The 72,089-nt window shown below is 23.7% G+C and overlaps 8 protein-coding genes across 14 annotated transcripts in view; 3 read left to right on the forward strand and 5 right to left on the reverse strand.

Moving 5' to 3' along the window:
* The window catches only part of LOC105365899 (RNA-binding Fox protein 1), a 61,772-nt gene extending 59,425 nt beyond the window's left edge, over positions 1-2,347 (reverse strand). For 2 of the 5 annotated variants that reach the window (XM_011504180.1, XM_011504182.1), the window contains exon 1: positions 1,826-2,346. In XM_011504180.1, the coding sequence (XP_011502482.1) occupies positions 1,826-1,837 (12 nt within the window). In that variant the 5' untranslated portion in view covers positions 1,838-2,346. Of the gene's footprint in view, positions 1-1,825 lie in introns of all 5 variants that reach the window. The other 3 variants (XM_011504181.1, XM_011504178.1, XM_011504179.1) reach the window with 2 other exon arrangements.
* An 8,345-nt stretch (positions 2,348-10,692) lies between these two features.
* Positions 10,693-37,978, reverse strand: osp (myosin phosphatase Rho interacting protein outspread). Its single transcript, XM_011504271.1, has 17 exons — positions 37,819-37,978; positions 35,383-35,463; positions 33,628-33,693; positions 29,280-29,468; positions 26,013-26,085; positions 23,066-23,335; positions 20,928-21,275; positions 19,278-19,426; positions 18,795-18,935; positions 18,456-18,617; positions 18,115-18,287; positions 16,184-17,130; positions 15,943-16,099; positions 13,135-14,756; positions 12,000-12,897; positions 11,626-11,905; positions 10,693-10,981 (listed from the first exon to the last, which is right to left on the reverse strand). Exons 1-17 carry the CDS (start codon positions 37,855-37,857, stop codon positions 10,973-10,975), a joined length of 5,604 nt encoding a protein of 1,867 aa, XP_011502573.1. The 5' UTR covers positions 37,858-37,978; the 3' UTR covers positions 10,693-10,972.
* A 3,298-nt stretch (positions 37,979-41,276) lies between these two features.
* Pmi (Transmembrane protein Pmi) lies at positions 41,277-42,907 on the forward strand. Its single transcript, XM_011504183.1, has 3 exons — positions 41,277-41,406; positions 41,944-42,161; positions 42,221-42,907. Exons 1-3 carry the CDS (start codon positions 41,384-41,386, stop codon positions 42,505-42,507), a joined length of 528 nt encoding a protein of 175 aa, XP_011502485.1. The 5' UTR covers positions 41,277-41,383; the 3' UTR covers positions 42,508-42,907.
* Positions 42,908-45,262: 2,355 nt separating this feature from the next.
* LOC105365902 (dehydrogenase/reductase SDR family protein 7-like) lies at positions 45,263-46,565 on the reverse strand. Of its 2 annotated transcripts, none has more exons than XM_011504185.1 (5): positions 46,383-46,565; positions 46,156-46,299; positions 45,965-46,088; positions 45,560-45,805; positions 45,263-45,491 (listed from the first exon to the last, which is right to left on the reverse strand). In XM_011504185.1, exons 1-5 carry the CDS (start codon positions 46,521-46,523, stop codon positions 45,304-45,306), a joined length of 843 nt encoding a protein of 280 aa, XP_011502487.1. In that variant the 5' UTR covers positions 46,524-46,565; the 3' UTR covers positions 45,263-45,303. The 2 variants fall into 2 exon arrangements, with proteins under 2 accessions (XP_011502487.1, XP_011502486.1); XM_011504184.1 differs by having other exon boundaries at positions 45,869-46,088.
* Positions 46,566-49,351: 2,786 nt separating this feature from the next.
* On the forward strand, positions 49,352-52,259 carry LOC105365903 (zinc finger protein 569). The gene is made up of 2 exons (XM_011504187.1): positions 49,352-49,472; positions 49,609-52,259. Exons 1-2 carry the CDS (start codon positions 49,415-49,417, stop codon positions 52,242-52,244), a joined length of 2,694 nt encoding a protein of 897 aa, XP_011502489.1. The 5' UTR covers positions 49,352-49,414; the 3' UTR covers positions 52,245-52,259.
* An 809-nt stretch (positions 52,260-53,068) lies between these two features.
* LOC105365906 (peptidyl-prolyl cis-trans isomerase H) lies at positions 53,069-53,733 on the forward strand. Its single transcript, XM_011504191.1, has one exon. It carries the CDS (start codon positions 53,129-53,131, stop codon positions 53,678-53,680), a length of 552 nt encoding a protein of 183 aa, XP_011502493.1. The 5' UTR covers positions 53,069-53,128; the 3' UTR covers positions 53,681-53,733.
* Positions 53,734-57,336: 3,603 nt separating this feature from the next.
* On the reverse strand, positions 57,337-60,558 carry LOC105365905 (aromatic-L-amino-acid decarboxylase). Its single transcript, XM_011504190.1, has 2 exons — positions 60,353-60,558; positions 57,337-58,916 (listed from the first exon to the last, which is right to left on the reverse strand). Exons 1-2 carry the CDS (start codon positions 60,551-60,553, stop codon positions 57,462-57,464), a joined length of 1,656 nt encoding a protein of 551 aa, XP_011502492.1. The 5' UTR covers positions 60,554-60,558; the 3' UTR covers positions 57,337-57,461.
* A 2,631-nt stretch (positions 60,559-63,189) lies between these two features.
* LOC105365904 (aromatic-L-amino-acid decarboxylase) overlaps positions 63,190-72,089 on the reverse strand; it is a 14,118-nt gene continuing 5,218 nt past the window's right edge. Inside the window, exons 4-14 of one of the 2 annotated variants that reach the window (XM_011504189.1) lie at positions 71,656-71,707; positions 69,010-69,080; positions 67,980-68,222; positions 67,654-67,779; positions 66,669-66,907; positions 65,979-66,153; positions 65,532-65,697; positions 65,341-65,348; positions 65,074-65,264; positions 64,930-65,007; positions 63,190-63,524 (exon numbers count right to left, since the gene is read on the reverse strand). In XM_011504189.1, coding sequence (XP_011502491.1) covers positions 63,392-63,524; positions 64,930-65,007; positions 65,074-65,264; positions 65,341-65,348; positions 65,532-65,697; positions 65,979-66,153; positions 66,669-66,907; positions 67,654-67,779; positions 67,980-68,222; positions 69,010-69,080; positions 71,656-71,707 — 1,482 coding nt within the window. In that variant the 3' untranslated portion in view covers positions 63,190-63,391. Of the gene's footprint in view, positions 63,525-64,929; positions 65,008-65,073; positions 65,265-65,340; positions 65,394-65,531; positions 65,698-65,978; positions 66,154-66,668; positions 66,908-67,653; positions 67,780-67,979; positions 68,223-69,009; positions 69,081-71,655; positions 71,708-72,089 lie in introns of both variants that reach the window. The other variant, XM_011504188.1, reaches the window with a different exon arrangement.

A 72,089-nucleotide genomic window follows, 5' to 3' on the forward strand; every position in this document is an offset into this window, starting at 1 on the left:
CGTTTTAGAATTTGTATTCGAATTTGCATACGAATTCATGCCTTCATTAAATATTAATTTAATATTTTAATTTAAATATAGTTTATAAAACTCGCAGGTAAAGCAAATAAATTCTTCAATAATTTCAAATTTTTCCTATGTTTTTCCTATGTTCTCCCTAATAATGGACGTATATTTAAGTAGATGAAATTTCACAGAAATAATTTAATAATTACAAATAAACAAAAAATAATATTTTTTAAAGAATTCATTCATTGATATGATAATAAATGCTAAAAAAATTTTAATTTAAAAAATTGATTAATTATATTTCAAGTATGTAATTCAAATAAAGTATAATTGACATTGGATCACAACTGAGGTAGTATAATATTATTTAAATATATTTTATACATAATTTAAGCTACATTAAATAAAAATATATTTCAGATTCGATTAATATTATAAATTAAATGTTAATACGTAATTAATTTGTTAACTTCATTAAAGTAATAAAGTTGAAATTAATATAAAAAAACTACTTTTAACTAAGAAAATATTATTAAAAATAATCTAAATACTTTTTATTATTTATTCATTATTTACACTGTAAATTATAGAATAATTATAAAGTAAAACTTTCAATCTTAAATTTCATAACTAATTTATATAACAAAGATATAAATATGTTAGATAAATACTGAATTCAATTTAATATATTGAATTTGAAATTGTGTAGTTTAGGTAATTGTATAATAACATTTTCTTGTTAATTTTGGCTAAATTATATTTTTCAATTGAATAATTGAATTGAATTGAATAATTCAATTATAAAATTTCAATTGAATTGAATAATTTTCTTATTTACCAATTTTATTGTTAATTATTTCTTTGAATCGTATAATTTCTAGTTTTATTAAATTATTTTAAAATTTTTACATTAAAATTAATTACATGTCCAAATTTATAATTGCTTATTTATATTATATATATTTATTATTAGTATCTTGTAATTTAATATAATTTAATATACGGATACAGCTTAAAATAATATAACCAATTTGATACGACAATAATAAAAATTAAACAAATTATTCGGACTTTAAAAATACAAGAAAGAGCTGGCGAGTAGAGTAAGCCAAATAATGCTACAAAATAATTGCAAAATAATACAAAAAACTTGAACTTGATGAAGTAATTAATTTGGGAATATGTAAATGCTTAGAGCTGCTCCAGAAAAGTTTTACGCATACTCATTACAATTCTTATATTTCCCAGGAGATAGATTATTATATTAGTCCTCCGGATGTTGTTCAATCTCTTCAATGTTACTCCTCTGCTCAACCTTTTCACTCAGCCCCGCCCATCCCTCAATCGCATTCGTAGAACAAGAGTAAAGCAGAAAGTGAGATTCTCTTCGCTGAAACAAGTCGTGAGGCGCATCCAAGCGCAATCGATTTTTTCGTGCTGATACTGCTTATCCCCTCTTCTATCAACTACTTCTCTATGTAAAAAGTGTGAAAAACTACTTCATAAATAATTCATGAAATACTAAATTTAAACATCTTTATAACTTTTATATTTTATTTTTAGAATGTTAGTCTGTTCGTAAGTACGAGCATTCGCATACAAAAATCTCAACCCTGAGCCGACATTCATATTCGGAATGGCGACAATAATGAGAGGGACTACGTATATACGAATTGATGATATGATACGTCTTTTATCTTCTTATTAGTCAAAGATGCCAAAATATTCGAAGGGATTTAATAAAACAAAAAAATTAAAGTGGGAAAATCACAAATATTATTTAAAATACATAATTCTAAATACACGCTCGACTTACAGGGTAGTACATTCCTTGCGGAGGAAGAAAAAACGCTCCAGAGCCCCACAGTTTGAGGCCGTTCTGCTCCACAGTGTGAAGCAGTCTTGATGTAAAGAAAATACCCTAACGCTCCAAGCAGCTGCTCACACAGTCGATCGTCTCTCGAACTTAGCACACTAACTTATTCTTTTTTCGAACGAATGAATTGACTCACTTAATCCGCAACTAACGCACTGCTCACGAGGCTCAACACTTACACTACCTACACATGAAACGTGCAAGGCTCTGCAATTTTCAGCGTCCGGCGTGCGTTTGCGGGCCGGTACTTCTAATACATAAGTACAAACACAAGTGCATGCACAGTCTCTAAATATAAGCACTTAAAAAGACAGTTGCTTCTATTCGTTTGTCGATTATATGTTTTTTTTACGAACGGATTACAATGATAAAGCAATTTACACTCTTTTACTTGTATTTCTCGAAACTCTTCGACTCGTCGAATGCCAGTCACTTAATGTCTTTGAAGTAAGCTGGCCGCACTGCTTGACTACAGCGCCACCCTATTAACATCATGAACGTTCATGGCGGGATTCTCATTCATATGTAATTTCATATCAGCAGCACTGCTAATGATGACTAGATAGTTTGAACATCTCGATTCAATGTTTTGTTAATTTTATGACATCATTTAAATTTCCGTAGTTTTTACTTACAATATTTTCAATGATATTTTACTTACAATATTTTATTACTGCTATCACTTAGTTAAAGTATTATTAATTTTTTAACAAATTTTTCAGTAACATTCGTATTAAAAAATTGGGAACAAAATTTACTTCAAGCATAAAAACTTAAATAAAAGTAAATGTTACATGAAATCGTGAATTAAGTATTATGTAAAAATTATATTGCAAAAATTATATACGATACTATAATAATTATCAAATGGCTTTTTTAAAAACTAAGAAAAAATATGTTTTATTATTTTTTATAATTTAATAATATTATGACTTTTAAGCAACTGTGAAATTAAATAAACCAACATATATTTTATTTAAAGAAATGTACATATTTATTTCTTATTGACTTTAATATATTGGTAAAAAAATTTATCTTTAACAATTAATATTAAACTTGTATAATTTTACTAAATAAATTATTTTTTTAATGCTTTTGAATTATTGTACAATTTTTTAATAATTATTTCTAAACTTAAAACTTTTAATTTTGTAAGTATATTTTGATTATATTTTTAATAAATTTAAATATAAACATTGTATTCAAAAGATAGTTTTTAAACAATTTTGGGCAATTATTTACTGAATATTTAACGTGCAGTATTAAAAATGTTTTCTTCAATCTAATCATATTAGAAATTATGCATTTAATGTATTTCATACGTATTTTTCATTCAGGTTTTTTTATTATAGAAAATTGTTCTTTTAATTGTTAATATTTTATTAAAGCTTTAATCAAATTAATTTCTCCCATAAATTATTAATTCAAAAACTGAATAATAAAAATTTTGGTATCAAAAATATTATTACCTAATTATATAAGATATCATTATCCATTTAGATGGTAACATATATTGTAACAGATTTTACACCAAACTTTAAACATTTGGTGTTATATTTTATAAATTTATTGAAGCACAATGTAAATTGAATGTTTTAAATTATTTTTATATTATATTAATTAAAAGATTAATCCATTTTTCAAAACAAGTAATGTGGTAAAATGTTAGAAATAAAATTATTCGCTTATTTTTAGTTAATGTGCATAGTAGTTTTAGTTTTAAATGTGTATGTTTGTATAATTTAATTGCATATTAAATGATTATTAAATGATAATTATATTTGATATTTTAATCGATGGAAGAATTACATTTATAATGCATTTTTAAAACCTTTTTGTGATTCTTTAATGTCGATTAATTAATCAACAGTATATATACAATTAAATCATATAATTTTAAATTTACTAATAATTGCAGCTGTTGACCTTTTCAATGCTTATTAGATAAAAATTAAACCAAATGATCAACTAAAAATTAGACGTATAGAGAAAAAGATTATTATTAACGAGAAAATGATTATTAATGTATATAAAGGAAATAACAAGTAGAAGACAACATTATAGCTGTTACTGATTAATGTTATCTGGGAAATGAGTCGACGATTGTATTGTAATAATTAATAACTTTCGTCAAGAACTGAGGCAATGTAACAGGATACTGCAAATTAATGATATAAGGAATTCATGTTTAGATACATGCAGTATAAGTTTTTATTATAATACTAAATATCAAAATGCAGTAAATAAAAAACATTTTTAATCTAGTAGAGTTAACTAATAAATTTTTGTTTCAATTAAACAAAGTATCAAATCAGTTAGAATTAGAGTAATCTTTAAACTAAAGATTGATAAAAGCATACTTTAATTAACAAGATCCTCGACTAAACTACCAAACTATTTTATTTGTTTTCTGTATATTAATCATGTTTAAGACAAAAGTTATTTTTGCCATAGTAAACAAATTTTTTTATATATTCATATTAAATAAAATTTGTATGATACAAAATCAGAAAGATGAAATAGAAAATATTCGTGTAAAATAAAACTTTATTCTTTAATATTTAAAATATATTGTTAGACCAATAAAGAAATGACGAAAAATCTGGATGTTTATTACAATCAATTAATATTAATAGCAGAAATATTATTTACTCATTGGATTAATTTATAAAACTAGTTCCTTTACTTTAAAACCATTACATTTAAACAATTATTTCTTGTTATAACATCACTAAAAATATAAATATTTAATTTACTTTTTTAATTATTCATATAAATAGCAAAAAGACACTTATCCAATATTTACTTAATAGGATTTGTTGTTATTGTATTTCTATAAGAATATACACTAATTATTTTCTTGTCATAGAAGATTTTATTTTTGTACTATACTATATATTTTAAATATATTTAGAGAGATAATATACATTTTTATAAGAAATTTATTAATATTTTTATTCAATTTTGATGTTTACTCATTTCATAATCACATATAGTAATTATTAATTGATAGTATATTTAAATAACTGTATAATCTAACAAGATGCATTTTAAAAATTTTATAATTTTTAAAAATATTGTGTTAATAATTTATTAAAAAACTAAAACTTTTAAATTTATAAATCTATGGTACAGATTAAATCGTTGATAATTGTGCTATGATATTCTTTTATGTTATAATTTATATTGAAACAACAAATATTTACTATTATTCGTTTCAAATTCATTCTATAATTTCATTGTGTGATTATATTACTTATATTATTTTTATATTAAAATATTTTTTAATCACAGAAATCTGAAATTTCAAATTCAAATTTTTAGTTAAATATTATGTTTACATTCTGATATAAGATATAAATACTCATTTTATACACTAAATAAATGTTTAACAACATTTTCAAAAGTAACTAATTTGTTTTCTAATTACAATAATCTTTATTTTGTAATAATTTATAATAGTTTATCAACTTGAAAATGGTTTAAAATAATTAATATCGTGTACAATAACAAATGTATAATTATTCAAGTTTGCGAATATTTATTCAATATTGTTTCAATACTGAATGTTTGAAGTAACTAAAATATCTTAAATATATATTTTCATGCAACTTAATTAAAACCCATTGCTGAAATTACATAAGAAATTATAAATTTTTATATTATAGTATATTTTAACAGTGTATATCATTAAAATATATACATTTTATTAAAATTATATTAAAAGTAAATATCTAAATTTTTTACATATTATATTAAAATATGCTATAAACTTTTATATGTAAACAAATTTAATTTAAGACGAATAAAAATTTTACTAAATCATACCCAAATTTTGCGATTAATTATTTCCCATTCACAATTTAATTCTGTCCTTAAATGAAATACTCTAAGTTGTTGTAATGCATTAAACGACATAATGTCAAATGAATAATATTGTTACACTTTTGTTCAAAATTTATATCTTAATTAATTGATTTAATTATTCATGATTGAATAGATGATATCTACATATTATTTAAATGATATTGAAAAGTTCGACATGGTAACAATTACTTTGACAATGAGGCCGAACCAATGTATAATCTACTTCATATTATTATTATTTTTTAAATTCTTTTATACGTGAACTTTCTACATATCAATGTAAAGCAATATAAGTTTCTTTAGAATATATTTAGGACTATGTAATTGAAATTATAACTTTATGCTTAATAATAAATTTAATCAGTAATCGAAAATATATTTTAATTCATATTAAATCTCAAATTTTAGTAGCACAATAAGATGCTTATTTTTATGTATATTTTTTATTGCGTTATTACTTTCAAAATTTTAAATATGAAAAATAATGCTATTGTATATTATGTAGGTAATTTGTAATCTTATATTTATTAATATATTGTGTTGTATATATTGAAGTTACCATCACTAAATATATAATACTAATCTAATAATTCTGCAATTAAAGTGAATAGTCAAATCAACAATTTATATAAAAGTCTTTTTAATATTTATATTTATTATTTATATCACATATATAAATTATGTATATGTATAAATGATATTGTATATAGTTCTATCATTTTATATGTTATATTAAAATCAAAATGTATTAATAGTGTTTTTTTTTATTAAAGTAATATTTATTCGTGTATAAGTATTGTTTAAACATAAATATAAACTTAAAATTAAAATTTACTTAATTATTCTTTTATATTTAAATAAATAACATATATTTTAATAAATATTAAAAATATATTTTATACTTTGTATAAGAATTATATATACAGTTATGTTTGAATTGTTAAAACTTTTAAAATTATAAATAATAGTATTGGATTTTCATTCTTCTTAATCAGACTCTTCTGATCTATTTTCATCGTGATTATATAAATATACATAGAAAAGCTTCTATTATTTATACCTTTTCCTTGTGTTTCATTATTTTTATGTTATTTATAATTATAATTACCGGTTGATAAATTAAAATTCTAGAAAAGAACACGAACAAAAATAATTTATAAGAATTTTTTATTTGAATGTAGGAGCCAAAAACCGATTAATATTTTCTAATAAAAATTTCGACATTAATATTTAAAAAAATAAATCGTTTCAGAAAATAATCAAAACAACAATCAAACAAGGCTCTCCTTAATAAACCCATCCAATTTACACAATTTATAGAGTTTGTTCGGAAAATAATCCCACAATTTAACTCGTCAGCCAAACGTGCAATAATTAACTTAGAGCAAAAAACTCACTAGATGTTGTGTGGGGTTGCCGGGCAAGTAAAGGGTGAATGCACTGATTAATAATTGACACATGTCTTTATTATTTCTGTTTATTTGAATTAATTTACAAAAGGGTGAATTACAGACGAACTTTATATTTCTTAATAATCTTGTGGTGTTGAAATATATTTACTATGAATGAAGCAGGTTATAATCTATTGAATATTATCACTAAGAGGTTATGGTGATTGTAGTGCTCTGATCGAACACTGCAATGATATTGTGTTTATCTTAAAACGTGTGCAGTTGCCTCTAAATATCGAGCTGTGCGCCATAGTTGGACTTTATCCGTCCGTCTTCTACATAAGCCGAGAAATCAAGAATGAGTACTAGATGTAAGGACTTACTTACAGTGTATCGTGATTTTCCAGTCTCTCTTCGGTGGCTTGTTATGACGTTCCCTTGCAATGTTGCAACTCTAGTTCTTCCTTGTCTCCAAGTGAGATTACAAGTGGTCAGATCCTACGCAATACAGTCTTGATGAGATGAATTCAACTGTACACTAATTCACAATCGTAGAAAGAACTTCTTATTAAAACTCAGCTAGCTAAACGACTTATCTCTCCGGTCCTCCTCCGTGAGAGTTGGTCGTGACTTATCCTTCAACTGTGAGAAGTATTTGGAAGGAGTAAGTCGTGACTTATCCTTATACTGTAAGAAGTATTTGGAAAGAGTAAGTGAAGGTACATTACGTAGTCCTTTCTTAAATGGTTCACTGATCCCGTTCCACTTGGGATCCCTTCTTCCTTTATTAATTAACCAATCAGAGGTTGATCTTGGGTCGTACAATAGATTATGCACGCCTTCATTTCCACTTCCTTCCGGGCTCAGTTCCGAATTTGCTAATTGGGAAAGTGTCGGAAGGTGGCGAGCCTTTTCCATTGGTCACCTCTCTTTGGTTGCCTCATCCCTCTCTGGGACTTGGCTAGAAGAAGGGTCCGCTTGGGCGTGGTCAATTTTCCAATACGATCGACCAGATGTGGCATAGCCAAGAACAATGCAAGCATTGTCTTAAAGGCCGAGTGCGCACGTATGGTCATTGCATGTTGTTGCACGTACGGGTTTTGGGTTGCAGTAAATATTTGTACTCAATGCTTTACGCATATCTGATATTCCTTCTGAATCTACTTTGGGGTTCTCCCGGCAGTAAACCCATTAGATTCTACTGCACTGGGAGTTTGATCACGTTCCGATAGAGTTTGCCAGATGTTTTATGACACTAGTAAAAATAATTATGAGCAGGAAAGTTTTGAAGTCTTAAATACAATTTTCATGATATTACTTGTCAGATATTTTATTGCCTTACTAAACGGAGTCTCTCATTCTCAAACACATATACTTATAAATATTACAATCAATTAATTTTTCATGATTTGCTAATAACTATATAATGCATTTTTCATGTAAAACTCATCGTTCTAGTAATTAAATCTCAGAAATACGCTAATTGCTTTAGAATGATATTCGGTTATATTGTAAAAAAATTTTATTTATGAAATATAGCCATAAAAATCAATTTTTTCCTATGATTTGGCCAAACATAATAAAATATCACGGGCGAAGAGGCATTATAAAAAATTGCGCCTGTTTGCTAATTTTTAATTTATAGTGTTTCTTCTTAATTTTTATAATAGTATGACTGTTTCAGAATAATCCTTGGCTTGTAATGATACAAATTTTTTCCATATTGAAAATAATTTCTATAATTTTCAAATTGCAATTAATATTACATCTTTGTTTCTGAATAACTTTTTACTTGTAACCATATAATTTTATTTTCTTGTTATTTGCACTAATTTTAATATTAAAAAAAAATACGTTTGTCTGGAATTCCAGCCACCAGAATGGTCCGAAGTCCAAGGTAGTTGGATTAGACCGTACCTCCGGTTTAATGGCGGAAAAGGAGGGGGGATAAGTAAGAGGTTAATGCATCAATTCAGCGTAAACACAATTGGTTGTAGTGATTTTTATTTAAGATTATGTTACATAGGTTCTTGTTACCGGTCTTTGTGAGAATTGTTGAATTCGTCGTGAATTTAACAGTTGGCAGTAACTGTAGAACGTCGTCCGGGTGTGCAAAAGCAAGACTGATCTGTATGTACTATTAGCAATATGTTTTGTGGGGAATGTCGAATATATTCATCGCCCTCTTTCGCCATCTGAAAGATCAGCATCAAGCAGCAGACGGCTAACCGATGATAACGCAATACCGAGGTTTGGCGCCCTTTTCCGCCGTCTGCAAAATCAGAATCAAGCAGCAAAAGGCTAACCGATAATGTTGGCGCAATGACGAAATAACAGTAATGATAAATGGCTTGCTGGTGATGCCAGACTATGTCATCGCCCTCAATCCGGTCTAACTAGAGTCAAATTGCGGAGGGCACACCGATAAATAATAAGTAATGTAAACAAATGAGTATACCTTGCACGGATTGCCGTAGACAGACGTGCAGAACTTTAACTGTTATGACTTCAACTATTTCTCTTAGACTTACTCAATAATAATGATTTTCTTCGTCGTCTGTTGCTCCTTATATATGATTTCGTACATTAAGAGTTTGTAATTTTTGGAAATTCTGTCAAATTCTCGGAAAGCAAGCTTTAGTAGGTTCGCGAATCTTCCTTTGTCGCAATGCGGATACGGTATAAGACTTTAAATACATCGAGAATTTTCGTAGCACATACTTCAAATATTACGCATTATAATAAATTTAAATATAATGGAACCATATATTAGTCAAATAAATAAATTCTCATTGTTGGGTGCTTCAATCCTGAACAACGTTGATTATCATGAATTAAAACAGCAAATTAATCAAGATCAATTGAAAACGGCTTATAATAATGTTCATTTTTTGTTATTAATGAAATTATTAACTTTATCAATAAATTGTATTAAACTAAATATTATTTAAATTAAATGAATGTTCAACGCTTTTGTACAAAAAAAGATAATATAAAACTATATTTTATAAAATAAATATCAAGTAATTTAAACTAATGAAGAAAGTATTATTTTTTGAAAATTAATTTTTATTTTGTTAATATTAAGTATTAATAATATAAAAATATTACTTCAATATCTTGTATTATACTTTCACTGTCATTTATAATTTAAAATTTTTATAATAATTTATAATTGTAGTATAAAATAACATAAAACACTTCATTTCAATTAAACACTAAAATCTATATTTGACTTCTAAGACATTAATGGTTAAGTTATGATACTTAAATATTTGCTTTTGCAAAAGGTGTTTGGATCTCATTTAGGTTACTGTATTGTATTCAATGCATACAATGAATCATTTATAACTACACACACATACACACACAAGCACTATATAGTTATATATATATATATATTTTTTTTTTTTTTTTTAAAGAAACAGATCCTTAATAAATAATGCCCAAAATTTAATATTCAAAAGCTTAATTGTCAAAATACATTTACAAAAAATCTATTATAAATATTATTTGTTTTTATTAAACATTTTAATACAATATTTCCTTTATTTATATCTGTCACTGTTAATTTTCATTATGTAGTGATTCAACTTTTATACCTAGTAGCTTCATTTATATTGCACTTTATTAAAAAATTATTTTAAATAAATAGCATCACATTAAATCTGTGTAATAATGGCATAATTAATCTGATTTTTCTATTAATAATAACTTTTTAAATATAATTTGTATAAACAGTTTTTAAAGAATAATTTATTCTTTTATTAAATATATATTAAAAAGGAAAATTGTCAGCTTCTCTTCGAACATCTTATTGTAACAGACGTTATTGACTCTGTAACATACAAATTAATTTATTTTCAGATTTGATTAAAAAACTAAATTAAACCCAAAAGTAATATACAGTTAATATTAAAACAATGTATTAGTTTTCGAACGTAATTATAAAAAAAGTTTACTACATGGCTGCAAATTATTAAAAAATATTATACTTAAATTATTATATACCTCAAATATATGTCATTAACATTACTTTTATTTATTACAAAGTTATTTGATTATAATAAAACTTTCTAAGTTATATAAAAACGAATTCATTGAATGACCAGTTAATGCTTTATTCAAAGAACTAAATTCTCCAAATGATTAGTAAATAAAATTTCATGTAAGTTCTGCAAATTTTATTTTTATATTTATTGACAAAAAGATTAAAAAAATTCATATTATTTATTTGATTGTAACTTTATAGATTAATTAAAATATAATTATAAATTAATATGATTGTAAAATCATATGTGAAGGTGGATAAAATTTATATATTTTAAAGTATGTTAAATTAAATTTGTTTTTCAATTATTTTAATTTTTTAATACTTTTGCTAAAGGACATAAAACATTGACATACAATTTTTATTTAATTTAACTCATTCTATATGTATGAAGTTTTTAAAATATTTTGATATCTTATGGGTGATTCTACCTTAACTTCTGTTTGATAAATCTCTTCTTCTTCAGTTATTTCATTATCTCTATTTTTTAAAAACTGAACAGTATTGAAACTATTATCATTTGTTTTTCGAATCAAATGTTTACACAATTGTTTATTTCTAGCATCTAATTTCAATATGTATTCTTGAGCTTGAGCTAGTTGTTTTGTTAATGTATCGACTTTTTCCTCTAAAACGGCAGATTTTACACACTTCAAAGAATACTTAGCAGACAATGAAAGAATCTCTTGTTTGATTTCTTTCATTTCCTGTCTGTAAATGAAATATATATACACTTAAATTAATATCAACAAAATCTATTAAATGAAAAAATTGTTATATTGAATTTTTAATTAAAGTTGATTACTCATGTTCTTTATGAAGTATTCCAATATCTTCACGTGCTTGCACTTGTTTAATAAATTTTTGTTTGAATTTAGCAATTTCTTTTTGAACTTCGTGCTCATGTGCTTTTCTCATTGCATCTAATGCTGCCAATGTTGCTTGAGTTTCTTCTGAAAGAGCTTGTTCTTTTTCTGTTCGTAAATTCTCAAGTTCATGACGATGTTTTTCCTCTAATTCTGAAATAACTCGTCGATGAGAATTTTCCATAGCTAATAAACCTTTTTCACATAATGCTCTAAGTTGTTTAATTTCTTCTTTATAGCGTTTTCTCGTTTCAATATCTGTGTCCAAATCAATATTAACTGATCTTTGATATGCAGCTTGAACCTTATTTACACTGACAGACTGTTCAGAATCTATTGTATTCAATTTATATTCTAGTTTCCTAATTCGTTCACGTAATTTGGTTATTTCTTGTTCATATTGTACAGTGAGAGAATTTCTATGATTATCCCATTTATTTTTTATATGCATTAGATCTTTTTTTTGAACACTTCTAAGCTTTTGCAATTCTATAGAATGTTTACTATTAAGCCATTGAATTTTATGTTCTAATTGTTCACATCGCTTACACATCATATTTTCAACGCAATTAGTGATTAGTTTAATTTGTTTACGAATTTCGGAACATTTGTTATAGATACTGACCCAATCTGTTATTATGATAGATAATTTTGGCCAATTGAAATTATCGATTTCTTTACTTATCCTTTTTTTTAAACGTTGTTTTAATTTATCAATATCATTAGTTATATCTATCAAGGTTTGAGCAATATTTTTAATTTGTTCTTGAGATTGTAGTTTATTTAATATTTTGTTTTCATATGCCTTTGAAAACTGTTGATAGAGGTAGATATTTTCTGTTTTATGCACAGGATTATTTTCAAAAGCATAATTTTTATTTAATACAATAGAAAGAATATTTTCCTGCTGGACTAGACTAGATATAAAACTCTTTCCACTATTAATTATTTCATTCTTCATGCAATCTTGCAGAAGAATCATTCTAGCATCGATTAAAGCTTTATTTACTATAGTATCAACATAATTTGTTAACAATTGCTTTAGATCATATTGTATATAAGTATTACTCTTACTTTTCTTTAATTGTTTTATACATTCTTTATAAGCAATTGTTAATTCATGTATAGTATTTTCTATTTCTTGTTTTAATATATTTTTAACTTTGTCTATACACAGTATTAAATCAATATTTTGAGTAAATGAAATATTTTGTTCAAAAATTTGACTACAGCACATGAGATACGTTACTTTTACTTGAATTAATTCTTTACTAATAATTTTTTGTGTATCTTGACTTATTTTATCTTCGACAAATTTATTGTCTATAAGATTAATTTGTTCAAATTTTTCTTGCTTGTACAAACAAAAAGTTTCAATAACTAAGGCTTCAACAAGGAATCTTAATTTTTCAGTTGTATAAGTTATAAAAATTCCATTGATTTCTTTGTGTTTTTGAAACAAAAAATGTAAATCCTTAATTTGCACTGATGAAATTTCTATGGAATTTTCGATAATTTTTGGGAGATTATCTTTAGATACTAATTTATTAACTAAAATTTTAGTAAGATATTGAATATAAATTGTATTTTGGTATATTTTAGACTTAGTTTTATTAACCTTAAATTTTAAGTTTAAAATAAGTTGACTAGTTTCGATCAATCCATTCAACACTGTATTTCTATCTGTTTCTTGTATTACATCCTGAATTTTCTTTAATATAATAAATTCAAAGGCTACTTTTTCTGCAATTAATTTTATTTTTTCTTTATCATTCAATTTATCAATTTGAGTGAGTTTTCGATGTTTTTTCATTACTTCACAAATTATCTTTCTAAAAACATATTCTAATTTAAATACTACTTCATTTATTGAGTTTGTGATTCGGGATTTATTTTGAATTTGTTTGTATTCTGTACAAAAATTGATAATTTCATTTATTGTTTGTGAACACTTCTCTGCATGATCATCTACTTGTCTTGATCTTAAATATTTTTCTAATTGTTTCTTTGATTTAGCTACAGCTCGTTCAAGTTTTCTTAGTCTTGAATTTGTATTAAATAGACTAATTTCATTACATTTATTGAAAATCTTTTCTATTTCACCAAATATACTCTCTGTAATATTAAAAATTTTTGATTTTAGTGTACTCAACTTAATAAACACTTTCATAGGTTGAGAATACGTTACACTATCTAATGATTTTTTACGTAATATATTTATATCCAAATTTTTATTTTTTCTTCTAAGTTCTTTAGTAATATTATAATTAAATTTTTTGGAATAATTTCTAAGTTTAACTGTAGATTTAGTTTTTTCAATTGTACGTATTTTTTGTTCAAAGTTTAATAATTTATCTTCAACTTCATTTGCAATTTGTAATGATTCTCTTTCTTTTAAAGAAAGCGACTTTCGTTTATCCCGAGTTTCTACTCTACTTAATTTTTGTTTTAAAGTACGCATATGTTTTTCATTAGTAGTAAGTTTATTTGTTAAGTCTTGTATTCTTGCAGCCATTAGGTGAATTTGAGCCTGATTTGATTCATTACTACGATTAGCTTCTTGCCTATAAACAAAAGTTTGAAGTTCAAAAGCATCTTGCAAGGCATGTGCTTCTCGTAATTCTTTTCGCATGGCACGTATTTCTAAAATTGCCTTTTCGAAACGACTTCTCAACTCTTCATACTCGTCCATTAAACTAAAATTAAAAAATTTATAAATTAAACAAAGTGTGTATATGAATCAATTTCATACAGTATAATATTAATGAAATTCCTTTTAATTTATTGTTTTTAAAATATTAGTAATATTAATAATCAAAAAATGCTATCAATTAAAATAATTCTCTAAAAAACTATAGGTAACTTATATTTATTTTCATCAAATTAATTGTGGAACTTGGTTCTGAAAAAGAGTTTTAATAATAATGTTTAAAGTAGGAAAAAGTATTTTATATGAAAAATTACACATTTTGTAAACAATACAGTAGTCTAGCTAATATACTACATATATTTGATATAATTTTTAATTAAGCTGCATTATAGATTTATTTATTTAATTAATATAAAATATTATTGAAAATTAAATATTTAATCACAATACTTGAATAGAATATTGTTTTAGCTAATGTAATAATACAGTATGAAATACAATGAAGAACAATTTATCATAACTGATAATAATCTTATAGATATAATTTATTCCTGGTTGAAAAAACGTATCAATTCATCAAAATTCTCAACCTTTAAAATAGGGTACAATGTTATTTGTTTTAAATCATTAAAAAAATAGTTTTCATATTTATAGTTATTAAACTTATAATAGTTATTTGGCTACAAAACTTTTTAAAAATCTAAAAAGAAATGATTAAATCACTATTTATTATATTGTTTTTATAACATATTTTATTGCTTGTATTACTATTTTCTCTTGTTCATTTGTAATCTATTTTACAATCAAATTAATTTATAAAACAAATAATAAATAGAATTCTTTTTATTATTTTACAAACTTAGAACTTATGAAGAATGTATTTTTAATGAGAAGTTTGTTATCGACAGTAGTGAATTTATATTACTGTAGAATATATAATAAATGTGCGTTTTTTACATTTAATAATTGCATTATTATATAAATATTTTATTGTTTTTGAAAAAAAGAAATTTGTTTATTGTTATGAAATATTTATCAACTATAAAAATATGGGTCAAATAGGCTGTACAAATAATGATTTTCGGACAATGTAAAAATGTGAACACGGTTACACTTTTTTTTAGTGATTAATAACATATTTATTATGACACATATAAAATAACTAATTTTATATGAAAAAATTTATTTTTAGTAAGTAAATAAATTGTATAAAAATGTTTACAGTAGCTTACCGTTCTTTGTCTAATGCATTTAGATTAATATCTAAATCAATGTGAGTTAAATCACTGAGCGAATCAAAACTTCTTCCTCGTTCTCTTGATGATGAAAAACAATTTTTACCTTCTAATTCCCTAACTCGGATATAAAGTCGCTCATTTTCTTCAATACCTATAATAGATTAAAATGGAAATATATTTAAAAATAAATTTATACAAATTATTTGAATAAAAAATGTGTCACAATGAAAATAACCTTGTGCTAATCTATCACTGAGAGCTGTAGCTTCTATTTGTAACTGCTCTTGAGTTACATGACTAGAGGAGAGTTCATTTGTAAGGATTTGACATCTCTGAGTGGTTTCTTGTAGTATTTTTTCATTTTCAAAAAACTTGCATTCTATAAGTTTTTTGTCATGATTATAAAGTTTTTTCATTTTATCAAGATCATCCATATACTTCTTCTTCTGTTGTTCAACCGTTTGTATCGCCCTTAATAATTCATTAATCTGTTTTTCTCTGAATAATGTCTCAGTTTTATGCTGCCTGAGCTTACAGATTTTATTTTCAGCATGAAGAAGTTCTTTACGTACCGTATTCAACTGTAACTTTAAATCTTCTATTTCATTTTCCTGGCGCTGAACAATAACTAACAAAAATTTTAATGAAGTTCCATTGCTAATTATCTGATCTTTGAGCATTGTAACTTTATTTTCTAGTAAATCAATAACCAATGGATTATCATTAATTTTAGAAAGGCACGCATTAACAGATTTGTAACTATTACTTTGTTCAGTTTCACTGAGTTTATAGCAAGCTATTAATAGATCCTCTGCTTTAACGCTATCGAACGTACGGTGGTGTGAATTAGGAGGGGCATTTCGTTTATAAACTCTAGAACGTGAACCAGAGTGTGATCTTCTTTTTACTTTAGAAAGAGCTGTTCTAGTAAGAGGTGGTGAGGGTGGTAACTCAGACCATTCTTGTTTTTTAAATTCTGGCCAGGTTGATAGCTTTGCGCTCATTATCCTTTTACAGTTTTGTGTAATAGGTGGCGAGACTAGTATTCTAGACCAGTCATCAGATTCTCGACGCCCACCTTCTGATGCCGTTCGATGTTCTTCATCTGATGAAAACAAAATGGAACGTGACGTTATGGATTCCGAAGTAATCGCACCTTCTTTTTCTCGTTCAATAGCAACTCTAAAATATTTAAATTTAATGAAATACAGGATAACTAAAAATATAAGTTTTTCTTATTATATTTTTCACTGAATTAATAATTCGAACATATATATACAGTGATGAATCAGTAATACTTAACCAAATAAGTACATAAAATTCAAAATAATATTAATAAATATGTAAATATGTGAATAAAATTTGGAAAAAATATAAATAATTTATGTGTATTTTTACTGTCAATATTTTTTATCATTTAATACAGTATTATTATTTAAATAAAATTTTTTTAACGATGATACGAATTTGCTAACATATGTATAATAATATATATAGAATATAATATATATTATTTAATTATAATTCTCTTTTATGTGCATATTATAAAATAAAAACAAGAAATATTAGTTTTCTTTTAATTCTCCAAGTGATTTCAATTGATTTTTTGTTATAAATTTTATTAAAATATTTTGCTAGAGATATAGAAGTTAGTACTATATTTTTTATGAGTACTTGCAGGAGCAATTATGGAACCGCTCAAGTAAATTTGATCATGTGGCATTTATGACTTAATAAATTTAGGTTTATATAAACATTATTTGTGTATTCATATTTTACAGATAGGTATGACAATTTTCTCATGTAAGCTCCCTTTGTCTATCGTATTGAATTTTACAAACTTAGAACAATGAGCGAAAATATGCAAAAACTTGGCTCATGTATGGTCACCCCTCTAGATATAAATGCAATTGTTTGCGTCGTGATCCCAATAATTTTCAATTTTGATAGTGATACATGAATTTCGGATAGTCTTCTCATTAAGTTACTTATTCTATATTATTATATAATTATTTTATAATTAGTTATAATTTTTAAAGACAGTCAATCATTATGTAAAAATCAATTTATTTTTCAATACATAGTTTATAAATTACTTAACTTTATTCTAAGTATCTAATAGTTAAATTTTGAATTGTTTCATTTAATATAAATTTTATTACTTACACTACAGAAGATTGATTATTAACATCCTGTTTCCTTATTTTACATAAAGAGTATGGCTTATAATTGTTTTCCAAAATTGGTAAGTTGGCAGCTCTTCTGATAGCTGATATCCAACTGGATCTTATACCAGCTGTAACTGCAGAGAGGATCATAGAATGTTGTTTATTCCACGTCTGTAAAACAAATAACTCTTAATCTTCAGACTATCTAAAGAATATCTTAATTTAAATAAGAAAAAATATCCAAATTTTTAAGTCATAAGAATAAAAAAAATAAATATAAAATAAAAGAAATGATGTTAAAATAATAACATATTTTATAGAATATATAGTGAAACATACTATTGCTTGAAAACCGTAATTTCTGGTAACTTGTATGGAATTAACAGCTGTTACAGTGTTCAAGTTAATAAATCCATCCATTATACCTTTTTCTTCTGCACCTGGATCTTGATAATACACTAGCTTACATCCAAGTAAAACAAACCAATGCTTATTCCACTCCTAAAGATAAATATCTTGAATTCACAAAATTGTTGTATTGTTATTTTTATACATACATAATACATACATACATATACATATATATATACATACATACATATATATATATATATATATATATATATATGTATAAAATGGTATCTATTAATTAAAACAAATATTCATTTATATACTTACCATATTTAAATTTTGTTTCATTAACCATCCCTTTTTGGCATTTATTAAGTTTTGTATAGGAAGATCTATTCTTAATTCAGATGTTGGAGTATATCTGATATCATAAATATCCAGACCGCACCCATCAGGATCTCCTCGTATCTATTAAATGAATAAAATTATGAATATTTTACCATAAATTTTATTTTAAACAAATATATAACAGATATGCTTAAATAAAGAATTATTCATTTATGACAATCAATGGACTCAAATAATATCAAATTTATTCATAAGCTCTGTTAATTTTTATATTTTTGTTGTTTGTAATGTTTTAATCGCGTTAAATCTGTTTGTAGCATTAAATAATTCAATTGCAAAAAACTAAGATAAACTAAACAAAGTATGGTATATCTTATGAATTATGAACATAAACTGTTTGAATGCAGTATTTTAAATAATTGCAGTTATAAATTAGAAATAAGAAAAATTAAAAATACTTACAAGTTTCTCTTCATGTGCAATAGTTGTAGCTTCTACATTTTTTGCTGAATTGGAAACTTTCGGTAACGTTAGCGTATTCATGATATAAAGCAGTTTATCTACGGTTTCTTTCTCACGTTTTAAACAAGTTCCACTGCATGCATCGTCATCTAAAATTATGTATAGTAAAAATTATTGTGATTAATTATAGTTCTTTTATGAATTTATCTAAAAATGCATACACTTTATTTACGATCAGGAGTAAGTTATTTGAAATTTTTATAGAAAAAAAAAAAATTAATTTATTATAATATAATTTTAACAAAATACATGATAATGAAAATATTTTTGGTGTTAACTTCTGAATTCAGAAATATTTATTTCATTTCTGTCTTAATTATTCCTTTTCTTTCCTCTCTATCATTCTCTTTTCTTGATAAAAATAGGAATAGTTAGTACTTTCCTACCAGGATAATATTAACTGTATGTTACCTGATTCGATATTTCACTCTTTACATATATATATATATATATATATATATATATATAAAGAAGATGCGGTGATTTTTATATGATGATTTTTACAGGATATTTATATTTTGTAGAAACTATATATTTAGTCGAATTTAACACAACAAATTATTATTGATGATATTTGTACATAATAAAATCTTACAAGTTTAGTTTAGTTTTATATAAAAAATATTGTTTCGCTTCTTAGAAATTAGTTGGAATAAATCTCATATTGTTTTAATATAAAAATAGTATAATAAATAGTTGAGAACAAAGTCCAATACAAATTTAAAAACTATGATTGCTTAGGTGTTCTTATCTTCTCACACTCCCTTCCCAGCCCAGAATCCCACGAAGGTTTGAAATGATCACATATTTTTGTTATATGTCGTAACATCGCAGTATGAATAAATTATTATATATATTGCTAAAAATTATGTATAATATAATACCATACTTATTAGTTGATATATTAGCGCGCATTATCAAATGAATATTTGTTAAAAGTTTTAAAGGCGTGTGCATTTGAATATAGACATTAAAGAAATGAGTAATAAAATACTAAAATATGCAATGAATTAGACATAAAATACTTATGACGCGGATACCAAATTCATGTTGTGGATATGCCGATGCACCGATATAGTAAATGTGAATGACTATGTAACAATTAAAAATGGTATTCGATGCAACATTGTGTATATTTGTACACAAAATTTACGTAATAAATATAAAAAAAAAATGGGTGTAAGATGTATGTATAATATATGAATTGTGAGTATCTATTCAGTATGTATCATTTAGTATATATCCAAAATATTTCATCAACAAATAGTAAACTAACATTTATTGTAACAAAAATAATTAAAAGAGGAAATATATCATGTAAAAGAGAGAATAATAACTATATATCTGCAAATATTCTATATGTGCAGAGAAGAGTAAATAGAAGCACCCGAAACATTTTTAGTAATAATAGGCAAAAACTACTGTAACTAACTTCATAAACGTTTAGTTTAAATAGTTGGAGTTAAAAAGTTACTTCAAAAGTAATAAAAGATTCAAAAATCTTTATTAATGTATAAATTTTTATACATTATATAATTTTTAAAATTATTACATTTCATATACTTCATAAAAGAAAAGAAAGAAACATACTCAATTTTTCATTTATACTAGTTGCAATGTTAGTGTCTTGAGATTTTTGAGGTCTCTGTTGCTGTTGATGTTGATTCATAATTTTTCTATGGCTTTTGTCTTCAATCCTGAGTTTATACTTTGACGAAGATAAAATATTCTTGGTTAATTGATCTTTAAATGATTTATCACTAACAATAGTATTTAATTTCTTGCTAATAGATGGTTTTTCTGAGTTAATGGTAACGTTAGACTTTCCAAGACATGATTTTTGCAAGGTCTCGTTCATAATTTCTGCGGCATTAATTGTTTTCACAGTTGTAGTTAATGGAATTATTGACTTTGATACATTTGACATTACTGCAGATTCTGTATCAGAAAATGGATATAAAACAATAACTGTAATATGTATCAGTATTAATGAACTTATATGTTAGAAATTCCTACAAACTATTACACGGTTTTTACATTTCATACTTCATTTGAATAATAAAGTTACTAAGAAATTCCTATCATTTTGGATATGCTAGAAATTAAAATATTTAAATTCATTAATAATTTGTTATTATCTATACATTGTAGCAAAACATCCTAAGTATTTATAGACAGTAAAATAAATTTTAATATTTTAAAAATATGGTTTTGTTTTACACGTTTAAAATAATATAATATTTAAAATAACAAATATTATTTTATTCATTTCAGTTTTAAACAGGTTAATTTATAAGTATAATATAAGGATAAATTAAAAATAAAATTTTCTTATGCTTTCATTTATTTAGCATAAATTTATCTTATTCATACTATGATTGTAAATGTAGAACAGATAAAAGTAATTATAAGACCATTTAAAAGCTCTCATTCTTTTCTTTATCTATTGGAGAAATTTTACAATATAGATTTGTTTTATAAAATTAAATAAGGAAAATTTTCAGCTTCAAAAGATTTGTTATTAATTTATAAAAAATGCTACACTTCTTATTAATTTATTTAATACGATTATAAAAAGTACTTCATATATCATTCGATAAATACAGTTATTTTTCTATAAAACTTTAATAGTACTGGCTCATGACTATAAATTTTTGAAGATAATATAATGATATTATAGAATAAAAATTTATTCTTTACATATTAAAAAAAAAAAAGATTTTATAACATTACTAAATAACGGTTAAATTTTTAATTTTCATATATCATTTACATTTTATTCAGATTATCAACTAAATAATCACTTAGAGGTGCTTAAAAATTGTCTGATGTTAAAATATTTTACAGAATTTTTAAACAAAAGAAAAAGCTGCTGTCTATTTTCTTTTCTTTGCTTTATCTATTTTCTCAAATTAGCAATAATTTTACTACGCAAGGTAGTACTGTTTATAAAGTGTTTCAAGGCTTAATTAATCTCTACTCAATCTTTTTAAACAAAAGAGCTAATAATTTGAGTACATTTAAAAGATACAAATATCTACAAACCAAATTGCTCACTTTTATTTTTAAATAGACAAATTTTATTCACATATCTATTAAATAAAATAATTATGAAATAAGACAAATTAAATATATAGTTAAAAATAAGAAAATATTAAGAAAATATATAAATATAGTTGCATAATATTTTTAATAGAATACTAGTGTTTTTAATATACATCATCATATTTATGTTATTTTATACTAACGATAATTTTGTTTATAATATTAATGATACTATATTTAGAAAGTGTTTCCTTTTAAAATCAACAGTTAAATATATTACCTTTTGAATCAATTTAAAAAAATAAATTTAAATGAATCTTATAATTTAAGTTAGATTTACTTATTGAAATAATTGATAATTGAATTGGTATTTAAAAATATGTAAATTTTTAATGTTGAATATTTATTTTACATTATACTTTGTAATTTACATGTAATAGAATTTATTATAGTATGTAAAACTTTTTATTATACTATGTAAAATATGTATATATAAATAGTTATAAATTGACTGTATATTTCAAATAACATATAAAATGCTAATTAAATGATAGAAATTAAGAAATGATTAAATCCCATGTAAAAAAATATTTTTAATTTTGCATTAATATTTTAAAGCATATAATAAATAACATAAACTTATATTTTTGGTTATTAATGCTTATAAACCTTATACAACTTACGATTTGGATGTGTAATATTACTAGTGGATTTTGGTGTTGCAGAAGATGACGATGTTAAGTATAGTTGTAGATTATTCCCAACACCTTTTCCAGGATTTACGATAGGAAATTTTAAACTATTTTTTTTTGTAAGAACATTAGAATTATTGACTATTGAAAACGTTGGACTGCATAATTTATTGGTTGTTTCCAGCATCCACGGACTGTTGGGAGTTCGAGATTCTGATTTACAATTTTGGTATCGTGATTTCAATGGATTAGGTGTATTACCTAATAAGATTTTATACATATTAGATATAATAAATGCTAATTTAATTTCGATTTGACTAAGTGAAGAGTAAAAACAGTGGAAAGTTGGGAATGGAATGATTGGAAGAATTTTTCAATTAAAGATAAAACTATAGTAGTAATATAGTAGAACTATAGTATATATCCAATACTATTAGATTTTCGCAACTCAGAGAAAATAAATACTTTCTGGAGAAACCACATTCTAGAATTTCTGATAAAAGATAAACTTGAAAAATCATTGTAAAAATATTGTCAATATTACTTACCATAGAAATTCATTGTATACTAAATATCAATTAAAAAATTATAAGATTATTAGTCTGATATAGTTTATTTTAAAAGCAATGTAACATTTAAAATATAGTAATAAAAGAAAGATACACAAATTAATGAACTATAATATAATTCTTAAATCATAAGCAATTAATTTATGACAACGTAAAATTAGTGTGTATTGCATTGATCGATGTAACTGACTATATTTAAAATGAGACAAGTGATATATTAATATTCCTAGCATGCTTGCAGAGTTTTGCAAAATGTACAGGATATTTGTAAATATTATAGAAGCAATCATGGCAACCTCAAAAATGATAATTTTTTTGTTAAATATTCTTTTTAATCTATGAAAAATAATAGTGTATAAAAAAAGTTGAAAAAGCATATCTAAAATTTGGCTCTCGTATATGATTGTATTTACCGCAGGTGATATATTTTTATAAGTTATTATCTTGAACATAGTTAATTAAATAAAAGGGCTTTACTTAATCACTAAGACATATTATGGTATGTAATGGTTTAAAATCAGATTAGGAAACTTAAGGGTAAAATCTTCTGATTAGCGAGTTAGACAAAACTTTATTTGCTGAATCATTAGTACTATGGTTATTAAAGTTGCCCATGAATAATTTCAGACTGTATGAATAGTTCAAGGCATCCAAGTTCACGCATAATTGACATGATCTCGAGAAACCTGATTATTATTATTCATCTATTTTTATATTTGTTAAAAAAGTAAAGTGCAAATATATAACAATATTAAAAAAAAAGATATATCACTATTTACTCTATATACTTATTTTTAATGATCTTAGCAATATTTCACTACGTATAAACGATTATATTGTTCTTAGTTATTTTCTTTTTATAATCTTGAATAAAATATATGTATAATTATATATTTATAATTTAATACAAAAAATATTAAGCCTTCTTTTTAATATTAATTTATTAACACATCTTCAAAATTGTAATATTAAATTTTTTTTAATTAAAATATAAATAAAATTTCTTGCTTTAAGTATAAAAATTAAATCAATTTAATTTAAAAGTCTAATTTAATATTATTATTAATGCTTGTAACTTCGAGGTATTCTAGAATCCAGTAAAATCGTTTTATTAATTTTTGTATAAACTATATTTTTTTTACAAATTATAATTACTTAAATTTTTTTAGTTTGAAATTACTTCAAGAATATATCAATAATAGTTTAATATAATCGAGGATAAGACTGCAATACCATAATCTCGCTATAAATGGATCTGTAATAAGATTGAGGTCTTTTCGTCCTATAAATGGATCAATAATTATTTTTACTGAATTGAATATATTTATAAAGATTTTTTATTAAAATTTTTGCAATAATGTATTTATTAAATTTGTTTAGTATTTTTTATTTTCATTATTATGATAATTTTGTAGAAGTCTCTTCTTATATGTAATTTTAGTTGTTTTTATTTTTTCACTTAATCAAACTTGGAAACAACAAACTCTTCAAGGTGCAAAAAAGAGCTAAATAATTGAAAAACGAGACAATCATTATTTTATTTTTAGTATGATGGTTACTAGTAACAACGGATAAGTCAAATAAAAGATATCTACATTTTATATTAAGCATAATTTCACAGATTAAATGAATATCTTTCTTTTATGAAATCACTAAAACATAAATTTAAATTACCGAAATCTTTTGCAAATTAAATGAATAACTGCGAATATGAAATTCATTTAAAGAATAATTGGAATCTGTTGTCTTAATTAAAGATGCTCTTTTTTCTATTTTTTTTCTCGAAATTGTAATTTCTTTAAATTCTTTTAATGATTAAACTATTGATTATTAATATTATAATAAACTTCATACATATTTCATCCGAAGGCTATCGCAGTTCTTACTCTTAAGGATAATATTTAAATTCCTTAAAAACGCGATGCATTAATAAATTTTAATTATTGGGATTCCCAATAATTAAACTTCAAATTAAAATCAAATGTTTTATTTTCAGTGACTTCTAAACATTTGTACTCACAACGCCTATCCAAGGCACCATAAAAAACTGTGTAGTTTTAGAGTATTAATGTATAATAGTTATATAGTTTGGTTTAAGATAGAGATAGCTAATTAGAGTACATTTATTAATACGGTAAAATATTACTAACATAATTAGATTACTTCTGTATAATACACACGATTGTAAAAAATTATGATACCATTTATAGAAATGTATATGGACAATTTTAATGTAAATATAAAATATTAATTTTTTTTTTTAATTTTTAATAAGTTTAAAAATAATTTTTTTTTAATTTTCTAATATTATTAACTAAGCTTATATTATTTTCATTATACTGAAAAAATAAAACAAAAATGAGACTTACTTCGCACCATTGGTTTGATTTGAATTAATTTAGCTTGTCCGCCGGGAAATGTAGTATTTCGTTTATGCCGAATCTGTCATTGAAAAAATAAATATTTATACATTAGTCACTAAATATTCTAAATAATAATCAAAGGAATCTAAAGTAATTTTTTACATAAATTATGTTTTTTACCCTTTAAGATACATTAAATACATTATTGAAATTTATTAATTATTCAGGATTGAACTACCTAACAATAAAATAATTTGTTTGTTATAATACGATTCCGATACATTATATTTAGCTTAAGGCGTAATATTTGAATTATACGTTACGAAAATTTCGCTGGAAATTTAAGCCGCGTGCTATGTCTGCATAGCAACAAAATTAGTTCCTGGAACGTACTAAATCTTACTTTCAGAGAATTCACTAGAACTTCCAAGAATTACAACGCTAAATGTACGCAATCATATTTAAGGAGCAACGAATGGAGAAGAAAATCAGTCTTGTTGAGTAATTCAAATGAAATTAGTGTCAGTCATACCACTGAAAGTTGAACTCGTCTAAGGGAATCCGTGCAAGGTATAGTCATTTGTTTATATTGATTATTCTATATTGCTGGTCAACTATCGGTGCGTCCTCCTCAACGTGACGATAGTTAGATCGCATTAAGGGCGACAACATAGATTGGCATCTACAGCAATTTATCAATACTACACATAATTTCTTGCGGTCCGCGCCAACACTATCGGTTAGGCCCCTGCAACTTGATTCTTATCAGACCGCTAAAGAGGGCGCCGATACTGACTGGTAGCCTCCGCCAAATTCTCATTACTGCGGCAGAGCGATGATATTATCAGTCACGCCTCTACGACTTGGTTCTGAGCAAACTACAAGAGGGCGTCGAAATTCCGTAATAGTCCTCACTACCTTCACGAGCCGGACAACGCTCATTAAATTCTATCCCCGATTCAAAGAACTAGGTATTCGCGAGCCGAACAACGCTCCGTAAAATTTATTGCCGAATTAGACGTTTAAGTAGTCGCAAGCCCGACAGGGCTCTCTGGAATACCATTGCCTAATCAATTGTCTAATGATTCACGAACCGGAGAGACTTCTTCAAAATAGGGACTAAACCGAGTGCCCAGTACTCCCAACTCACCCTTCAGCCTTGCACTCCAGGACAATGTTTTATAGTTCAAGGTTAACTGTCTAATCACTACGAACTCTACAATTCGCACTACAATCAGTAACACCAACATCACTTTAACAACTGCTTAAATGAAGGTCACTAAAACCAATTGTGTTTGCTTTGAATTGATGCATTAACCCCCCCCCCCATCACCATTAAGCTGATGGTACGGTCTAATCCACCCACCTTGATCTGTGATCATACTGGTAGCTGGAATTTCAAACATTAATTGTTTTATATTAAAATTAAGTAATAAGAAAATTAAATATTAAAATTAGATGAAGTAAATATAAACGAGTACAAATAAAAATATAAAAATAATTAAAATCTATAATAATTATGCTAATAATAACATTTAAATTTGTAACAAATTTGTTCGTTTTTTTTATTAAAGATATATTAATAATAAAAAGTAAATGTACTGAATTACAAATAAAGCATTATTTAGCATTATCCAGTTAGCAATAATACTTTGTCTGACTTTCTGTCACTGAAACAGGTATAAGTAAAAAATATTATTTAAATTGAAAAAACTCAAGACAATAAATATTTCTTGTTTTATTCATTTGTGAGGTTAAGAAAACTCAAAATCTGGAAATCTTGAAATTTAAGCAATTTGTACACTTGTCAGTAAAACTACCAACCAGATTTACAGAATTAGATAACTGCATATTAAGTGTATTATACAAATTTTATTTTCAGTTCAACTTATTTACATGCGTTCTCGGTGCGTGTAAATTAAGTTTTCATCATATTTACTGTACATTTTTCCCAGGGGATGGATCTATGTTATATAATCGATGAAAAAACTACAAGGTGCCGCACTAGGCAAAGCCTGCAGATATCACGAACTGCCACCAAGAGTACAAAATCTGCAGAACTCACAAGGTAAAAGTTCCATTCCTTAATAATGGTAATTATACACAATATGCTTCATAAGGCAAAGAACTGTAGAGCGACTAAGCGCACACAATTTGCAGACACATAAGAGGCAACTTTAGTTCCCAGAAGATAGACTTACAAGGCACCGTACGCAGCAATATCTGCAGACCAAGATGAAGTGCCATTAAGAGCACACCAGCAGAGCCTACAAGGTAAGCAATAAGCCATTAACATAACAAACTCAAGCTACTACCACATGACACTACACAAGGAAGCGCGGGGGCTTACGACCTCGCACTTCTACGTGTACAATTACACCACTACGCGCAACACATGAAGAGGACCAGGGGAGCTACACCCTCCTACCTATACATGTAGTTCATGTTACCACCACGTAGCAGCCATAAAAAAACAGCAAGACAGATAAAAATCCATCATCAACATTTAGAATTATTATAGTGTAATTTAACGGGATGACAGCAATAAATACTAATAAATAAAGTATTAATTATTGAATACATGCACTATCCTGTCTACTTGCCCGCAATCCTCCCATAAACGATTTAGGAGTGTCATCTAACTGTAGATATTTGGCTCTGCTAGTACGCTACTCTATTTTTAGACACTATGAATAATAAAATCTTTGGGACCATTTACGTATTTTCATAAGTACAACAGAATTTACTTTGCAATGTCGTTAATTTTATGATTTTAAATAAGAATTCGGAATAAAAATTTTCAAGTTAAGCTAAAATTATGCCCAAATAAATGAATAATTATTATTTAAAATATAAAAACCATTTTTTTTTTAATTTTATTTTTTAAAATACAGTATTTTTTTTTAATAATTAAACATTAATATTTTATATGAATATAAATATATTTGAAATATTTTAATTATATTAATAAAACATTTATTGTTAAAATAATGAGTTCCTGGCTTAATGTGAAATAATCATTTGTCGGCATTCTTTGATTGTTAGTAGATATCTGATTTAATCATAAAACATTAATTGTATTATTAATTTTATTGAGTTTTAAATGCGATACAAAGACAGATTTATTCTATATACTCAGGTTTATATACAATTATTTATTATTATAATTATAATTATTTATTATTATAATTATAATAATAGTATCAATAAAATTTTTTATTTTTATTTATAATGCAAGAATAATAAAATATAAATAAATTTCTAACAATTTACCTTATTTCTTATGAAAACTTGGAGGATATCGGCCCACCAACGTGTTTCTTCAAGACAAGTACCTTTGATGAATGTTACATGTTCCTGTGACGTAATGGCAAGACTGTTTGGATGTCCAGTAACGTCTTCCGCTGTCGTTACATCTAAAACTCGAGCCATATCAATTCTTGCTTGTGGCACTGTTTCTGGCTATAATAGTTACAAACTCTGATAATTTTTTGTATTTAGTAATACACTACAAATCATATATAAAGACTGTTCATAAATAATATTCAATAATAACAAATTATGTAAAGTAATATCAATAAACGTAGAAAATTATCAAACTCTAATATACCAAATAACAAACAAGAATTCAGTTTCATCACTTGTGTAGATACATTAATGTTTTGAAAAACCATCTTTTTGGAGCAATAAAACCTGTATTAAAATAAAAATTATAAAAGAAAATATGTAACTTGAACCTATTCATATATAAATTAAAATACAAATTAAAATAAAAGGCAAGTTTCATATAAGTCTAAATATAATCAGTAATGATATATTCTGTTATTGACGTTATTAATTATTAATACTTTAGAAATCATATTATACTAAGAAAAATTAAACACTTTATTTCAAAAGCTTAGTTAGGCCAGGTCCTAACAGGGTACAGTATTATAATGTCAATGCAGCTTATAAGTGCGTGTTCAAATAATATCAAACGGTTATTATGAATTAATTATATGCTTTAAAAATAAACCTTTGTCTTTATAATATATGAAATCTAAAATATGTATGAAAATATTGTCACAAATTTAGAAACATCTGCAAATCGATAGTGAAATGGAATGTGACAAAATTAGAAATTTATATATATATTTTTTCAGGGAAAATATTTATTGATTTTCTTCAGTTTTTAATAAATACTAAAACAATTTTTAATGGAATAGTCATAATATATGATAAGCTGCTAATGATATTTACTTTATTTAATTATATATTTTATTGGTAAATAATAAACAAATTTTTAATTAAAAATATATTATATTCCTAGATTTATATATATGTTAACACGATTTCAAAGCTTATTTAAAATGAACAGGTTATATTAATGTTTGTTATAAATGGCTATATACTATCTGTTTGATTTTTATAGGTTTGTTTTATGGCTGGAACTGCCAATTCAATAGTTGAGTTGATTAGTCTCTCGTCATGATAACTTAAAAGGAAATAATAAGTGGAAAGGCTGAAAATTATTATGTATTATATATTTGTAGTAAAAACAATGTTTATTATTTGTTAAATATTATAATAGTATTGCATTGTTGTTGAGAGAGAGAATTATTCTATTATAGTAGTGAGGGTGTTTCCTTGCGTTCTTGATTATTGTAGATGCTGTAGAAATTATTGTGTATCGTGAGTGTTGAGGCTATGCTGACATTAGCCTGTGTAGTCAATCATGCTCATGAGGTAGCATGAGAAGATGGTGTTTGAATTAAGTATGCTTGATAGATGGAATAATTATACTTGATAGACTGTAAGATGTTTTGATGGAAATTGGTGGGTAATCAACTATGTCTTTAGTTATAATGGGAACAGTATAAAAGACTAGTCACAGGCAGGAGTCATAAATGACTAGCCTTCGAGCTTTGAAGGACTTGATGAAATGTGTTTATAGTCGATTATTAGATATATTGTTGTCTGACCTTGACAATGTGCTTGACGTATTACGTCACTTTTGTCGACTCTTGCGGGCCTGTACGGTTTCGAAGTGTTAGTTCGAGAGAGCGTAAGTTTGCCCGTGTGACTAGCTTATTTAATAATATAACTGCCGATAAGGTGTGTTTATTTACTGCGTAGCTGATGTGTCCCTTTTGATCACTATACCAATTGGCATCATTGTAAAATCAGTACCTAATCTTGCTGATTTCTTTTTATTTTTAATGCACGTGTATTTTTAAGTAGGCTGCCGAATATGTGGCCACGTGTCGTCGTCACAGTATATACTAAAACATTGAGTGGTAGTAAATGGTAGTAAACTGGCTTCAATCTCGAACACTATCAATTGAATAGATTAGACGCACGCTGACAATTCAATACCAATCAGCAGAAATGTTAGGGATTAGTAAATTTTTATTTATAATTGATTAACATAATAAATTTTAATTATTACAAAACTTTATATATACAACTTTTAAAGTTTTCAATTCTTGTTACTTTAAAAGAGAAAAAGTACGTTATTTTCTGAATGGCAATAATAATGTCTAAAATAAAAGTTTATATTATATTTTTAAAAATAAATTCACTATTAGAAATATACATTTTGAAATTTGTACAATAACAATAACAATATAAGTGTATTTTACTAATAAAAATAAAATTTATATAAGCCTAATATTTCATATGCATACAAAATTTTTTATTGAAAGATTCTGTTAATCAATATTAAAATGTAACTATTAATATTAAGCATTGAAATAGTAATATACATTTGGATTATAAAATAATTTAAAATGTTAAAATATCATTTAAGGGTTGATAAATATTTATTTTAAAAGTTTCTTTTTTTATTGATTCGTTTCAGTAATATAAAACCATAATGTTATTAAAACAAAATAATTTTCCAAAAAATGTTTGTAATTTTGGGATATTATTATTAAACTGTTACTTTAAATAGTAATAAAACATTTGTAATCTAACCTTAAATAGAAAAAAAGGAAAAAAGTTTTAAATGAAAGAAATGTATGTAAAGCTGTTGTAATTAGTGACCGAGTAACACTAGGAAACTTACATAATATTGTTACTATAATTAGTCAAACTGTTCACATAATATTGTTCCTTATCATTACTATTGGCAATAATCAATTAATATTTGTATTTGCTATTTTCAATTAAAATTAATAATATTATAAATTCGTAAATATGAAACATAACTATAAATAATTAAATCATTAATTTCTAATCATTAATTATCTTAGCTTATAGGGACAAATGTATTTATAACTACTATTTATGATTAAAGTTGATAAGAACTTATATAGTGAGTTTAATTATATTAATCTTATAGTAATAAACAAATTCGTTGGTTTATTACGCGATGTTGTTTAGAAAAGATATGCATCTGTTTTACAAAGTATAATGTATACACATGTAACGAACCATATGATTATTGTCTCCAACAGTTAAACATTCCAAACTTTTCTATTTTATCTATAACCAAGTATTAAAATTAGACTGTTTTAATTTGACTACTTATTTTGATGCACTTTGATTGTGCTTTAGAGAAATTATATTACATTTCATTTAAATGTGATTAAAACAAAATTATATTTGATTAATCTGAATAATTGTATTCGCTATACTAGCGGTTTCAGCAAACATTAAATGTTGGGCATAATTTGATTTTATCATTCTATAACATTTTAGATCAATCCATAGGCATTCAAATGAGAAGTCTTTTGATACAGATGCTTAATCTAATTTAAAACCGAACAATACTTCGTATTTCAAGAAATTAATTAACTTAAATAAAAATGTTTCCTAAAATAACAATTGACAAAAATTATCTAATATTTAGGTTTTCCATGAAAAGATGAAGTTCTTCAGTTATGACTTTCTTTCAAAATTTTATCGATTCAAACTTACTTTCATTTACTATGTCTTATAATTTCTTATATATCGAATTTTTTTTATTTAAACCACAAAATTAGTTTTTTATGTACATTATAAATGTGTAAAATAAATTAAAAAATGTTATCTTTATAAAACTAAATGACAGTTTTTATAATATAATACGAAATCATTTATAAAAAAAATCGATATTGTAATTCTTCAATGGAAATAATATTCAATTTTAATAATTCCAATGCAAAAGAAAATAAGATGCATTTAATAGATTTAATCATTAAAACGAATATTCACATTTTATATCAAATGTTAATACATCAAAGTCGTTCTAAATTTTTCGATATAATGTCAAAATTCAATCCAACTGTTTTTTAGAAGATAATAAAATATAAAAAAAGTGTAATTGTAATGTTTTTCTACAATTAAATGCAATAATTTATTCAATACATTTTATTATTCGGAAATACATTACATTTGAATATCAATGATGTTACCATAATAATCGAATGTTACTAATTAAGTAATTCAATACCGTAATCGACATTTTGATGAAAATTTTAATTAATTTAATACAATTCAACAATTGTGAATGAACTTGAATATATTTTGAAAAATGTTAGCACTAGTTGACAATAACTTTTAAAAATTATTTACACTAGTTTTCATTAGAGAATAAATTTGTGCATGTAATTCTAATAGCTACAAAATTTATTCTATATTTATAAATTTTATTACTTACGTGTTCATCTACAGAGTAAGTTAATTCACCATCATTATACAGCACAAACCATCGTCGTTGCCATCTCTAAAACAATATAAATATTGATTAATATTTACTCGAAACATAATATATATATAAATACCATTTATTGAATAAAAATAAATAAAATATTTTAAAGCATTTTTCTGAGATTATAATTATTTCATTTAATATTACAATTATTTTTTTGTATTTATACAAGTTTGTTTATTACATAAATAATCGTAAGTTCAATATTGAAATTAGATGCTATTTTCTTATGTAGAACTATTTGAGTATACTGCAACTTGCTTATTCAGTTTGTAATAAATAAATATTGTATGGATCAGTACATATAAAGTATAATTAAAAAAAAAAGTAGTATAAAGTGCATTAAAATTAAATAAATTATAATACACTGGTCAATTCTGATATCATTTCAATTATATATAGTTTTTAGTTGCTTAATATATTATTAATAATAATTGCATATACATAAAAAAATTAAGAAAATTAAATAAAATTATTTTTCGAATGTAATATTCAAATAAGAAAATAACTTTCTAAAATAAGTTTCTGATCGCTATTTGTTCAGGATTGGAGCACTTTCCAAGAACTTTGGTTCTCAGAATTTTTATAATCTTTTTAGGTCTCGAAATCGTAAACATTTGATTTCGAAAATTCTCGATCATTCTAAAGAGTTTGCGTTCGAAGTCCTATAATGATTATCTATTCTCTGCATAACAACATTCTCCAACCTATAAAGCTTGCTTTCCTAGAATTCTCGAAATCCTGTACAAATCTCGCGTGAGTATAATGCAAGCACGGGACAAATCAAGGTTCGCTCTCTTACCGGGGACGCCGCAGTACTTGCTTGAGCTACCTAGGAGGAAACACGCTATACTACAAGACATCACTACATATTATTTCTCTATTTTAGATCAAGGCACCATAACTTCTGCACTACATCTGTATCAAGACGTCACTACATTCTGTGCTACATCTACATTAAAACACCAACACGTGGCACTACACACGGAGTGTCCAGAGATTTACGATCTTTCACTTCTCAGTGTAGTAACCCTCCATCAAACGCACTACACGAAGCGGATCCGGAGATTTACAACCTCCAACCTTGACTTGCAGTGCATACTACCTCTACGTGTAAAATCACTAAGGAACGGCAAAATCAAAATCTCACCATCAACGTAGAGTCATAATCGTATTTTTAAATTAAAACTCAATAAACAACACGAAAAGCAAATGTGTTGAAGCATTAACCTCTCCACTTACTCACATTAAGCAGTAAAATAGTGGACATGGTCTAATCCAACCACCTTGGTCCTTCGACCACTGGGTCACTGGAATTCCAAACACTATTAAGGTATAAACTATAGGTGTATGGAGATGTTCATAATCTATAAAGTATAACGGCAATTCTTTATGACTCAGAACTCAAGCATGAAGAAATCGATAAAGCTCAATAATATGGTTTTAGGAAAAAAAAATGTTAAAAATGAATAAAATAATAAACAAAATAATATAATAATTGAATATATAATTATAAAAATAATAAATTAAAAGTAACTATTTTATTCTATAATAGGTAATATTTTTTTAGATATTAAATAAAGGTGTAGATTTCATGAGTTAAAATCTTATTTATAGTGAATATTGTAATACACACATTTCACAAAATATAATTATGAAAGTTTTAATTACATTGCTGAAAATTATAGTATTGTAAGTACTTACTTTAGTACGGTTAAGTGGATTTGAAAAGTCCCATCCTGGTGCTACAAATAAGTATCCACATTTGAAAATTTTTCTTATAGCCTATAACAAAAATTATGGTTTTCATTCAATATTTTAATAATATTCATTATAAAATATATCTATATTAAAATTATTATTTAATAATATAACTATGTTTTCTAGACAAAAGGAATTTCATTTATGCTGTATATTAAGTAATTAATTTTTTGTAGTGGGAATGAAGAATCATTTATTACACTTTTTAATAAATAAAATATTAATTGTATTTAAAAATAATAAAAATAGCATTCTATAATATATATTTTATATAAACGTATACAAATTATACATAAATATAAAACAAACACTTATTAAAATTTATCTTCTAAACCCGTAATATCATAAAATTGTGTATTGTGTACTTACATTAAAATGAATTGTATATTGATGAAAAGTATTAAAGAACTACCACAAATATCTTACAATTTTAATATTATTAATAATATTTACAACCGAAAAAGAGCATATATTGTGTAAATTATGTTGTGGAAGTAATAACAAGTTTTATTAGTTATATACACTGATTTATAATTAAATTGTAACATAGTAAAATATACTATACCAAAGTCATTTGTTTATATCCATTCTAAAAACATCTATAACATTTATCAAAAATTTATTTCAAAATACTTATATAATTCAATATAAAACACCAAGAAACACTTGATCTATTTATAAATAAATTATATACAGATTTAATTTATAAAATATAGTTGTATAGATTCTTACAACTCAAAAGTTAAGTAGCATTTGGTCTTTAAATTAAATTATTGAAGAAGTTATAAAAATTACACAGGATAAAATATACAGATATGAAATATTGTAGTATTTAAGGATGGAGATTAAAAGAGACTTTTATTGAATTAAGAACATAAATTTTATGGGCTATTTTATGAAAGGAAAATTAATGTTAGAAATTATTTTATTCCAAATTATATATTTTTATATAAATAAAACATGAATAATTGAAATTTCTATAAACTTAATCGCTTAAAGAATTATATTATTTCATTATAATTAATTTCAAAGAAAAATACCATATGAAAAAATTCCTTGTTTTATGTTAGTTTTATATTATTTGCTAATTTTATACAATAACAATAACAAATTGTATACAATTTACTAACTAATTTACTATACTTTCTCTATTTTGCCCTTTTGTACTATCATTAAATAATAGTTCTATGAAAATATTAATCTTCATCATAATAGTTTAAGAAATAATATACTGCATGATTAAGAAGATCACATACTAATAGAAGTAATAATCACATTTACTAAGAATCTTGAACATATATATGTTTATGATACACAAAATATATTTCTGCACTATTGTGTAAAACCTAAATATTTAAAATGAAAAATTAAATTTTGATAATTTGTTTATAATGTATTATGCAAATATTTTAAATGTATAAGTAATTTAGTTTATATAATTTAGTAGTTTTGTAATAAATTTTTTTATTATTTTATTACCTATAAATAAAATATTTTCTTGTAATTCTAATCTGATTCAAATAGTTTAAGAAAATACTAATTAGAGTATTAAAGTAGCAATGAAAAGTTATATTAATACACATATGATACAATTATGATAGCATAAAAAATGATATAATAATATAACACATTTTATCATACAATTAATACAAAATTATAAAGAATTTTCAACATTTATATTAATTAGTTTAAGTATTATAATGATTTTAATTATATCGACTGATATTAAATTAAAACTACATAAATTTGAAAAGAACAATTTGATTATTAGATATTAATTGTTACTTTTAATTCTAAATAAGTAATAACCTTGTATAAACTTGTTTAAATCATGAAATAATTTTAAAATGTTTCAAAAGGAAATACACATAATCAAATATTTTTATAAATTTTATATTATTATATTGTAATCACTCTTGACATCATAGAGTTTGATTTTAAATATTTTAATCTATGTTTATTCTTTATTCTTATAATTATTTTATATAATTTTTTATATTTTTAATGTATAAAACAAAATTATAATTGACATATTCAATTTATAAAAATAATATGCCAACAATGCATTGATTGATGATATAATCCTAATACATATGTTTAAGTATTAAACTTTATGCTTTTTTATTCTCACTAATACACTTATTATCTTATTACAATATTACATGCATTTAATACATACAAAATAGAAATTAAAAAAAAATTTTAAATATATTTTTGTCTTTTTTCTTATTAAATAAATTTATTGATTAAATACAGAATATAAAAAATTAAAAACAAAAAAATTCAGACCACAACACATTTAAAATATTTCTATATATCATGTGATTATACTAACAAGGTACTCCTATAAAAAAACATGTTTTTGCGATTAGTGCTCACCCTATTACTTTCAAGAGCTGCAATACTGTGTTCCTCCATTTGTTTGAAACAGCTGCTACATTTATTCTTGTTGAATACATTAGGTGCAAATTTTTTGCATTCTACGCTAATGCTTTTAGCGCTATAGACTAAGTTACCTGACATTGTAACAAAATGTTACAGTCCAAATATGAAGGTTTAGTGTCCGTGTACCATTGTCTGTGATGTATCCAAGAATCACGAATATCAGGTTACACTCGTAAAATTAGACACAATCTTATATAAAATATACGCTTTTTATTTTTTCCTCTTTATTGTATTTGCCTACATTCGACTGTGTAAAATAGTGTTCTATAAAAAAAATAATGAATTTGAATATTAAATGAGTCACACATTTCATTAAGTCTCAAGCCATGTTGGTTCAATACCAACATCAGTTTAAATTTCTTCTGCTCACTTGTAATCGTTATAGTCGTGCTGTATCACAGGTTATATTTGAACACTATTCTATTACACTATACAAAATTATAAAAATTTGATTATGTTTAATGTTCAATATTTACCTCCTACAAAACCACAGCTGTACGATAAAAGTTGGCTAATCGCCACAAACCTGCTGCCCACTAGAAACATTGACACATCTATCCACTCATACACTCGCATCATTCTTATTAGCTGAGTTTCTTTTGACTAAAGTTATTATTTCCAATTTTATTCGGCGTTCCATTAGATTTCAAAACTGACTATTTATTTGTCTCTTTTTGTATTAGTTATTTTGTACTCTACTTCTTTTCACTAAATTTAGTGGAGGTAAATTTATTATAAAGTTTGCGCTTAATAGTAACTATATAAATTTGTTAAACTCTATGTAGTTTGTGCTATCGTTTTTCAATTCTGAAAATGAGAAAATGCTAATAATAAATTATTTACCGTAGGTAACACATAATAAAAAATTCGTAATTACAGTAAAAAAATAAAAGTAAAAACTGAAGAGAACGGGAAACATAAAGAACTACAAAGAAAGTAAGTAAAAATGCCAAGGAAGATCAAGGCGAAATACTACAAGAAAATTGTCTAATATAGATGATATTGCCATCTGTATTTTAAATTTTAAATTTTTAGCAATGGTTTCAAGGTCAATTTATTAATTGTATTAAATATTTACAAAGAATTATTGAAATTTTTATTTATTATAATTTTAGTTGATTTATCTAAGAATCATACTATATTTATTTATTTTAACTATTTTAAACAGTGTACATTATATTATTAAAAAAATGTGGTAACATTAATATTAATAGTATTAATATTTTATGTACAAAAGTTAAAAAGTCATTCTGTAATTTATATAATTAATTTTTTTATTTATACGATAAAGATTTTTACGATTTTAAATAAAGTTTAAATAAAATTTTAATTACTTGAAATAACTAATTCCTATTTTAATAATAAAATTTTTTTTTTTTAATTTTGTCTGATAAATAGAAAATTCTTTTTAGTATTACAATAAGATTATCTCATACATTTACTATTTTAAGTATATGAAAATTTTCAATAAACTTCAATGTATAATGTAGAAATATAAATCCACTGTATCTAAATTGAATGTAGATTTGTTTAATTGTTATTAATGCATAAGTTTTACAATATTTTTAAATTGTTCATGAATCTAATAGAGCTATATGTTTATATTTTTTACATATAAATTCAAATATGCATGCGTATTTATACGTTAGTTAATACGTATTTTGTATTTTTGTTTTCTGAAAAATTTATGGACAAATCAATATTCAAGAAATCGTATAATATACAATTATAGTGTTGATTAGATACTATTTATATATATACTAATTAATTAGCGTTTCTAAGTAATCTATACAAGACTTATTTATAAAGAATTACAAATTTTATTTGATGTTCTTTAATTTATTATAATGTATATATAAAAATTCTTAAATACACTTGTTGATTTATTGAATTGTATAAAACTATCAACATTATTAAATTTTCATTAAATAAATCTTTTAGCTGAAATCTAAAACAATAGATTTTAACTTATAAATTATTTTACAGATGGTTAATTCATAAATGATATCAAATAAATTGAATACATTAACTAAAATAGAAAATTTCGACATCTACAAAATTTAACTTAATCAATTACATAATTGTTTAAATATAAGTATTTGAAAAATTTTAATGGTTTAATTTCCAACATAAATTTAAATAATTTCAATAATATGACAGTTACAAAGTGAACTCGACATTTAAAATGGTTTATAAATATATATAAATAAATATATTATTAAATTAGTAAATAATTGAAATTATTTTTATTATTATAAATATTTAATGCTATAAATACATAAATTATAAAAAACTAATCTAATATATGAAACTTCTATAAAACAATTATTAGAATAATATTTTATTTGAATTAATATAACACCTCATAATTTGTTCATAAAAATAGATAAATAAAAAATGAGTTAATTTTGATATTTTACTTAAATTACTTTTGTTCATTCATATGACGTATCATTAAAATCATTAATGTCATATAATTTTTTATTTTTCAGTTTACACGATCATTATTTTATTAAAAACTTGTTAATATTAAAAAACTTGTGTGTTTAATTTATAAAGAGATATTTCGGTCTAACCCAAACGCAATAATTGTTTATATAATTAATTTTTATTCATTTTTTTTATAATTGTTTATTATTTTATTATTAATATACTAATATTTATTTGATAAATTACTATTATATGTAAATAAGTAATTTATGTTAATGTAAATTACATTTTATGTTTAGTGACACTTAGTAAAAGTTATAGTTCAGCATGTATAAAAATTGCTATGATATAAAAGAAAGTAACACATAACGTTATACATATAATGTCAGCATAAATTATATGAAAAAAATCTATTATTTAAAATATATAGTATTTAATAAAATAAATTTTAAATTAAAAGAAAATTTGACTAATTTAATATTTTATGTTGAAAAAAAATTTTTTAGAAAAAAATTTTATGTAAAATAATCCCCTAAGTTATTTGAAAAATATGCATAAAAATTTATTCTACTGTCATGACGGAAAATCGGAATATTTTAATCTGATAATATTATTAATTTTTTTGATAAGATGATAATATTTATATTATGAAAAAATATTAATAGTTTCAAAATTAATTACAGCTATTACTTTGTGAAAATAAGTTATTTCAAATAAAGTTCCACTTATTACGTTATGTGATATTATATGTAGTTTATTGCATAAAAAAATATTCTTTTATTATATTATACTTTTACTTAGTATTTTGTAAGTTCATACTATATAATATATATAAAATAAAAAATATGTCTGTTTAATGATATTTTTTTAGAATCTGATGTTGAATAATATATTATAATTCAAACAATAAAAAATGCTTAAACAGAAATTAATACTACGTATATCAGATAACAATATAAAAAATTTTTATCAGCTGATCTTTACATCCGGTTCATGTATTTCTAAGTTTAGTTTTTCCATCCGGTTCGCGGGAATCTTTATTTTAGTATTTAATCGGCTGATCGAAAAAATGGTAGATGAAGCAAGTGACAGGTTTGTTTAGATAAAAATGTTTTTTGATTGTATTTAATTATGCTTCAAAATTTATCATTTTCAAGTAAAATTGAAGAAATATATTAATTTAACCTTAAAAAAATGTATAAAGTAAATATTTCATTAATCAAATTTAATCTTCTGATTTAAAATCAAAATATATAATTTTAATGTATTTCAAACGGTTTTATAAAATTTAAGATTATTTAGTGTAACATTAGAAAAAATTATGTTAAATATTTTTTTAAATCGAATTAATTAGTTTCCATATTAATTAGTTATCTGATATTAATATAATTCTCTATAAGTATTTCTTAAGATTACAATAATTAATTAAAATTAAAATTTAATAGTGTATTTTTTATTTTCTTTAAAATATTAAATTATTAATTTTAATGAGTATCTTATATAACGTTTAACAGAAAGAAACTATTGTGGACACAGTAAACTACTATACATAATTTTTTATTTAATTAGTCTTTTATTTAATATAGTTTTAATATGATTATATTTATTTTAATTAAACAATTTGTTTAGTGAAAACTCTAAGAAAGTTGCTATCATCCGTGAAGTATATGATGGAGAAAATGCTCATGAAAGTTTTGAGTATGAACTTGAAAGGGCTCTTGAATCAGAATGTCAATTAATTGTTATAGAACCATCTAAATTAGGAGATGAAACTTCTAGATGGATTTCAGTTGGAAATTGTCTTCATAAAACTTCAGCATTATCTGGTTTAGTTGCAATTATTACAGGTAGATAATTTTTTTACAACTAAATTTAAAAAACTTTTATTCATTTAATTCTTTCATAGGAATTATATGGAGCGATCGACCTTATATCTGTGGTCCTTTTGGATTTACAGCTGCAATATCTTGTGGTTTATATACTGTATCATGGCAATTTGATCCATGTTGTCAATATCAAGTAGAAACAGATACTAGTAAATTACCTCATGTTGAGGTACTTGCTGTTCTAGGACCTTCATCACCTACTTTTCTTGTTAAAAAAGATGATACCAGACGAAGGATGTTACATACTACAATAACTACTTTAGCTCTTAGCATCAGTGCTTGGAGGATATATCAAGCCTTTAAATGAAAAAATTGATATTTAATATTGAGTTACAAAATTGAAAGGCTTAAAGGTAGGCCTTAGTGGAGAATTGTATGTGATTGTAGACCAACGTAGACTACAACTATAAGAATTAGGAAAAATACAGTTATGTTCTGATATTATAAATATAATTCATGGGAGATGTACAGAATATTTATGTCAATGACACATAACAGTGTCCCATCTTAAATTAAAAATAAATGGATTTTTTATTTTTTGTAATATTCATGTGTGATTACAGCTTTTTATGGTGTGAAGTTAATATAAGTGGTGTATATGTAATTATGTATAATTAAATTAGTAAAGGATTAGATTTTAAAGTATGTATTTTTAAACTATAAAAAAACTGGAATACACTGTTTATAACAAGAGTTATATTAAGAAAATTTTGTCCAAATTCATTCACCTTACAATTTATAGCTTTACCATCAAATATTTGCATTAATTGAAAGTTAAATTTCAAATTGATTCATTACATAAATAATTATTCATTTATTACACTTTATGAATTTATTATACAGATACAGCGTATACTTTTTAATTGTCAGTTTCCTTAAAATGAACGTGTCATAATTTTTCCTGTAATTTAAGAATCCTTTACCTTCTATCACAAGATATAATAAACCTTATATTTTTAAGTTTAAAGTAAATATACTTAAAAAATACTAGTAATTTGAAGTAATTTGAAATTAGATATATGGGATTGTAAATATAACACTTTAAAGAGAACATTAATTTTGTATTCTTCCTAGCTCTTGTTAAAATACATAATAATTGAATGAAATTTAAAGAAATATTAAACAAAAATCAATATGATATTTCATTAAATTTACTTATCTTGAAATATTTCTTTTTTAAAAATTCGTTTAAATTATAATTAATTAATTATAAAAATTAGTATAATTCACATAAAAGTTAACTTTTTCTATAAACTTAAGTTGTGTAAACATATAAAAAAATTATTTTATAGCTGAGTGTCAAGTAAAGATGATAAGTATTTATCAATTCACTAAGAATTTTATCCAAGTTTTATTTTATAAATAAAATAAAATTTTTATATTAAACTAAGTTTTTAATGAATTAATGTATAATTGTAACATTTTAAAAAATTTTATAATTATATAATTTAGATAATATTTAGTCATAAAATAAAAATTGAATCTTGTATGCAATATTATACTTTCATAGACAAAATGCAAATTATTTAATTAAGTAAACTAAATCAATTTTTCAAAAATACAAATGCATACATTGATAAGATGGAGTAAAAATGTAAGCATTTACGAAAGTGTTTAATTGTCTAATAAAGAAAACTAAACTAAATACATTACCATAAACTTAAGAAACAAAGTTTAGTTGGAACTCAATAATATATTAGTTTTAGAAAAATAATGAATATAATAATTTGGATGGATTATTAGTATTAATTTTAATACAGTAAATGAATGAATTAAAATAAATAATTGTGATTTAATAATAGATTAGTAGAATCATTATGTATATTAAAATGTTGATATTAAGCATAAATAAATGTATGAATGATATTATTTAAATACATGTTTGATAATAAATTCAACAACATTAATATTTTTTTGTAATGTTTTATTTTTAAGGAAGTTATATGCTATAAATTATACTTCTAATTTATAATAACTTGCATTGAAGTTAATCATTAAGCAGTTTTTGTAAATAATTAGTCAACATAATTTTTAATTTTTTTTAAATTTTAAATATTTTCTATAAAATTTCAGTTTTTGTATTAAGTAAATTGTTGAAAATCAAAACTTTACTATTATTGTATCGAAGTGTAATATGATATATTAGTATTTGCTTAATATATTTCAAAAGTATATTTTTTAAATATAATACAAAACTATTTTTTTTATTATAGAAAGCATTTATTAGTTAAATTAACTTAATTCAATAACATTATATTACACAAAAATTTTATTATAATATAGAAAATTTTTGTTATGAAAAACTTAGTTCAATAAAAAAATGTTCATTAATATATATATTTTTTATTAAATATTTATATAATATATATAGAAAATATCATTGTTATCCGTTTAATTATAATTTTATCATTCATATATACGAAAAGATAATCAAATATAAATTTTGAATATATTTTTCAATTATTAATTTTAGCTAAAATAAAGAAACTTTATTGATGTCTTTAACATTTTTATTACCTATCATTTCATATTTTTGATGTAAACAATTTTTAAGGATTCATAATTAAATTTTATTTAATAGTTGATGCTTGTTTATAAATTATTGTATGTAAAATATATGTTTTTAAGTAATTGATTATATTTTAATAAGATATATATATTACTACAATTTTTTCATTTCTAAATTTATTAACTTTTTTATCTTGTATTTTTAAGATATAGAAATAATTTTCTTCATAAAAACAATTTAAAATTAAATTTATTTCTTTTTAAAGGGTACAAGGAAATATTTTGTATAATTAAGTAAGAAATTATCTATATTGTGAAATGTAAACAGTGTAAACACCTTAAATTAAAAAGGTAAAAGTAATATTAGAATATTTAATAATATAATATCTTAAATAATAATAATATAAGAAATACAAGATTATTAATAATATTAATAATAATGTTTTAACAAATTTTTATTTTAATTAAAGTATTTTAATTTTATATATTTACACAAATTTGATTAACAAATTTTTTATAACTAATATAAATAAAAAATTTTATTTAATATTGTATTTACATGAAAAATTACTCTTTTTTGATATTATTTATTATTTCATAGTGTTTTAGCATGTGGTTTAATAAGCCAAAAGTAAATAGAAGGTAGTAAAACTCGTAATGAAATAGCAATCTTTTGTGTGAAAGTAGCTATTGTGACTTCTTTATCACCCCTTAGTATGCTTTCTAATATTTTGTCGGCCACATATTTGGCTGAGTACCCATTTTTAGTTGTTTTATCCATAACTAAATAAATGTAATACCATAAATCAATATATCAATTAGCATCAAAAACCAGTGTACTAGTTACTTACTTCCGTATTTATCACCAGTTCCTGTTAATGCATTTAATGACAAAGCAGTATAAATATATCCAGCACTAATAACAGTTATTTTAATATTTTTTGTAGAAAGTTCTGCTCTTGCTGAATCACACCATGCTTGTAAAGCATGTTTTGAAGCAGTGTATGCTGATCTAAATGGGATGGCTATTTTACCTTGTACACTACTTGTACATACAATATGACCAAATTTTTGTTTTATCATATATGGTAAAACAGCTATGAAATGAACAAAGATACAAATTATAATTGTATTTTTAAATTATTAATAAAATGAAATACCTTTAGCCAAAGCAATTTGACTGAAGTAATTTATTAACATTACTTTTATATCAACATCAACTTTAGTATCAATAACTTCTCCTCTGTATGATATACCTGCATTATTAATTAAAATATCTATTCTTCCATAAATTTTTGAAACTTTTGCTACTTCACTTGTTAAAGTATTGATTTCAGTCAAATCTAAGGGAAAAACAACTGGTATGTGTGTTGAAACTGTCTAAGAATTTATTTTATTTTATTTTTGTAGCTTATTTAAAGATTCTATTTGTTAATTTAGCACTTACATGATGTGTATTTAATAATGTATCTTTTACTCTTAGTAATTCCTGATTTCTTCTTGATATTAAAATTAATTTACAACCACAACTATAAAATACATGAGCCAATGCTTCACCCAAACCTGAACTAGCACCAGTTATTATAACAACCTATAAATTATATATTTGTCCAAATTATGTAATTATATAATAATTATAAAAGAAAATTATAAAAGAAATTTAATTCATTTTACTTTTCCATAAAGAGAAGTTCTTCTCTTTTTATACATGATGATATTAGTGAAATTATAAATAAACCAAAGAAAAATGATAGCTGTACCAAACATTGTTATCCACCAAATCATATGCCATCCTATTAAATTGTTTTGTTTCATTTTTCTATCTTTTGCTTATAAAAGATAAAAACTGAATTTGAACGTTTTACTAAATAATGAAGATAATAATATTACCAATGTTATTTTGTTATGAATAAAAATTTATGTAATAAAATTGTTTTGCAATTAACTAAATACCAATTTAAAATATGTAATTTTATATGTATTTAAAGTTATAAATCTAATTATGTATTTGCTTTTAATTAATACGTAACGATAACAATTAGTATGCTTTCATGAAATATTAAAAACAAGATCTTATAACTAAATATGTTGATAGCGACAATGTTTAATGTTTAGAGTATATATTAAATAATTGTTTTACTCGTGCAGTTATCGCCATTTGTATAATAAAGTTCATCTCTGATTGGTGCTGATACATGTACGAATTACAAATAAATTTACTAGTGAATTCAAAGTGAAGTATCGAGATATTTAATCTAACAAAGAAATTAATCAACAAATAGAATTTTATTTTTATTATTTATAAATTTTGCATTGAATAAAATAACTAATAAAAATTGAATAAAGTATATGACAGTAATACTAAAAATACAAAATTTAATTTATTCAAATATTTTACACAAATAATATTAGATTACTATTTATATTTTACCTGAAGTTTATATCCAAAACACCAATAAACTGAAGATGATCGAATGAAGTGTATTCTATTTATGGCTTTATTATTACTGTAAGTAAAATAGGATATTTTATTAATTTATTGAATATCATATCATGATCTCATAAATCTTTTTGTTGAATCATAATCATAATCACAATCATAATCAATATGAATAACTGTATTACATTTACATTTGGTTGATAATTGTATTTTAGAAATCGTGATATTTAACCGTTCATTTGTGCAAATAAAATCTAAAATTACTTTCTTGAATTGATAATATTGTTTCTGAAACTAGTTGAATTAATGTAGAAATAAATATTCAAAGAATTTCGTCATAAATAATAGCATTATAATATTTCAAGTAGTTTTACATGTGATTTTACTATTAGATTTTTTAACATTATGTTTATTTAAGACTTATAACAATAATAAAAAATACATTATCTATAATATTAATTATTAAAAATATAATAAAATATATAATTTTTAATCTTTTCAAAATAAATTTAATCTATTGCCAATTAAAAGGTCAAAAATTTGTCTTTAATAAATTACAATATAACAACAGCGCACATAATATTTACACGTATATGATTTCCATAGGTGAAATTTGATTTAGTAGATTGGTACAACGAATCATTCATTTTCCAAACAATTTAAAATAAGATGTCAGAATTCATTATTAAATTGTTTTTAATATCTTCAATTGTTCTTTCTTGTAAGGTGAGATATCAATTAATGTAAAATAGAGATTTCTTGAAAAATCAGCATTTTTAGGTTTCCTAAATATTTTTATATATAAAAAAAAAAGTAATTATTGTTTTAAGATTTAATTAACGATAAGGGTGCAGAAATTAACTCGTTTATAAGATTTATCATTTTCATCAATGAGTTTAATTTTTGTTGGAACGATAATTAGTTTTAATTTACTTTGATAAATAGGATTTATATACAATTCTTTTGTTATTAAATTATTTGTTTAAAAATATTTTTGAAATTTTATTGCAAAATAAAGTTACTTAAAATTGCACAAAATTTAAAATGAGAACGATATTTTGTTGAACTACTTAAAATAGATGTGCCTATAAGGATTATCTTTTTTTTAAAACTACTTTTAGTTGAACAGTGGTTAAGTTGTACGAATCACTAGTATTGATAAATGATTTTTGTATATAATTGAACACATTATGCTTTCAATATTAATTCAATCTTGTGCTTTCAATATGATAATCTAATTGTTTAGAATCGATGCAAAAGAATTCATAAAATAATGAAATTTTTATTAAGTCTAAATATAAATAACATATAATAATAATGCTTACAAAGTATATAATTGCTCGATTATAATAATTGTGAAAACTCTCTAATTCGTGTTTTTTAAGTTTTAAATAGTGAAATTAGGAACATACTTAAAAAGTTTCATTATTGTTACATCTCCTATTGTTACTATAAGAGTTTATGAAAAGTATTTGCATATATTCGGGGTGAGTTACAATATTTGAAAAGCAGTTTAAATCGATGATTTTTCATTTGAAATATCACTTTTATATTTTTATATGCCTTTTATAATTAATATAATAAAAATTTTAAATAAATGCGCCTATGTCAACCAATCATCATAGCACATCAATGCGCAGAAATCACATTTCCGACTCGCAGCATACGGCTATTAATATAAAATAAAAATAACTGGAATAAAATGTTTCTAACTTCAGTTCATACCAAAAATCAAAGCATTTAATAGAAAGTACATAGAAACATATATTATTGTGTAGTAATTACCGTGTAATAATAGTAGCATTAAAATTGAACCCCCTTTTTTTTATCTAACAGTATAAAGTACTTTAGTATTTTATTAATTTATATACTATAAAAGATTTATAAAATATTTTATTTTACAGACATGTCAAAAAACAAATATTGTACATAGATACAAAGTTATATCTTTAATAATTTTGAAATATCTTTGTAGACTTCATATAATTTTGTTTATATAAAATAAATAGTAAATAACGATTAAATCATAATTTTGAAAATTTAATGATTAACAGAACCTTTAGTTTATTTGATTATTTTTTAATCTTAAAATATCTATTAAAAAATATAAATTTCAGTAATGGAAATCATAAATTTTGTTCTTAAAAATTATTTGTACATAGATAGTTTCTAATTTAAATTAAAACTAGGTGAATATCTCAGTTTTATGTTATATATGATATGTATTGTGTTATGTTATAACAAAGATTTCCATTATTAAGTCGATATGGAGACAAATGAAAATGAGCGGTATGTTTCATTTTCTTTAAACAGTGTACATGAAGGTATTAAGTATTTTTCAATTAAATTATTTTTCTATATATTTATATAATTACATAAGTAATAATTATATTTTTGTCTTGATTTATATTGTCAACTTTATAAACATTTTTTAAATTATTTCAATTTGTAAATGTTTAGGTGTTCAAGATAATATTTCTCATGAAGAGATATGTGAACCAATTAATGATTGTGTCCTACAAGATAGTATAAATGAGGTTTCAATTGATGATATAAATCATGATATTACAGAAACTGAAGTTGCGGTAGAAATTTTAACAGAAAATTCTGGAGATGAAGAGGAAAATTCAGTTGTATATCCTATTTATATTAAAAAGGAATCTTCACAATTATTTACAACTGGAGATGAGTCAATGGCTGTTGAAGCCTTGCGTCAATTAGGTGGAATGTATCCTTGCTTTGAAAACAAAAAAGTTACATGTCCTCATTGTACTAATATATTCAATGAAACAGAAATACTTAAGCATCAGAGTATATGTCCATTTGACAAACATATCTGTAATATATGTGGTGAAAAGTTTGAAAGAAAAATTGATTTAAACAACCATTTAGTGTGTCATCAGGTTGATCGGCCGCATGCTTGTAGAACATGTGGAAATTTATTTCGTTCTAAACCTAATTTACAAACTCACATGGTTGAAGTTCATCAAGTTTCACGACCTCACAAATGTACTGTTTGTGGAGCAGATTTTCAAAGACCATCAAGTTTGTCTAATCATATGAAAATTCATAGTTATGTAGCTGGAAGAGCATTGATGCAAGGAAATAATATAATAAATTGTCAAACATTAAAAAATATTTCTAATTCACAACAGTCATCAATTTTAACATCTGTTCAAACAATACAAAATTTTGATATACCTCAAGTACAATGGACCATACAAACATATGATCAAAGCAATGTTGATGGTCTTACTAGTCATTCTGACAAAATAGACACTTTACAAGAGTTTACGGTATTACCTAATGGAGAAGTTGCACAATTAGAATATAATTCCCAAAATACTATAAATGATCAAATATGTCAAGAATATAACTTAACTTTAAATTCGTTTAATAATTCTGATACTTTGTCAAAAGTAGAAGCAATTAATTTGAATAACCAGGCTAAAAGAACTTATATTGAAGTAGATGTACAAGAAAACAGAGGATATATTTGTAACCAATGTGGTGTTACCTTTGCACGTGCATCATCTTTATTTTTACATGAAAAAACACATACAAAAAGTGATTGGGCTACTCCAGTTGAGTGTGAATATTGTGATAAACAATTTCAAGATTCTAATTTTTTAATTACTCACCAAGCATCCTGCACCAAAAAATTACTCCAAAATAATACAGAGTCTACTACCACTAATGCAAAGTGGGGTAAACATGCTTGTTCAGAATGTGGTAAAAAATTTACAACAAAACAAAAAATGTTTAGGCATCAATGGATTCATAGAAAAAAGACTCATTCCTGTGAAATTTGCGGATCACAATTTGAAAAGCAATCTGAACTTGATGAACATCGATTATCTGCACATCCAGGGGATTCACCATTTACTTGTAATGAATGTGGTAAAAGTTTTGTATCGCGTCAAGGACTCTGGGAACATGGTAGAACTCATGCAGGAAGTCCAGCTTACTTTCATTGTGATACTTGTTCAAAAACTTTTTCTTCTAGACAAGGATATTTAATACATCATCGTACACATACAGGAGAACGTCCTTATGGTTGTAAATTTTGTTGGAAAGCTTTTCGTGATGGAGGTACTTTAAGAAAGCATGAACGAATACATACAGGAGAAAGGCCTCATGTCTGTCCATTATGCACAAGAGCGTTTAATCAAAAAGTAGTTTTACGTGAACATGTTCGATGGGTACATGCTGCTGGAAAAAATGAAACTGAAATTTCTGGACCTCCATTTTCATGTCCTTTATGTGCTACGTTAACTCAAGATCGAGATGAATTATGTGCTCATATTGTCAAACATTCTGATCAAATGATAGCCGAAGCTAAAGCTAAAAGTAACAATGTAATTATAAAAGCAAAACCATTGAAAAAGAAAGGAAAAGTATTAGATAAACCAAAAGCATATAATTTAAAAGCAAGAAGTCAAATGATTTCTGATATAGACCCTAATAAAACTTTATTTAATATTACAGAACAAGTAAAAAATTCATCGGAAATACAAAATACTTATTTAATCTTAAAAAATGATTATAATAATGTTTCTCAAATAGATAGACCGAATAAATCTGTTGATGTAATATCAATTGATAAATCTAATATTAATGATAAAAAAAATCAAGAAAGAACAGTTGATATTATAAATAAAGAAGCTAATATTAATACAATGCATATAATACCATTTACATCTGATGAAACAATTCATCTTATTGCTACTCATAAGCAAACTAGTACTTTACATTTTATATCAAAACAAAACGAAAACTTACCTGTTTTAGCAATTCCTAATTCTCAAAATAATGAAAGTTTTTCAGGTCAAATATCAGAAATTAATGACCCTGAATCATTAATGAAGTTGGTTACAAATAATTGTCCAATACACGATGATGCATTTGAAGAAACTGATAATTCAAAAACTATGATAATCAAGTCTGCTTCTATCCAATCTCCCAATATTAGGTATAAGCAAATTGTAAATAAAGAAAATAATCATACTGAAAGTGAAGAATTAATATGTGGTATTTGTGGAAATGATTTTGATAACAAGAATGTATTAATGGACCATGTAAAATTTCATATATAAACAATTTTGATAAATAATAGCTTTCATTATATTATTAATTTTATAAAATATTTATTACATTCAGTAAGTGTTTTGGTTATTAAATTTATTGTTACATTGATGTGAGAAAATATTTTGTTTTTCATGTTTTATATTAAATACGATTTCACTATATAATGAAATAGATTCTAAATTTTGTAACCAAACTATTACAATTACATTTTTTATTTTTAGTAATTCTAATTTAATTAGTTAAAATACATTTTATTGTAATAGCAAAGATATTTATAATATTATTTGCTTATCAATTAATAATAGTAATATCAAATTAATTTATAAAAAAGCATTTAAATAAACTTGATTAGTCAATTGATAGCTATTAGCTACTAAGTCTGTAATACCGATTGTAGTTAAATGTTATACGTTTTTTGAGAGCCACATGCATTGCCATAAACAATTATAATTTGATAACGGGTTTATATACATTTAATATTTACAGTATTCTATTTTTAAAAAAAATAGTGTCACTTTATTTACAGATTTGAAGTGGGAATTTATTAAGTATTAATTTTAATTAAGGTTAGTCTTTTACCATTAATTTTAGTTACTATTAATGTATTAAACTAAATTATTTATTGATAAATTTAAAAATAGTAAATATTGATATTTTTAATCATATTTTAAATTATAACCGAACCTGACACGATTATGTCATTAGCCAAATTTTATTACTCACGTTAGTATTAGGTTATTTTTGAAAAAATATTTGGTTTTGCGTTTGTGTAGTACTTGATAGTAATCTAGGTTATCATATATATACAAAGAATATTTTCTCATTTATTATATTAAGGTATAATACAATTTTTAATAGTTTAATTATATAATTCTTAAAATTAAATTTGAAAATGCCTACTTGGAGCCAAATTCAAACTCAGCTTCGAAATCCAAGTAATTCAGTAGTTTTTTTTGATATATCTGTGGGTACAACTGAAATTGGAAGAATGATTTTTGAACTTTTTGAAGATGTGTGTCCAAAAACTTCTGAGAATTTTCGACAATTTTGCACGGGTGAATACAGAAAAGATGGTGTACCATTAGGGTTTAAAGGTGCTATTTTTCATAGAGTTATCAAAGATTTTATGATTCAAAGTGGAGATTTTGTCAATGGAGATGGTACTGGTGTAATAAGCATATATGGTGGAACATTTTCTGATGAAAATTTCCAATTAAAGCATGATTCTCCAGGTTTACTTTCAATGGCTAATAGTGGCAAAGATACAAATGGATGTCAATTTTTTATTACTTGTGCTAAATGTAACTTTTTAGATGGTAAACATGTTGTTTTCGGTAGAGTTATTGATGGACTTTTAGTAATGAGAAAAATAGAGAATGTTCCTACAGGACCTAATAACAAACCTAAAATACCAGTTACTATAGCTCTCTGTGGACAAATGTAACATTGGCAATAATTGTATGGACAATAGAGTAATAAATGAATTATAAAATTAAAATGGATAAATATATTTTAATTTATTATAGCATAAAATATATAGATTTTTTTAATATAAATGAAAATTGTTTATAAATTATAAATTGTAATAAGGAATAAAAGACAATTATGTATATAACTTTTATGATAGATAATTGAATGATAATCATTTCAGAGGATTAAAAATTTTAATATCATTTAAAAAATGAATTATGAAATTTTAATTGTAAAATTTTTTAAAATAATTCAGGCATTTATTTCATAACTTATTTAGTATTTTTTGAGCATTTAAATAATTAATAATAAGAATTTTAATTTTTAATTATTATAATGTTAATAATATATTAATTTTGTTTATACTATTAATGTTATATTACAAATATTGCATTTTTTATTTTCTTATTAAATAATCACTAAGTTTATGAAAATAATATTACTATTATAAAAATTGGTTAACATATTTGTAAATTATCTGAAATATTAATAATTAGAGTAAAAAAGTTAATAAATTAATAGATATTTGTATAATCTATATCAGATCTATGCTAGTAATTCTTTGTATCTTTCTATTTTTAAATGAAGAGTATCAACAATATTATGTGCAGGGGATGACTTTGTTCTTATTATTAGTTTATGGCTTTGAAATTATATTTTTTTTTAGATCAAAAATAAAATTTATTTCTATTTACATGAGCTTTGTCTATTTAGACTATGAATAAATTAAAAATTAAATGATTGTTGAAAATCTAATTCACATTTTTTCCCATTGTATATTTGATTTATCTTGACTCATACGTTACAATGGTTTTAATCAAATATTTATTATTAATATTAATCTACTTTTAACAAATCTTAACAAGAAATAAATAATTTTTTATTTGATATTGGAACTTATCAAAATGTAATACTTAGCACTAATGAAGATCTTGGTTCCATTTATAAAGAATTTGTGTTTGACCTTTGTTGATATTTCATTATTTCTGTGGTAATAAAAAATTGTAAACAATTTTTAATTCTTTGATAGAATTGAATCCACAGGGCTTGTGATCTGAGGGTTGAATAGTCATGAGTAGATATAACTTTATCTGGTTGCAAATTATAGTTTTAGAAGTAAATTATTAAAGTTTTTAAAATCTTCGACCTAAAAATATTGCATAAATGTGTACTTAATCACTGTAAAATTGAAATGAATTTGTAACTAAATATAAGATCAGCAAAAATATATTTAATAGTGAGATACTGGTTAACAATTCCTCTTACTTTAACCTCTATTTAAAAAATGTATTTTTAAAAAGTTGTTTAACAAACACATTAATACTTACTAAATAACATAGAAAAAATTATTTATGTATGAGAATTATTGTCATGAAGAAACGAGAAACAAAAAAATATAATATTAAATATATAATATTATTTTAATTTTTTTTATGTCATGAGTATTACATTAATGTTTTCTTACAAAAAACAGGTAAGTTAAAACAATCTATCTCACAGCTTTTAGCTCTTTTACTTGTATCATAGTTACCATTTATGATTATAATTTTATTGATTCTATTTTGTAGAAATCTGTACATCTGAAATGGACAAAAACAAATTATGTAGTCTACCTTTTAATATATGTGCTGATAATGCTTAAGCTCTATTACATTCCCAAAAGTGTTTTATACATTTCAGATTTGTGTTTCATATTTTATGATACTTTGAAATTACTAAACTAATTATATTAATGAGATAATGAAGCATTTGTGGGATAGATTTATAAATACAATATCTGAACAATATTCATCAAGTATGCGAGGTCTTGATTTGTTTTTGATTGACCTATAGCATGACATGCTAATTAATATATAAAATACAACTGTTATATTTCTACGGTAAGGATTTCAATAAATAGTGAAATTTTTCATATTCCATGAATTATGATTCGGCAATTACTTTATTTTCAACATATATCAAGTAGAATAGGTGTTACAACTTATAAGCAGCAACATATTTTATATTGTTACATATTCGACAATATTCAATTCAATTCAATTTTTCTGACTGTTAATAACATCTGTATTAAATAAATATCTGTCAATATAAAATAGAGCGTTGATCTCAACCATTCTTAATTTTTCTACCTGTTTGGCTTTTCTGAAACCGTCTTTATGTTATCAGATAATTATCTCGGTATTATAATATTGTTTTTATAATAATCTTTACTTTATAATTTTTAATAATTACATTTTGTGTTGTTATTACTTTTTTCTAGCTAAACTCTTTGCTAATAACCTAATTCTTCTTCATTTTCTTTCAGTGTATTGCTCATATTTTCATAAGACGTTTATTTACACCTAATTTTTTACTGAATATTATTTTATTTTTTCATAATAATAGCATGTAGATTAATATTGCCTTTTCTTCAATTCTGTAATACTATATTGTGCATCTCGATACTGTACCATTTTTTGAACAAATAGAATGTACCTGTAACATTTTTGTAATGGCTTCTAATTATCGAGGCTGTCTATTCACCTCTACTCTACGCTGTAGATTCCATTTGCAACTTATATTATAAACAATTTTTCAAAATTTAGACATTAAACTACGATGTAATAGAATGAATAATAAAAGGTAATGATTACTTAGTTATATATTTATTTTTAATTATGTATTTACAAAAAGCTCTCCGATTTTTTGAAAATTGCATATATTCTACTCTCGCTCGTTACAGATTATGCTACTTTTCTTTTATTTTTTTTCATATTATTATTATATTTTCTTTTTATCTCAGTACACAAATCAAAGTAGATGAATTACCAAATAAACCTATAAAATTTTTTAAAAGTCATTTATAATTTGTAATACCAACGCTTATGTTGATATGTTAACTCTTTCTAAGATGAACAATTAAGCATTAATAATAATTTATATATGAAGGTGTTTTTGATCATTATTTGTAATTGAACTTTTAACAAATTAATTTTATATATTATTTCTTGAATATAGAAAATAAAGTAAAAATATTATTTCATTGCTATACATATTTTTGTATTAAAATTTGATTATAATTAAATTTCATGTTATAAAGGTTCAATAATTAATAAATTGTAAGTTTATAAATATATAACTTAATTATATGTAATATTACATATATTACATTAATAAAATGTACTGAATTGTATAAGATTAAAAATATAAATTTAAATCTACATATAAATCATGGTTATAATATATACTGAAATATACAATTTTCATTTTTGAAACTTTCTCTATCAAAGATATAATTATAAATTATTAAAAAAAAATGTAATAACTGAAATATTTTTTAATTAAATCTATATAAATTATAAAAACATGCAATCAAATATGCAATGCAAACAAATACATACAATGCAATTATGCAATATTAAAATTTAATTAAAAATTAATTTAATATAATAATATTATTGATTTGATAAAACAATACAAAAATTCTTAATTTTACTTGTTTTTTGTACATGTATTGGTATAAATTTGTCAATATAATGCTATTATGAATAAAATGATTGTATTTTATATTCTAAATTCATATTTGCGTATATAATATTAATAAAATATAAAAAATATGCTGATTGTGCAAATGAATACATAAACGAAACTCATCAAATACATTATTTCTTTTGGCTATTTAATTATCTAAGTTAATTAATTAAGTTAAAAATTTGCACTCGTAATAGTGAGAGAAGTTAATCTTATTTTTTGGATATTGTGAACTAAAATATGTTCTACCGGCTCTGGTAAAAGACATCTTCTTCAATAGTATCGATAGATGGATCTTCTACAACTATGATTGGTGTTGCACCATCATGTAAACTTGTTTTAGATTTTGAACGTTTGTAAGCATCGCGTGTAACACTACGCGTAAAGCTGAACTTGCGTACAAGTTTTTTATCAAGTGGTATAGGACTTTTAGGACTTTTAATTATACATTCTTCATTGACTTGATAATGAACTTTGAGAATTTCAGTAGCATGTTCCATAATTACATCGACGGCCCAATCTATTTCTTTTTCAATTGCATTTTCTTTCACAATACAAAATCGTAGTGCATATTTGCTATGAACCCATGCTGGAATCATATGTAGTTTTCCTGAAGCATTGATATTGGCAAGTAGTTCTTGATTAAGCTCGTCATTTTCTTTAAGTCGAAAGCAAATCAAACCAACACGCACCTCATTGAGCACTTCAAAACGTTGATCTCCTCGAAGTCGAGATTCAAAACGTTGTGCTAGATTTATATGATTACGAATGTAACTCTGCAGTCCACTTATACCATATGATCGCATAACAAACCACAGCTTAAGTGCACGAAAACGTCTACTCAGTGGTACACCCCAGTGCCTATAATCAATAGATTCTTCTGACTTAGCATGTTGTAAATATAATGGATCCACTATTAAAGCCGAGGTTAGTTTTACGCGATCACGCACCCATAAACAGGAACAGTCAAAATTAACAAGCAACCATTTATTAGGATTTGTATTGAAGGAATCAGCGTGTTCAATGCCGACCATCAAGGGTCGCATTTCTGGACAAATAAAAGAGTTTCCAGCATAAGCACCATCAACGTGTAACCAAGTACCCGGAAAACGTTTGCACACTGGTCCAATTTCCAGGAGCTTATCAAAAGCGCAACATCCTGTTGAACCCAGAGTTGTCGAAACATAAAATGGTACAAGGCCCTGAGCTACATCTTCGAGAATGGCGGCTTCGAGAACAGTACCACGTAGACAACATTTTTCATCCGGTTTAAGAATACGTAATTTAACTAGATTAATCATTGCAGCTTTTTCAACACATGAGTGTGATTCAGTTGAGCAGTAAGCAACCAACCTTGGTAGAAAAGCTGAATCTTCGATAAGAGGATTTTGTTTTTTAAGAATACATATGGCCTGCCATCGGGCAGCTAACATTGTTACAAGAATACATTCAGATGCTGAACCTTGAATAACACCACCACCTGTCGAATGTTCAGTTTCTGAAAGGAAACTATTGGGTAGATTCAAGGCTCTCGCGTACCAATCTAAGACAATTGTTTCGAGTTCGGTACAAGCAGGTGAGGCTGCCCAAGAAAAACCAATACAGCCAATCGCATCAGATAGCATGCCACCAAGGATTGAAGGAAATGAGTTTCCTGATGGAAAGTATGCATGAAAATATGGATGCTGCCAATGCGTTATCTGAAAAAGGAGATTTATTTATTCGGATCAATTGTTAGGAATTTTTTCAAATGAAATTTTAAAGTAAAATTGATTATTTGTATAATTTTAATCAATCTAGAATTAAAAATTTTCTGATTATGTATTAAATTTAAATCGAAACAAAAGCTAAATTTCAATATATATATTAAATTAAATTTACTTCGGTCTAATAGCAAAAATCAATAATTTGATTTTATATATTAAAATGCCTTCGTTATTTCAGTTTTTATTAAGGATTTATGCATGTTATTTAAAATAAGATTCATTCTTTTATATATATATTGTTTTGAAGAATTTAAAATAAAAAATAATATTATCAGAAAATTTATTATAGATTAATGTGCATCATTAAACCTAGTATATAAACAATATGTAAAGTTATTTTTTGTTTTTGATATTTATATGGTGTATATATAAAATTTGTTAATATCACACGTATATAATTTTCGGACATAAATTTATAATTACTAATAATTACTTAAATAAAAATTAAAATTTTTTATTTTATTTAGCAATTAACGAATATGCAAGAATTAATTCATTTAATTTTTATATATTCTAATATTTTATTTAATATATTTTTTATAAATTGTAAAATTTAATTATATGCTGGACATATTTAAATTAAATTATATAAGGAACCATATTTAATGAATAAATAGAATTCATCACATTGAACATTTCTACTTTGTTGTAGAACAGTGTAGCAAAATTGCAACGAATTGGGAAGCTACTTAGGTATACATTTTATGTTTCTTTAAGATTGCAATCATTGAAAGTTTTCTTTTATCTACAAAGTTCTTTTAAGACAAGAGTTTTACAGAATACTACACAGTTCTAAAAAGTGTGTCATCCATATTTGAAACAAAAAAATTACATCCTATGGAATTTTAATAACTAATAAATCATGTATAAAATCTTTTATTACAATTACATTAACAGTTTTTTCTAACAACTTTAGGAAAATTAATTTACTATTCATTCGATATAATATTAATAAATAATAATGACAAATATAATACAGAATTTTTAGATCATACTCATTGTCATAATATTCTGTCAGCCTATATTAAGTTATTAATAAAAACTAAAATTTATGGAATAGGATATTATACAATATTATATTGTATGTTTAGCATATTTAGCAATGTCGTTTTAAAAGTATAAATTAATCGTTTCAAATATCATAAATAATTGTGACTTTTATTCATTTCACTGGAGAATATTCGATTTTTTTATAAGAAAGAGTGATTTATTGAGTTAGAAAAGTGTATGAAAAATAATAAGTAATTGATTAAAATCTCACGAGTAAATTTAATAATAAATATATTTTATTCAATAAATCTATAAAATTTTAAATCTGTAATTATAAAAGTATTTTTACAATTGATTATTTATTTTTATTTATTCCTTACCCCAGGCATTATTTTACATTCAACATCTTTCATGATAACGTCAAATGATTCTGGTTTTGTTGGTGCTTCATTGGGTAAAAGTGGTCTTAAATATCCGGGATCTACGTTTGCTGTTACACGTTTACCTTCTAAAGTCCGAATATAATTACAAATATATTCTATCATTTCTTTACCACGAATGCGGAATTCGTCAATGTTCATTGCTAACTATTAATAAATATATAAATTAATATGTAGACTTTCATAATGTTAATTGACTATTAACATTAAGTTTTTACAGATTTTATATCAACTTATTATATAAGAATATCATATTTTTTTATAATTTAAATATTTAATAACGTAAAATTTCCATCATGATATTAAAATTAATTTTAAGATAATTGAATTCACTAAATTAAAACTTATACATATAAAAGAGAAATAAAATATTTACTTATATTATTTAATTCCGCAAACTCATTAAAAAAATTATATAAATATCGTAATCGAAATCAATGTTCAATATTTAATATCACTATGTTTTTAAATAACTACGAACATAAAAAACAAAAATGCATATAAATACATATACATATATATAAATTCTGGTTAAAGAACATAAATATTAATAAAAACAAATTTTTTAAATAATTGTACTTACATTTTTTGCTTTGAACGAGTTAAAAATAATTAGCAATAAGGATTCAAATAACGTTAATTTTTACAATCATAATAATTTATGAATATATAATAAGATAAATTTAGAACAATTAGGTAAGTTAATTCTTTCACGAATGATATTTCTACACTTGGGATATAACTCAATAGCTGATGTGTCAGCACTTATATTTCAGAAAATTCGTTTTAGACTATAAAATAAAAACCAATCAAGTGCGCAAGTCAACTTGTTTGTGGCGTATAACTTCATTAAAATAATTATCATTCCTTAAAGATTATTCTCTTAAAAATTAAAGAAATTTGTTATGATTATATAGATTTTCAATTTAAATTGCAATTTTTTCTTTTTTCTTTTTAATAGTTTTTTAATTATGGAAATTTGATATTAACTTCAATACACTTATAATTAAAATAAAAATGGATAATTTTATTTGAAGGTCAAAGTTGAAAAACGTTATGGATAAAATAAAAAGAAAACCTATAAATTTTAGGAATAATTAAAAGAATACTTTTAAATTAAAATAAACTTACATTTTGTGACAATGAATTATTTAACTGGCATACTGTATAAAAATATTAAAACTAATTAATTAATAATAAATAAGCTATCAATATAAAAATATCATAATTAATGATATGATTACTTTCACCTAGATTTCCATTTTTTTCATTAAAAACTATTAAAATAGACATAGTATTTGAAATATACTAATTTTATCAAACAAGGACTAATATTGTTTTATGTTTATAAATAGCCATTAATTGTTAACCTATATTTTACAATAAACTATTAAAATAATTGAACAATAGACAGGTCAATAATCAATTAATATACGTTTAATACTTGACTAGCTATGCGTCGCCATTTACAAGTTTGTAATATTTTGTATTATAATATGTATTATATCGATTACATATTCTATCCTTATTAATTTTTTAAATCTAACAAAAAATAAACAAGAATTTTAAGTTACACGGTTCGTATGTCTATACTTGGTTTTTTAATAATATATATTCGAATTTTTATTTATACTAAACTTTTAAAATGTATTGACAACATACAAGAATATTAATACATAATTTTATTTTTATTTGCTAATAATATGTTTTTAATATAAACCTTATTACACTTCTAAAATGGATAACCAAAGCTTTATAATTTTATCAGGATAAATGATAGTTAAAAGGTAGGGATGTTATTATTATAAATGAATAAAAATTATTAAATGAAAATTATGACATAATGTTAAAAATATTTGTTGCTTACAGTAATTAATACTGTTAAATGAACTGAAAGTATCTTACAATTTATTTAAATTCAATATTAATTAAATATATAATGATTTCTTCGATTAATAATAGTTTTATATACGATAAAAATTAATTTTATTGTTATAATAATAGATTACAAATACTGTAGATAAATATTATCAAAATAAATTATAGTTACTTGTTGTTACCATATAAACCTATATAAACATTTAATTAAATTTATAACATACAGTTTAATATAAAATACACACATGGTAATTAAAGAAATAATACTAAATCCGTATTTATGATTGAAATAGAAATTTGATAAAATTAGTGACAGGCAAATAATAGAAACATAGATTGTAATAGTATTTGAACTTCGAGTGTTGATTATATAATGTAAAAACTAAAAATTCTTTGTGCATCTATTAACAAGAGTTAAAGTAAATTGAAAAATAAAATAAATTCAGTAATCTTTAATATAAATATTGAATTAATGGGTTTATCAAATTCTACATATGCGTAATTGTTTTTATTGGGTTTTCATGAAATTAATCAAATGAATGAAAAATAAATTCAAATTCAATATATAGAAATGTAATATTCTAGGTGTTTTTTATTAATATTAATTATTAATATTAAATATTATACTATAAAAAATGGAAACATTGTTAATTTAACAATTAGAATTTTCGTTACCAATTACTTCTATAAACAATAACAAACTAATTCAATCATATAATTTTATATCTAAATATAGGTACACATTTATTTCCATTTAATGTTTGTTTTAAAATATAATACATAGTATGGTGTAAATAACTATAAGTTTTAAAAATAATATTAATTATTTAAAATTATAATCGTTTTAAAATATATATTTTTATATCATAAATTTTTGTAATAGTTATTTAAAATTCAAATATTAAGTTTTATTGTAAAGATTACGTTAATACAGTTATTTATAAATCATGTGCTTATCGTGTACTGGTACTCTAATAATGAATTACTCATTGTCTTGTATCCGAACAATTTTCATCCATATCCGAGATGACTAGACGATTGATTATAAGTATTTAAAATTAAAATTTTTATATATTTAATAGCTACATTTTGCTTTCCAATTTAAGTTCTTCCATTGGATAATCGGGATGGTGAAACAGATGGAGAAGGCTCAGGGCTACATCCATTACTGTTATCTCGTCGACTTCCTCTACCAATTTTCTTTAATCGTACCATTGTATCTAGATGGCGAAACCTTTGATATTAAGAAATTTGATTAAACCTCAAATATTAAACATGTTTCATATTGTCAATATTTTTATCTATTAAAAATATCATTCTAATTAGTATTTGTTTGGTATATTATTTTTAAAAGAATCATTAAATTATACATTTAATATATTTGCAATACAATTTATATAAATATTGTTAAACTTTCATTATAATTTATGACTAATAATTATTGAATTATAAAAAAAATTCTTTTAATAATTGATCGAAAGCATTTGTTTTATTTAAAATTGAAGGCTTTGAAAGTTGAATTTATGTAATTCAATAAGTATATTTAAATTTCATTTATTTTTCATTTACTGTTTTTTATATTTTGATAAGTAAATGTGTTTAATGCATTTATTAAACTTTTAATTAATTGTTTACTATTATAATATTGAAAAATAGCATTAAAATACTGAAATATTTATTTTTAGATTTAATTTGATGTGTTGACAATTCTGAAAATCATTTTTTGTTAATGTTTTTCTACTATAAAAAAAAGTTTTATCGTGGACTTATGTTTTTAATTATATAGTATAAACATACAAATTAAAATATTAATTTTGACACAATACTAAAATTACAAATATTAGTTTTTGGTAATATAAGCTATTAAAAGTATAATGTTATTATTTTCTTCTTCATAAGTAAATCTTAACATTAAAAAGTATATGAAAGGTACTAGTTTCAATTTACGTAAGTAGTGCATAATCCATAGGTGTTGAATATCTACGATTTAATGACGTAATGACTGGATAAACCCAAGATGGTATATTATTAATAAAAAATATAAAAGACTATTTTTTTACGATTTGTAACTGTACTCTATAAAATAATTAAAAAATTAAGTAATTGTGTAATAATGTTTTTTTTTAATTTGATAATTCAGTTCTAGAGTATTAAAAAACTTATTTGACGTTAACTTATCAGTAATAAAATCATTTTCATTTTTTTCGAAACACGTTTTGATTATATAATTTATAGTTTTATGTATTATATTTAAATCTACATCAGATTGTAGTGAGTGATTAAAAATTCGCGAATAGTTAGGAATTGGTTTATAATATACAAATAATTTTCTTTGAATTATCTTATCACGAATACATTTTTATTGAATATATATATATATCTATCGTCATAAAGTTATTTTAGACGCGCCCAACTTTTCAATTGATATATATATATATTTTACAAAAATTATGTTAATTTTTCTATATGTTAATTATTTGAAATACTAATAATTAATTAACTTTAGTTCAAGTTTGAATTTAACTTTTCATCTTCTTTCGATGGTAAGTAATCGAACAGAATCGTCAGATACAGTAATCAATCAATAATCATGTATTACCATATGTAAATATACTTTTAGTTATTTGTTTTTTAAGTACCTTAAAGATAATTCGCTAGTATCTGCTGCATCACGAGCATGCATTAAATAAGCAAGTGGCCATGAGATCCATGAACGTCTGGAGAAGTAAATAAGTTTTTATTGTTTTCAAAATATTTATGTATATTTGAAAAAGTAAACTAACATGGGTATTTGTGTATTAGGACTAATGCTAGCAATCGTTACTTGAGTATCAAGTTTTATGCGATTTGGAGTTTTGGTGAAACCAGGTTGAATTGCTGGATCAGAAACCATACGCACAAAGAAAGAACGTCTTTGTTCAAGTGTTGCTTTTCTTTTCTTTTCTCGAATATCTGCGAGTTCATCCATAACATCCTATTTAAAGCATGTTCTTTAGTATATTTTCCATGTCCAATGTATAAATGGAATAGAGCTTTAAAATATATACCACCTTAGACTCTAAAATTTCGGATAAGAAATCAGTTATGATACTCCATGCCATATCTAAAATAATTTCTTTTGAATAAATTACACAATTCATTTTCAGTTTAAAATGAAAGATTTGTTTATTAAAATTTATAAATTTTTGTCTTGAATTAAAATTGAATACAAAGACATTATTTTTATATGAATTTATCTTACCGACATCTTCTGTTGTTGCATTTGGTGCAGCAAGAGCAAATCGTATTGTATATCTTTGATTAACCTTTGCTGGAACCATGTGTATTTTTCCTGAATCGTTGATAGTACTTAAAAGTTTCTGATTCAATTTATCTGATCCTTTGGCACGAAAACACACTAAACCTAACTTCAAAAAATATTCTATTTCTACTTGGATATTACAATTATTTGGAATTTTTAACTTTTATTCATTTATTAATTGTAATTAACATCATATCATTGATCAATTTAATTAATGTTCGAAAATAAAATAAATATAATAAAAATAATTTTTAATAACAATTTAATCATTATTATATATATGGTTACATAATCAATTAAAAAATTCTTTTAATTAGATTATAATGTATATATTTTATAAATATCTTATTAAAAATTAATCGTTATATTAAAGTACTCTTAACTTACCACAACTTCATTACATAATTCGAATCTTAAATCCTTTTTAACAAGCAGTTCAAAGCGTTTGGCAAGTCTTATATGATTACGAATATAATTTTGAAGGCCAGAAATTCCATAGTTTCTTATAACAAACCATAATTTTAGAGATCGAAATCTTCTACTCAATGGTATACTCCAATGTCTGTAAAATATACAAAATTTAAATCTAATGTTAAATTCCGAAAATTCTATTTTTAGTACTTTATATTTTGAATAAGTAAATATATTATTGATTAATTAATATGCTATTAATTCAAAAAATATTATATTTTGAAAATAGTTAATATATTTAGTAGAACTTATTAGTTATATAAAAAAAATGTATATCATGCATTTTAGACTAGTTAATTATAATTATATTATTGGGGAATTTTTATATTCATTCCATAAAATAAATAACTATTCATATGTTCATGTATTTATTGTATTAACGTTATTCTTAGATGCATAATTTCGTTTTTATTTACTTTCCAATCTTATATTATATTGAAATTTTTTTTTATAATTCTTGAGTTTACGTATAATTTATCATTGTTCAGCAAAGTAACCATTGAAATATAATAGAGCAATATAGACGCAATTTTTAAAAAATATTACATCTTTTATTACAATAGTCTTTTATGAGAAATATAATATGCAGAAACTAAAATAACCTACCTATAGTCGATGGCAGTATCTGCATGTGTATGTTGGAGATATAGTGGATCGACAACCAAAGCGCTCGTTAATTTGAATCGATCGCGCACCCAGAGACACGAGCAATCGAAATTCGTTAGTAGAAATTTATTAGGATTTGTATTAAATGAATCTGCATGTTCTAAGCCTGTCATTAAGTATTTCAACTCTGGACAAATAAAGGCATTGCCCGCATATGCAGCATCAACGTGTAGCCATATCTATAATAATATATTTTTGCTTGCTTTATTAATCGTCTAATTATTATATGTTCAGTCTTTACTATAAATACAATATAGATACAATATACAATATATAAATATACAATACAGAATACAATATAGATAAAATGATATAATTCTTAAAAATTATTAATAATACGTTGATTATGCTTAATAGACAAAACTTAAACTTTATTGAAGCTCAATTTTAATTTTAATTGATTGTGAATATTTAATATTTTTTATAAGGAAATATTTTTGAAGATTATTGGAATTTTTTAAGTAAATTATGGATATAATAAACAATATTTAAATATAAAAAAAAATTTCATATATTATATTGAATTTAATTTTTTTTAAATACTTATAAATTTCTCTTATATTTGTCAAAAGTAAAGACTAACTAGTAACCAAATAAAATTACATAAATAAATTAAATAATATAAAGTTGATAATTTTAAGGTATGCCCTCAATTTTATAAGGAGAGTTGATTGATGATTTAAAGCTAAGAAATTGTAATCATAAATTTTCAAAAAATATAAATAAAAAAAATCATTCATTCTACAAATTATTATATTTACAACCCTGAATAGATGGTTATGTACATCTCGAAATTCAAGAGGTTTTTCTTAATTTGAAATATTTGGAATTAGTGCTACATATAATATTCATACATAATATTCGTATATTAGGCAGGATTCAAATTAATTGAGTTTTCTACGTTATAGTAAAATCTATCACTTACTCCAGGATATTTTTTACAGAGAGGTCCAATTTCATCCAGATTGTCAAAAGAACAACATGCTGTTGTACCAAGCGTTATAGATACAAAAAATGGTATATAACCCGCGGCAATATCAACTTCGATTGCCTACAAAAGTAGATTTATAGTATTTTTAAGAAGTAAATGTTTTTTAAACATAAAATACAATAAAAATATCAAACAATTTTTAGAAGGTTCTTTACTGATATATATTAAATAATTACGTTGATATTTATTATTAAGGATCTTAAGAATAATATAAATAATTCAAAACAATCAAATTTTATATAATTAAAATTGCTTTTTACCTGGCGTAATGTTTCTCCTCGAAGCTTACTTTTTTCATCTGGTTCTAATATTCGTAATTTAACAAAACAAATCATTGCATTTTTTTCTACACAACTATGGCTTTCTCTGCTGCAATAAGCCATTAGTTTTCCTAAAAGAACTGTTTCATCTAAATGTGAATGAATTGATGATTCCTTTAGTCGAGTTATTGCTTGAGCTCTAGCTGCTAACATACATACTAAAATACATTCTGAAGCTGAACCCTGAAAGTTTATCATTCAAATAAAATTGTTTATTGTTAATGAACTTAGTTTATTTTTAATAATGTGAATATATTCTGAGATAATTTACAATATATACTTTGATGTTTAAGTAATATTGTACAGTATTTGGTCTAATTATGTATCATTTCAAATTAATTTTCATATATAATTAAAAATAATTATTTATATACGGATTCTTTTCATTTGTTCTAATTTCCTGATCATTTTATTTGATTTTATTTAATTTTGTTTGTATTCGATGTATACTTAAGGAGAATTATTTAACTCTCTATTTTCAACTTAATATAAAAGGCATAAAAAACGTAAAATATTTTGACATGTAAATATAATTATAAATATTAATATAAGGATATATTTAGATAAATCCTTTTGTTGTTTTGTTGTTGAATTGTATGTAATTTATTTTTATATTACAAATACTAACTTATTTAATTATGTAATACATTCTAGACTTATTAGTATTAAGGTAAATTAGATTATATTAGGAAAGTAAATTAAAGGTATCCAGCATACTACTCTTGTATCCAATATTTTATAAATATGATGGAAATATTATGACAAGATCATCCTATAATAACTTTACCCCTGACTTCACTCCAGTAAGCATACCCGTAATGCAACGCATACGCCTTTTATTCAATATTTCTTCCGCTCATTCCATATCCCTGGACTTACCTTTTTTCAATTTGAAGTATTTGATTACAAAATTTTAATGGAATTATTACTATACTTATATTATATAAAAAATATTTTTTTTTATACATACCTGAAGAACACCTCCACCTTGACTTTTATCGCTAAAATATAGAAAATCGCTTGGTAAACCAATAGCTTTCCCTTAAAAATTAAAATATAAATGAATTATAATTAATGTAAAATAGATAATTATATTATTCAAATAAAGCTAAAGTACAATTATTTAAAATAGTATTTATACATTGTTTGAGTCATTTTTTTTTTTCATTCATTTTTTGAAAGAATATTTGTAAAATAATAATAATAGATAGTGTCGATTATATTATTTCGATCATTTTAAAATAAAGTGAAACACAATATACATATCTACACCTAAAAATTTCATACATTAAATTTAATTAGAAAATACGAAGAAACTGTACCTTACATCACAATACGAATAAAAATTAAAAATATTTAATAAAAATATAAATGAATAAATATTTTCCATATTTTTTTTATTAATGTTCCTTAATTATTTGAAAACTTTTTTATTTTATTTGTAGTGTAAGATTAAGTATATTAAAAAATTTTCAATCATTAGTTTTCTTATAAAATAAATTTTTAAAATTATTTGTAAATTATAATTCAAATAAAATTGATGTAATACATGCGTCAAATCTAAAAACAACAAAATTAAAAACTCTTAAAAACACCAAACAAGTAGGATCAAAAGATAAAATTAATATACAGTCAGTGTCTGAGATCAGACTAAAAATCTCCCTTTGATATTGGGTGGAGGTGTTGCTGGCAAATGGAAGGGACAGTGGAATAATTCAATACTACACGCAATGGTTCTTGTCTTTCCTTTTATTAAATATAATAAATAGTTAATGATCATAAAGTGTATGAATGAAGGTGTTAGTGAATAATTTGGGGATGTTTCTTCAATTGTGTTACGTGCTAAGGAGAGTGTGTATCCTCTCCGTGGTGTGAGAAGTCGATGTAGTCATAGTATGCGTAAGAGCCACCACTGTCGTACCGAAGCCGTGTAAGCGAAACCGGGTCGCGACTGCTTTAATGTAAGTGCGTAAGAGCTGCTGCTGTCGTATCGAAGCTTTCTAAAGGAGACCGGTTTTCTGCTACCTTAGTTGTCGGTGTGATCCGTTAATATATGTAGTATGATTTCGATCGTTTCACTCTCAATTATGTTAGCACTAGCGCTTTAGTAGTTTAAGTTTGGTTAACGGGTTCTGATAATGTGGCGTCACTATTGAATTGTTAGATTCCTTATTGTTTGAGTATACAATACGCGTATCGCTACAGTGAGTGATGACTGTAGATAGAAGATTGAAGATTGAATAGAGAGCCCGTCATGATGACTGTGTAATTGTTACTAGACTGAGACTGAGCGCTGAGCGTGAAGCTCAGGCCTTAAATATTTTCGTGGTAGTTTTAGACGCTGGTAGCGATCCGGTGTCCGTTACTATGCCGATATTTGTCGTGACGTCAATAGGGCATAGCCTTGAAAGGTTCATAGACATTATTTTTTGGAATTATAGTTATATATTCGAGTTTGCGGCGTAGAAACATGTCTCGAGTTCGTTGGCTAGTGTTTATAAACAACTGTTTGCGCGCTCATACCTCTCCCATTTTTGTATTCCGCCTTTCAATTGTATTCAATCCATAACAGTCAGTAATAGAAAAATAACTGTTTTAAGGAATTGCAGTAATGCAATAATGCGCATATTAACATATTACAACATTTGATAAATCTACAGAAATATTGGTAATTACTTAAATAGTTTTTAGAAAAAACTGACAAAAATGATCGTATGTATTGAATATAAGTGTACGCAAAAAGACAAAAAATATTTTATCAGCAACAAATATATATATTAAAAAAAAAGTAAGAAGTTTTTTTTTGTATAAGCATAAATAAAAACAGTTTTTGTAAATATTAACATATACTATTCGTATATAAATAAAACATATCTATTTCAAATAGTTTTCTGAAAAATATATTTTCAATTTAAATATTTTCAAGTAACAAATTATTTTAAAAACTATATAATTAATCAATTAAAAATTGTATACACTTTTTCAATATTAAATTTACTCTTAACATAAATTCTTTTTTTAAATAAAAAAATCTAAATATTTAGAGAATGTAAAATAGAAATATAGTTACCATCTTGCCATAATCGTATATATATATATGAATGTAACATTAATGATAATTGATCTTTAAATGATAGCTCTAGCTATCATATCCTATTAATTATATATTTTAATAAAAAAATGAATTTATCTTTCCTTCAATAAGCGAAGTACTTTAATGTTAAAAAAGTGTATATGTTTTGTAGTAAACTATATATAAAATAATAAATGTATAATAAAATAAAAGTATATTATTATAAAGATATTAAGCATAATTATTTTAAGCATGATTTTGTATATTTTTATAAATACAGTTAATTAATATGATATTTCAATATTATATGATATGACTATGAAGTTTAGCACACCTTTTTACACTTCTATATTACAACGATAATTAAATTTTTTAATAGCATTAGACAAATTTCATTATAATATTTATTTGCTTGATAAATATAAGAACTGATGTCTAAAGTTTATAGTTGCAAGTATTAATATTTCTTTCAACTTTAATTTCTATTTATCTATGTATAACGAAAAAGTGGGTAACAAAAAATATATAAATAGTATTTCTTACCTAGCCAGTCACACACTATTGTTTCCAGTTCTGTACAGGCGGGCGAAGCAGCCTAAAATATTAATTCGAATACATGAAATAAAGTAGTCCAATGAAACATATATATATATATATATATTCGGTATTTGTAAGTTTTTATTATATTATTCTAAGTATTGATTATTGTATTTTGTTAATAAGAGAAAAATTCATCAATGTTAAATGAAAATTTTTTATAATTGTTTTAAATATAAGTACATTTTTAGTATTTTACTTTTCTTTTTATTTATTATTATCTACTTATGAGATTACATTTGTAATAATTAATTTGATCATGAAACATTTATATTCTATATTTTTAAATTACAAATTAAATATTGTAAACAACATTAAATCATATAAATTAGTAGATTGAAAAAAAAAATATATATATAATAAGAAACAATATACTTAGA

Source organism: Ceratosolen solmsi, unplaced genomic scaffold, assembly GCF_000503995.2.
Source record: "Ceratosolen solmsi marchali unplaced genomic scaffold, CerSol_1.0 scaffold19, whole genome shotgun sequence".
In the NCBI taxonomy this organism is placed as follows: Eukaryota; Metazoa; Arthropoda; class Insecta; order Hymenoptera; family Agaonidae; genus Ceratosolen; species Ceratosolen solmsi.

Excerpts from the sequence above, each read along its gene's own strand:
- osp (XM_011504271.1), bottom strand. The coding sequence starts at position 37,857 with ATGGAGGAACACAGTATTGCAGCTCTTGAAAGTAATAGG. Across the intron at positions 33,694-35,382 it reads ATCCACTTAACCGTACTAAA|AGATGGCAACGACGATGGTT; the intron begins GTAAGTACTTAC and ends ATATTGTTTTAG. Across the intron at positions 18,618-18,794 it reads TGAAACAAAATTTAAATATG|GAGTGGAATAAGCATTGGTT; the intron begins GTAAGTATATAA and ends ATTTATCTTTAG.
- Pmi (XM_011504183.1), top strand. The coding sequence starts at position 41,384 with ATGGTAGATGAAGCAAGTGACAG. Across the intron at positions 41,407-41,943 it reads GTAGATGAAGCAAGTGACAG|TGAAAACTCTAAGAAAGTTG; the intron begins GTTTGTTTAGAT and ends CAATTTGTTTAG. Across the intron at positions 42,162-42,220 it reads TTTAGTTGCAATTATTACAG|GAATTATATGGAGCGATCGA; the intron begins GTAGATAATTTT and ends ATTCTTTCATAG.
- LOC105365902 (XM_011504184.1), bottom strand. The coding sequence starts at position 46,523 with ATGAAACAAAACAATTTAATAGGATGGCATATGATTTGGTGGATAACA. Across the intron at positions 46,300-46,382 it reads GAACTTCTCTTTATGGAAAA|GTTGTTATAATAACTGGTGC; the intron begins GTAAAATGAATT and ends TATAATTTATAG. Across the intron at positions 45,492-45,559 it reads AACTGGTGATAAATACGGAA|TTATGGATAAAACAACTAAA; the intron begins GTAAGTAACTAG and ends ACATTTATTTAG.
- LOC105365903 (XM_011504187.1), top strand. The coding sequence starts at position 49,415 with ATGGAGACAAATGAAAATGAGCGGTATGTTTCATTTTCTTTAAACAGT. Across the intron at positions 49,473-49,608 it reads TTTAAACAGTGTACATGAAG|GTGTTCAAGATAATATTTCT; the intron begins GTATTAAGTATT and ends GTAAATGTTTAG.
- LOC105365906 (XM_011504191.1), top strand. The coding sequence starts at position 53,129 with ATGCCTACTTGGAGCCAAATTCAAACTCAGCTTCGAAATCCAAGTAAT.
- LOC105365905 (XM_011504190.1), bottom strand. The coding sequence starts at position 60,553 with ATGAACATTGACGAATTCCGCATTCGTGGTAAAGAAATGATAGAATAT. Across the intron at positions 58,917-60,352 it reads AATGTAAAATAATGCCTGGG|ATAACGCATTGGCAGCATCC; the intron begins GTAAGGAATAAA and ends CTCCTTTTTCAG.